The sequence below is a fragment of the Mustela lutreola genome, chromosome 13, assembly GCF_030435805.1.
Source record: "Mustela lutreola isolate mMusLut2 chromosome 13, mMusLut2.pri, whole genome shotgun sequence".
Taxonomy (NCBI): domain Eukaryota; kingdom Metazoa; phylum Chordata; class Mammalia; order Carnivora; family Mustelidae; genus Mustela; species Mustela lutreola.
The window spans coordinates 84,339,898-84,411,986 of NC_081302.1; the positions used below are offsets into that span (position 1 = coordinate 84,339,898).

Below are 72,089 nucleotides of genomic sequence, written 5' to 3' on the forward strand. Positions count from 1 at the left end.
TTCAGTAGCTAAATGGATAAATCATGGTACCTCTAGGCAAAGGAATAACATTCAGTGCTAAAAAGAAGTGACTATCAAGCCATAGAAAGACATGGAAACTTCAGTGCACAGTGTGAAGTGAAAGCAGCTCATCCGAAAGCACTATAGGTTGTATGATTCAACTTACAACATTCTGGAAAAAGTAAAATATGGAGACAATAAAGACATCAGTGATTGCCAGGGGTTTGAGGGGAGGAGGGACAAATTAGCAAAGCACAGATGGATTAAGGGGCAGTGAAAATGCTCTGTGTGGTAACATAATGATAAATACATGCCATTATACATTTGTCCAAACCCATTAAATGTACAACAAGAATGAACTGTAATGTAATATTTGGACTTTGATTATGAAGTGTAATGTATGGACTTTGATTATGAAGTTTCATCAGTTGTAACAAATGTACAACTCTTATGAGAGATGTTTATAATGGGAAAGGCTACGCATGTATGCAGACAAGAAGTACATGGGAAATCTCTGAAACTTCCCCTCAGTTTCATTATAAACCTAAAATTGCTCTTAAAAAGGCTTAATTTTTTAAAGAGAATATAGTTAAAAATAATGAATATAGCATGTCAAATTTCTTTTTCAGTGATCTTGTTGCTAACGTACATTTTCTTTATGGGTATTCATTTTCTGTCATAAAATAAAGAGTAATAAATATAACTTTTTAAAATTAGGTGTCTACTTATGTATCATCTATTTATAGACTCTATTCTATTCTATTCTATTGCTCTATTTATCTTTTTGCCAATTCCAGTCCTAACTACTGTAGCTTTATGAGTCTTGAATTCAAATAGTGTCAGTCCTCCAACTTTGTTCCTTTTCAGAGTTGTTTTGCCTATTCCAGATCCTCTGCATTTTCAAACAAATTTTAGATTCAATTTGTTTATTTCTAAAAAAAAATTTTTTTAATTAAAAAAAAAGCCTGCGGTATTTTGATTGGGATTGCCTTACATCAAGATATCAATATGCAAAAAATTTACATCTTAACAACTCATAAATATGGTATATCTTTCCATTTATCTAGACCTTCTTTCATTTATCTCAATCCTGTTTTATAATTTTCAGTGAATTGATCTTAACTATCTTTTGTCATATTTGCCCCTAAATGTTTTTATCCTGTTAAATGTTATTTTATTTCAATATCTGATTATCCATTAAGAATTTATAGAAATATAATTGATTTTTTGTATATTGATTCTGCATTCTACACCCTGGTTAAATTAATTTTTTTAAGTCTAATAGCTTTTCTGTGGATGTCATCAAAATTTCTACATAGATAGGGGCGCCTGGGTGGCTCAGTGGGTTGGGGCCTCTGCCTTTGGCTTGGGTTGTGGTCCCGGAGTCATGGGGTCGAGCAATGCATAGGGCTCTCTGCTCAGAGGGGAGCCTGCTTCTCCCCGCCCCATCTGCCTCTCTGCCTGCTTGTGATCTCTGCCTGTCAAATAAATAAGTAAAATCTTTAAAAAAATATATTCTACATAGATAATCATGTCATACTGAAAAAAGGTAGTTTTTCTTCTTACTTTCCAATCTGGATAACTTGTATTTCTTTTTCTTACCTTATGACTCTGGCTAGGATCTCTAACACAGTGTTGGATAGAAGTGGTTAGACTGGACATCCTTGTCTTCTTCCTGAACTTTGAAGTAAAGCAGTCAATCTTTCATAAGTATGACGTTTATGTAGTTTCCTTGTATACCTTTTATCAAATTGAGGAAGTTTATTTCTATTCCTAATTTGCTGAGGATTTTATCAGGAATGATTTTATTTTTGCCAAATGCTTTCTCTGGTGTTTATTAAGATGATGATTTGTCTTTTTTAGCTTGGTGATAAGATGAATTACACTGATTTTTAATTGGTAAATCAACTGTATATTCTTGGGATAAGTTCCACTTGGACATGATTTATGACCCATTTTCTATATTGTTGAATTCAGTTTGCTAAAATTATGTTTAGAATATGTATGTCTATGTTCATAAGGGATGTTTTCTGTCATTTTCTCCTCTTGTCATGACTTTTCTGGATTAATAATAAAGCAAATTTTAAAATAACTGCTTTACTTCAATTTTCTGAGCTTACCTTAAAATTGTATTTCTTTTTCCTTAAGTCTTTGGTAGAATTTACCAGTGATGCCTCTGAGCCCAGAGTTTTATTTGTGGGAAGGTTTTTAACTACTAACATAAATTTAATTATTAATTAAATAATGAATATTAATATATTGTTATAGTTCTATTTAATATTGACTTATTGTATTAATATTAAATTTTAAATATTATATTAAATATTAATATAAGTAGGGTTACTTATGTTATCCACTGCTTCTTGAGTCAGCTTTGTTATTTGGTAGTTTACATTTTCCAAGGAATTTGTCCATTAAATCTAAATTGTTTAATTTATTCAACATCAAACATCAGCATCAATTATTTCTAATATTCCCTTATCTTACTTTAACATCTGTAGAATCTGTAGCAATGTCACCTCTTCCTTTCAATATCTATAAATTTGTGTTTTCTCCCCCACCACCACCATCAATTTGGCTACAGGCATATTGATTTTATTAATCTTGTGAAAAAAACAGCTTCAGATTTTATTGATTTTTTTCCTATTGTTTTTTATATTTTCTATTTCATCAGTTTCTGTTCCAATCTTCATCTTTCCTTTCCTCTACATACTTTAGGCTTATTTCCTCTTATTGTTCTAGTTTCTTAAGGATGGAAGTTGAGATCATTGATTTGAGAACTTTCTTCTTTTCTAATCCTAGGAAGTTAATGCTATGAATTTCCCCCTAAGTATTAATTTAGCAGTATTCCTCTCTTTTTGATATGTTGTATTTTAATTTGTATTCATTTCAAGCCACTTTACAGTTTCACTTCTAATTTCTTCTTCAAAACAGGGTTATTAGGGTGAGTGGGTGGCTTAGTCAGTTAAGAGTCTGCCTTCATGAAGCTCAGGTTATGATCCCAGGGTCCTGGGATTGAGCCCCATGTCAGTCTCCCTGCTAAGCAAGCCTGCTTCTCCCTCTCCCTCTGCCTGCTGCTCCCCCTGCTGTGCTCACTCTCTCTCTCTCTTTCTTTGTCAAATAAATAAAATCTAGAACAAACAAACAAAATAGGGTTATTTAGTAGCATGTGATTTAGTTTTCAATAGTTGGGGATCATCCAGAGATTTTTCAACTAGTTGAAATCTATTGTGATTAGAGAACATACTTTGTATAACTTAAATTAATTGAGATTAGGGGGACCTGGGTGGCTCAATCGTAAGTGTCTGCCTTTGGCTCAGGTGATGATCCCAGCATTCTGGGTTCGAGACCTGGAATGGGCTCCCTGCTCAGTGGGAAGCCTGCTTCTCCCTCTCCCACTCCCCCTGCTTGTGTTCCCTCTCTCTGTGTGTCTCTCCCTGTCAAATAAATAAATAAAATCTTTTTTAAAATTTATTGGAATTACTTTTATGGCTCAAATTATTTTCATAAATACTCATTGTACACTTCAAAAGACTATATACTCTGCTTTGGTGGTCGGGGGAATGTTCTATAAATGTCAATTAGGTCAAACTGATTGATAGTTTTGCTTAAATATTCTGTATCCTTAATGATTTTCTGTCTACTTGTTCTATCAATTATTTAAGAAAGTTATGGAAATCTCAAATTACGATTGTGAATTTGGCTATTTCTCCTTGCAGTTCTGTCGCATTTCATTTCGTGTATGTTGAGGTCTTGTTAGGTACACAAAAATTTTGGATTTTTACGTTCCCTTAATGAAGAGACTAGTTTATCTTCACAAGATGAACTTCTTTATCCTTGTTATCATTGCTGTGAAATCAGGCTTGTTTGACATTAAGATACCTTCTCCTGCTTTCTTCTGCAGCATGGTATATTTTTCCATCTTTTACTTCTTATTTTTCCATCTTCTTACTTTTAATCCATCTGTGTCTTTAAAGTTTGTTTCTTATAGGTAGTATACAGCTGAATTTTGCTTTTTTAAAATCTAGTCTATCTCTAGAGATGTTTACACCATTCATGTTTAATGTGATTATTAGTATGGATGGGTTCAAACCCATCACTTATTATAACTCTTTTTTATTATTTTAGTGATTAATTTAAACTTTTATACCATGTATCTTTAACTTATTGTGGTATTATACCACTTCATGGATATATAATATAAGAACCTTACAATAATATATTTCAATTTATCTCCTTCCACGTTTATGTCATGCATCTCACTTTTACATATATGTTAAACCCTATAGTACATCATTATTATTTTTGTTTAAGCTGCCAATTATCTTTTAAAGAGATTTAAATATGAAAACTCTCACATATTTGCCCATGTAGTTATTTCTGGTGTTTTTCATGCCATGGTATAGACCTATATTTTCCTGTGATATCTTCTTTCTTCTGCCTGAAGGATTTTAAGATTTTAGAATTTTTAACATTAACAAGCCATATTAACAATTTAGTATTTCTTATAGTATGGATCAGCAGATGATAAATTCTTTCAGCTTTTGCATCAGGAAAAATCTTAACTTCACCTTTGTTTTTTGAAATACATTGTTGTTGGGTATATAATTGTTGTTCAATAGATTTGTTCTTTCAGTACTTTAAAGATGTTACTCCACTGTGTTACTGCTTACATTTTCTCTGAAAAGAAATCTGTGATCCTTAACTTTGTTCCTCTGTATGTAATATGATTTTTTTTAAATTGGTTGCCTTTAAGATTTTTCTCTTGCCACTAGTTGTTTGCAATTTGGTTATGATGTGCCTTGGTGCAGTGTTTTCATTTTTGTTTTCACGTCTATTTTGCTTTAGGTTCGTAAAACATCTTAGATCTTTGTGCTTGTAGTTTTTATCACACTTAGAAACTTTCTGGCCATAATATATTCAGGTATATTTTTGTCTTCTCCGCCCTTTCTTTTGAGGACTCCAATTATATGTATATTAAGCTTCTTTAAGTTATCCCACAGCTCACTGATGCTCTATTCAATATTTTTTAATTCCCTTCTCCATCCTCCTTTTAGGTAGTTTCTATTGCTCTAATTTTGAGTACACACATCTTTTATTTTGCAATGTCTAGCCTGTTATTAATCCCATTTGATGTATTTTTCATATCACATATTGACATTTTTATCTCTAGAAGTCACGTTTTAATCCTGTGTTGCACCAACCCTGTCCCAAAATTCTTTTAAAATATGGAATATAGTTATAATAGCTATTTCAATTTATTTTTCTTTTATTCTAAATAATTTGTTAGTTCTATATCAAGTTGAATTAAATGGGTTTGTTTTGTTTTGTTTTGTTTTGTTTTTTTCCTTTTCATTATGGGTTGTATTTTCCTGTTAGTTTGGATGTCTGGTAATTTTTTTTTTTTTCTTTTATGTATTTATTCTTTTTTTTTTTTTTTTTTATAAACATATATTTTTATCCCCAGGGGTACAGGTCTGTGAATCACCAGGTTTACACACTTCATAGCACTCACCAAATCACATACCCTCCCCAATGTCCATAATCCCACCCCCTTCTCCCAAACCCCCTCCCCCCGGCAACCCTCAGTTTGTTTTGTGAGATTAAGAGTCACTTATGGTTTGTCTCCCTCCCAATCCCATCTTGTTTCATTTATTCTTCTTCTACCCACTTAAGCCTCCATGTTGCATCACCACTTCCTCATATCAGGGAGATCATATGATAGTTGTCTTTCTCTGCTTGACTTATTTCGCTAAGCATGATACGCTCTAGTTCCATCCATGTTGTTGCAAATGGCAAGATTTCATTTCTTTTGATGGCTGCATAGTATTCCATTGTGTATATATACCACATCTTCTTGATCCATTCATCTGTTGATGGACATCTAGGTTCTTTCCATAGTTTGGCTATTGTGGACATTGCTGCTATAAACATTCGGGTGCATGTGTCCCTTTGGATCACTACATTTGTATCTTTAGGGTAAATACCCAATAGTGCAATTGCTGGGTCATAGGGCAGTTCTATTTTCAACATTTTGAGGAACCTCCATGCTGTTTTCCAGAGTGGCTGCACCAGCTTGCATTCCCACCAACAGTGTAGGAGGGTTCCCCTTTCTCTGCATCCTCGCCAGCATCTGTCATTTCCTGACTTGTTGATTTTAGCCATTCTGACTGGTGTGAGGTGATATCTCATTGTGGTTTTGATTTGTATTTCCCTGATGCCGAGTGATATGGAGCACTTTTTCATGTGTCTGTTCGCCATCTGGATGTCTTCTTTGCAGAAATGTCTGTTCATGTCTTCTGCCCATTTCTTGATTGGATTATTTGTTCTTTGGGTGTTGAGTTTGCTAAGTTCTTTATAGATTCTGGACACTAGTCCTTTATCTGATATGTCGTTTGCAAATATCTTCTCCCATTCTGTCAGTTGTCTTTTGATTTTATTAACTGTTTCCTTTGCTGTGCAAAAGCTTTTGATCTTGATGAAATCCCAGTAGTTCATTTTTTCCCTTGCTTCCCTTGCCTTTTGCGTTGTTCCTAGGAAGATGTTGCTGCGGCAGAGGTCGAAGAGGTTGCTGCCCGTGTTCTCCTCAAGGATTTTGATGGATTCCTTTCGTACATTGAGATCCTTCATCCATTTTGAGTCTATTTTTGTGTGTGGTGTAAGGAAATGGTCCAATTTCATTTTTCTGCATGTGGCTGTCCAATTTTCCCAGCACCATTTATTGAAAAGGATGTCTGGTAATTTTAATTGGATGACAAACACTGTCTACTTTATCTTGCTGGGTGCCAGATACTTTTAAGTCCATAAATTTTACTGAGCCTTCTTCTGGGATAAAGTTGGCTTAAAATAGTTTGATCCTTCTTGGTCTTTATGTATGTTAAGTGTGGGGTCCCTGGGTGCTTTTGGCTCAGGTCTTGATGTCCAGGTCCTGGGATCCAGCCTTGCATTAGGCTTCCCACTCCCTCCCTTCTGCTCCTCCCCCTGCTCATGCTCTCTCTGTCTTTCTCTCTCTCCCTCTCTCTCCCGAATAAAAGGAATCTTTTTTAAAATTACATTAAGTGAAAATAAATAAAATACTTCAGGTGGGACTGCAACAGTATTTAGTCTGCAGCTTATTATTCTTCACAACTGAGGCAAGACCCTTCAGTGAACACTACACAGTGCTCTATGAATCTTGAGGTTTTCTAGTTATGGCTGGTAGGAAGAGTCACTATTCTTTGTAAGCTCCAAATATTCTTACCTGTCATCCTTGAGGGTGGTCCTTTCTCAATCCTCAGGTTATTTCCCTATACTCATGTACTGATCAGTGTACAGCCCTTTCTAGAAGGCAGTAACTAATCAAATGTATTTATAAATTGGTCATACATTTGTCACATGCTCCTTAATATAGTTCCTTGAGTGTGCTCAGAACCATTGGGTGTGGTTCCCAAATAAGATAGCCTCATGACAAGCCATCACATGTTTCTGAGATAAAAACAGTCACACAAGAATTTTGGAAACTTAACTGCTGTTCTAAACTAAAAATATAGAATAATCATTATAAAACATGCCAACAAGGTATGCTAAATGACATCATATTAACTTTATGCTTGTTTTATTTTTCAGAGACATTTTTTAATTCAAAGTCAAACCAAGAAGGAATTCCTTTGGGGACAATTTTAAACACCCAGTTGAATGAAAACCAAAAGAAGATCTCCAAATGGCTTAAGTCCATTATTTAAAGTACCTGCTTTAAAGAGATGGTATTCTGCTTCAAACCACATCCTAGTCCTCTTCTCCAAGAAGAAGCGGTATTTTATATAAGAAGAAAAACTTATGACAATTAGTTTAACACAATTTTACAAGGGGTAGGCATAAGCCAAGTGAGTCGACAAATAATCATATTGTATATGAAAAGAAATTTTAACAAGCCTGTTTTTATTTTCATAATCCCTAGAATATAGTATATATCAATAATTGCTTGCTGCATAAATTAATGAGTTTCAATGAAAAGTTCCCTTCCTTCAAATTTTGGTCAGGCTCTAAATCATCCATTGGGTATTATATACACATATTGAAAAATCATGGGTTTATCTAAGAATAAAACTCAATCATTGAATAATTTTTAAGTTTATTAAAAATAAAAGCACCAAAGATGGTATGACACAAAAAATAAATAAATAGAACAAATAAAAAGAAGCACCATGACTTAAATAAATAAAATAAATAAGAGACAATAAAAAATAAATAAAAGACATAAATAAAAGAGACATGACTACAAAAAATAACTTTTAGTTATTCAAATCACAGTAATGTTTTCATTATTTCCATTTTATTTTTAGTTTTCTTACAATCTGAGCTTCTCCTACTTCAAAAAAAAAAAAATATATATATATATATATGACCCAAGTATCTATACTAACCAGCTAATTAGGACGTAGCACAACTACTCTGAGATTCAGTTCAGCCATTTCAAGGTACTGATGTGTTTGAGAACACATTTAGGACCACATGGAACACAGAATAGGACCATGGCTCAGGGATATGAGCTAGATGTGACTAAACTATATTTTCAGGCAGGTTCATTCCCTTCCTTCCACAGGAAGCCTTGTTAAAATAATGCAACGCTCCCACATGATATCGATATATTTTTTAAAATGAGCATTTTGCATCTGGAACCAAATGAAAGCTCTGAGATGAGCATAGTAGAATTCAGCCTTCTTGCTTAAAAATATTCCAGGAGGAAGAAACAGGAACCATGTATACAGGCACATTCGAGTCACCACAAAATTTAAAGTTGCTTCTCTGAAGCAGATCATCAAAACAAATAGCCTGATTTCTAAGTTTTCACCCATTTACCCAAGAGTCATTTATAACTTGAATCTATCTTACTTCAGCTATCAGGTGAATGGCAGCATCATGGAAAAGCCCTGCTCTTAGATCTTACCCAACACGGATAGTTATGATGTTATCTCCTGATGGTGGAATTTCTCTCCTTGCCAATAATGGCCTGCTTTGGGGACTCCTCTAATTCAATTAGTCCTCATTTGCTAAGCCAAATTCGGGATCACAAACCTCTCCTGGGAAAATTCCAAAGACCATCCATCACATTCCGTCAGTTCTACTTATTCCGTACCATGTACCTAAACAAGTGTGGGATAGGGAGAAGGAGAGCCAAGAGCGTGGGCAGTCACGCTATAACAGAAAAGGAAATCGAAGCAAGCAACATGGAAATGAGAAGCCAATTAACTACAGATTTGTAATTCTGATAAATACAAACAATGAAAGATGTATAATTTTGGGGCGCCTGGGTGACTCAGTGGGTTAAAGCCTCTGCCTTCGGCTCAGGTCATGATCCCAGGGTCCTGGGATCGAGCCCCGCATCGGGCTCTCTGCTCCGCGGGGAGCCTGCTTCTCCCTCTCTCTCTGCCTGCCTCTCTGCCTACTTGTGACCTCTGTCAAATAAATAAATAAAATCTTTAAAAAAGAAAGATGTATAATTTCATCTCTCTGCTATTAAAGCTATGGTTATATGACCACTTATGTATCACTGAGGTGAATTCTATGGGAAATAAAGTATTTTCCAAAGCTCTATAAAGTTCTTTTAGTGTCACTGAGTTCTGGTACCCTTAAAAGGCCTCACAAAACTGGGTGCCTGGGAGGCTCAGTTAAAGAGGCTCAGTTAAAGCCTTTGCCTTCAGCTCAGGTCATGATCTCAGGGTCCTGAGATTGAGTCCCACATCAAGCTCTCTGCTCAGTGGGGAGCCTGCTTCTCCCTCTCCCTCTCCCACTCTCCCTGCTTGTGTTCCATCACTCACTGTTTCTCTCTGTCAATTAAATAAATAAAATCTTAAAAAAAAAAAAAAGACCTCACAAGTCTACAACTGATAAACTGGAATTCTATTGCCTGTTCCTTTGGATTTTCCTAAAGAAGGAAAAAATAAAACAGTGTTCTGGTTTTGACTTTTCTTTCAAATGAAATCCATTTACTGTCAAGAAGGAGCTCATCTCCTGAGAGAATCTGTATCATCAAATCTGAGAATTCTCTTAAAATGCTTAAAACAATAGGATTTGAATGGGATTGCCTCTGAGTTTTAATATATTAGTGTCAACTGACATAGCTGAAGAAAATGAAGTTCATGGAAAATTGGCAGTGTTGTCCTAATTACTTTATAATGTGGACATTCCAGTCCTACAGTATCTTAAACAAGTACTATATGTTTGTATAATCATTGACATAGAATCTAGCCTGGTATTTAGGATCAGAATGTCTGTTTTTTCCCCTATCATATCCTCAACACTGTTCCATATTATACAGCAGTTGTTCAATACATATTTATTGAAAGAATGAAGTGCATATTTTAAAAATTATGTTATAGGAACACCGGGGTGGCGCAGTCAGTTAAGCGGTGGACTCTTAGTTTTGGCTCAGGTCCTGATATCAGGGTCCAGAATCAAGTCCTGGGTGCGGCCCCACACTCAGCGGGGAGTCTACTTGAGAGTCTCTCTCTCTCTTTCCCTCAGCCCCTCCCCACCCTGTTCTCTCTCTCTCTCAAATAAATTTTTTTTTCAAAAAATTATGTTATACGGTACCTCTTTTATTATCCTATATATCCTATATACTATTCTACATATCCTATTAGCCTATATTTTCATTGCTATTATGCTATGGATTTTGCCTGAGATGTAAGGCAAATGTGAGGAGGAAAACCGAAGTGAGTAATATTAACAAAAACGAAGAGCCACCTTCCTCTGGACAGAAACCGACAGTAACCACCAAAAGAGCATTCAGAGCATGGCCTCAGAAAGTACCGGGCCGCAGAGCTGATCCAATCAAAAACTGATTCTGGTCATCTCCATGAACCAATGCCCCTTCACAAGGGGTTGGAGACCCTCCAAGACCAATCAGACAATCAGCCAGCACTTTTTAATATCCTCAAGCTGAGTAAGTCACAGGTATCCAGGAGACACCAGTAAAAGATGCAATGAGTCCAAATTCTCCAAGGACAAAGCACTTTTTTGACCCAATTAGAATGCCAGCGACTGGGGCACCTGGGTGGCTCAGTGGGTTAAGCCGCTGCCTTCGGCTCAGGGTCATGATCTCAGGGTGCTGGAATCGAGTCCCGCATCAGGCTCTCTGCTCCGCAGGGAGCCTGCTTCCTCCTCTCTCTCTGCCTGCCTCTCTGCCTACTTGTGATCTCTGTCTGTCAAATAAATAAATAAAATCTTTAAAAAATAATAAAAAAATAAAATAAAATAAAATAAAATAATGCCAGCGACTACAACTGTCTTCTCTGCACCTCTTATCATCTCTCGCATTTCTCCTTAGACATCACCAGCCGTAAGTCTGTACTGAGCACATTATGCCCCCACAGCCCCTGGTATCTTCCTTACCACGTCTTCATCCAATATACCAGGAGGCATTTGTTGAAATTCTGTGGGTGCCATCAGGAATTGGGTCTATTTATTGCTGATGCCAGCTCCAGACAATAAAACGAAGGAAGGGGATGGGGAGGCAAGGAAGAAAAAGAGAAATAGAGAGGGAGGGAAAAAGACTGTGGTCAACCATAAAGGGATGTGTAGAGTATGGCTTCCTTCTGAGAGAAGAGTTATAATTCTAATATTGGCACAGACTAGGTAAAGCCCTCTTTTCATTAGTCAGAAACAAAAATTTCACAAAGCTGTCATTTACCCTGTCCATATGCATACACTAGAAGCCAGAGGCCACAGGCAGGTGGAGCTTACAGAATGTTTTGCAACAGCCCACAAAATGGTTAGGAAAAAGCCTGCATGGATGTTTTTAAAAATAAGTGTCTCCAAGCTGGCCCATGAACACGGTGGACAATGCTTGTCCTTCCCCTGCAGGAGGAGGGCAGGACCAAGTGTTCAGCTTTGAAGGTCCTCATTACGCTTTTTAACTCTTTAGTTCCCAGTACCAGGTATTCCTGGCTAAGTCCACTAATAACAATGAGAATCATAACCAAGAATGCGTATCTTCAGAAGGCACAGGAAAAAAAAAAAAAAAAAGAGCTGGTTCCAAGTGCAGTTTGCCAAGGGTTATTGAGATATTTGGTATGCCTACAACTTTTTTCAACTAAAATTAAGTTTTTAAAATGGTTTCCAAGATGTCAGATGGAATGTAATTGGTGGGTAATAACAATTCAAAGAATCTTCTTTGACCATTAACCAAAATAACAGAGACCTCACTCTGGTGTTTCATTTGCCTCCCTGGTAGCCGTCACAATAATCATCCAACCTTAGAGCCCAGTGTCTCTCAGCCTGATGACTAAGTCAAGAAGCAAGAGGGTGCATACACATGAAGAATACTCATTTTCACTTTCCTTCCAATGAAAATGAAACAAGAGGTTATTTCTTATTTCTGCATGTGTCTGTCTGGTGAAGAAAATGTTACATCAAAAAAATTCTGGTAGATGATGGATGTTAACTAAAGTTATTGTGGTGATGTAAGTAAAATCCTTACTCAGTACACCTTAAACTTAAACAACGGATGCATATCCATTTTATCTTACTAAAACTTGGGATCCAGTTCCCTACAGACCTAAGAGAAAGCAGTCACCAAAGCACACCGTAGGTGCTATTTATTGTCATAATCCCTCCCCATTCCACTTTTACCAATAAAATATCAATTTTAAAATGTGAAACGTCTATGGAGGAACCCCCAGAGCATTATGTTACATATACAGCACACGTATACATGCGCACACCTGAGGGGGCCAGGTGGTCACACATCTTTGGAATCCATCTGGCCTATTTCCCCACCCCTGCGACTTCATTGCTCTTTCGTGCAAGTGACCACAGACAGTAGATCTAAATTCAGCACATGTGAAGGTCAAATGATGCAGCAAACAGAATTTGACCTCAAAAAATATGCCTTTGTCCTTTCACCCATCCCCAAAAATGTGTGCATATGCTGAGTTTTGCTTGCTGCGAGTTCATAAATCTTTATCCCAGATTACTCGTTTCTTCATCTAATGCTTACAGAAAAGAAAAGACATCTGGATATGTTTGTTCATCCCTCTCCAGCCCCCACACCCCCCCATCCCCTCAACACACACGCAACAGCTGTAAGAGCAAGGAGAGCATGTTTTTAAAATTCCATTGGTTCATGTAGGCACATAATGTGAAGCAGCTCCAAAATGGACATCAAGTAAAAAATACCAGTTTTCAAAAGTCTGTAATTATGTATTTACACAAATTACATAATCCTGTATGTATTTACATACAATTACAGATTATCAAGTAAATAACACAATGTTGTAGTGTTAATGAGATGAAATAGAAGGAAAACACCATAAACTAAAGCCATTCATTTATCTACAACACAGGACCTGGCAGGACAGGTTCCCCAACACTGACCTAGTATGTCCTTCACACTGCCTGGGGACATTCACATGACAGATGGGAGGGTGGTTCAGTCCATGCCCGCTAAGTCTCTGACCAAGGTGCAAGTGCTGGCACCAATAAGATAGTGGTTTGGCTATCTGAGCATCTGTTTGTGAAAACTGGAACCACCCATTCCACAGTGGCTCGGAGCTGCCATCCAATGGGCTTTGGGTCTCTGACGACAAGAACTGGATGCAAACCCACCCGCTCTAATGCCCAACAGGACAATCCCCAGCCAAAACCCTGAGCCAACTACTCTCCCAGAACACTTATTTACATAAATTGCATAAGTCAATATTTATTTATTTACAAACCATTACAGTTTATTGTATCCATTGCCAAAAGCATATAACATTTTGTTTTTCTTTAAAAAAAAAAAAAAAAAGAAAAAAGAAAAGAAAAAGAAAAGGGTACCCAAACAAAATAAGTCCAAAAGTAGACATTAAAGTAGCATTTTCTAGGAATGCATGGAGATTTTAATCTTTTTCGCAAACCAGTTGCTTTCCTCTAGGCCGATTATCTAGCATCTCATGCTACTTTAAGATTACTTTTGGCTACCTCCTAAAACCAATTTCTTCAGTGCTAAGTATTGTACCTATGACATCCTAGAAACTTGCTTCTTCCCTGTGGTCAGATGTTTAATGTTTTCAGCCAAAAATAGCAAATGCTTTTTGGAAAAACGAAAGCCTGATTATGTGCACATTTCAGCAGCAGCAAAGGGTTAAGTAATAAATAAAAAATACTACATCTTGGAATTAAATGTAATTTCTGTTTTGAAAGAGAAAAAAACAAGAAAATAAATGAAGAGGACATTCTGAGTTTATCATAAATCAACTATTTTACATTGCTTCTGTCCCCTCCCCCCAAATATTTCTTAATTCCAAACGTTAGACTTAGTTTTTCCTTAATGCACATCAGCAAGAGGGCTTTGCTACATATTGGAACTCTGGCTATAGAAGGGCCACATGTGCTCATGGCAATAAGTCATGCACTTCTACTTCAAAACAGCTTTAACTCAACAGTGACATATTTTTATTTTTCATAAAGAATGTGCATCAGAGCAAAACAAAGTTGGAATATTAAATTTTAAAATTAGTTACATAAATCCTAACACATTTTTTAACTGTCACTTTCAATTTCCCAACATAACTGGCTAGAAAGTGTTATATGTGGTATGAGAATTTGTTATAAATTCCTTTTTCTTAAATATTGCTTTAAGAATTTGGCTCTTTTCTCCTTAGTATATAGTAAGAAATAGTCTTCCTTGCCCAAGGGCAAGTTCCAAAATTATTGCTACTAAAGAAATATGTATTCTTATGCTTTTCAGCATAAAATGTTATAAAAGCCTTGTAAAAGATATTCTATATAGTAACCTCCCCTCTAAAAAAATTGAGCGCTGTGAGGACCATTTTTAAAAACAAAACACAGTCAACAGGTATAATATTTTCCCCCCTCATTGTCATTACTGATGAAGATATATTAGTCTCGTTTTGCAAGTTTTACGTGAAGGGTGCTATTTATTCCCATGTATTATGATGGTTCACACCAAAAGCAATTTTCTATAAAAGATGTTACTATGACCCCTATGATGCTTGTATAATGTCATATTTGATAGCCAAGTGTACAAATAAAAAGTCTCCAAGAATGATCCTGTTTAACCTATTGTCCCTTAAAAAAAAAAAAAAAAAATTTTAAATCTGTGCTACAGAAGCTCTTTTTTTTTTCCCCCTTTTTGAGGATTCTAAATCAGTATAATGTTTGATGTTAGTCCTGTTGTCCTGGAGGCCAACTAAAATAAAAGCATAGTTAATTGTTCAGCTTTGGTATATTCTGCAATAGGTTTAAACACGTAGGATATATGCCAACCCTTGTATTTTCCAACCATGAAGTTACAATGATGGAATAAGTCACTTATGAGAGAGGAAATATTACAGACACAGAATAAAAGTTTGAGACCCAGTTTTTCTTTAATCCTCTGGGATAAGCTATGAAACAAGCAGTCTGAAGAGTGAATACTCAGTGTCATGAATGATGTGCATAAGTTTACAATAATACGGGCACAAAAGAGATTGTCGCCTTTAGTACATTAGGGTCATTAGAATTTCTCATATCCATGCACCGTTATATTTACTTGCATGAATTTACCACAGGTTCGTAGCGGACTTTGCCATTTAATGCTTACAGAGCCTAAAGCTTCCAAAATGCCTATCTGGCCTGTACATATTTCATTAAAAATAAACTCTATATAATAAATAAATATATAAAATAAATAAAATGTTGCCTTTGGAATTTCTATAAATAAATTTAACTTTTTTTTTTCTTTTTTTTTTCCTTTTTTTTTTTTTAAATTTTTTTTTTTTTAAACTAAGAGGTCTTTGCTTTAAATTCACCGGGATGCCACCCGTGAGCATGAACTGAAAAAGTCCTTTAAGTAAGACTGCACCCTCCATGCCTTTGAAAATGCAGCGTACCCTTGCGCAGGCCACCAGCCAAAATCCTGATGAGTCGAAGTATGGCAGCTGTGCTGATACAAGATGAAGTACAACTGATCAAAAATGTAAAAGCGCGTCTAAATCCCAGCATGCATCAGGCCGCGGTCCTCTCTGCTTCTGCTTCTCTCTTCCAACTCCCCTGCTACTCATCCACGCACACACTCACACCCCCGCTCAGTCTCCCTCTCGTCCTCTCACAATAAATCAAGCAAGTGGGCAGCGGCGGTCCTCCAGGAGGACAAGCCTGTTTCAGTGCAGAACAAAATCAGCATGTTCCCATCCAAGCCTCCATCGTACATTATGCATGCGGCAAAGTTTGGCAACAGTGGAGCTGGTGTGATGACACAGCTAATCAATTAAGAACCCACCGCGTGAAACCTTTATAGTGGTTACTTTTTTAAGGGCTCAAGTGAAGAAATTGTCTTTGTCAACTTTGGCTTAGAATATCCTTATATAGTTCAGGTACTTTGTCGGGGTCCACTGGTCTAGGTAAAAAATGTGTGAATTTCTGGTGCCGTTTAGTCCTCGTTCCTTCTCTTGGGGTCCCGTCTTTATTCAATGCAACATAGTATCGCCTTCCAGTGTCCACGTGTTTATATAGATTCGAAGAGTACGTGTTATACCAGTTTTCTTCAAACTGTTCTCTGAATACACACTCTTGGGTTAGTTTTTCCTGTTAAAACAGACAAACAAAAAGGTAAGTATTTTGACAAAATACCTGCTTTCTGTATTTAAAGCAATATTTAATCATGACATAATATAACTCTGGTAAGAAAACACTGATTTTAACCCATTTTAACCATTGTGGTGTATTTGCAAAAGTGCTGGACTGTATAAACTTAACTACATGCTAATTGCTTTTCATGCTGACTGAAGTGCAAAAGATTCCATTTTCTAGTTAGAGTTTTTTTTTCATATGCCCATTATTTGGACGAGCCAAACAAAGGATGACCAATGCTATGAGTTGTTCTCATTTTTACAGCAGCAATTAGGATGTCGAGCATCCTGCGAGGGAGAGTCTTAGCCGAAGCCAAAAGTTCAGATAACTGCCTCATCTTTAGTATATGCTTTATAAAGTACTTGCAGTGTAGACCAACATGCTCAACAGTAGCACTGAGGTTGGATATCTTCTGCCCTCTGAAGCAGGAGAGTTCACTTACCACTCCATAAGAGTGCTTTTCAAACTTCAGGGTTAAGGAAGAAATCACCTGGGATGCTTCTTTAAAATGCAAATTTTCAATCTCCAACCCTTTAAAATTCTGATCCAGAAAGTCTGGAAATATGCATTTTTAACAGGCCCTTGGGGGAATTCTGATGCAGTTAATCCACGGTCCACATTTCAAGATAGAATGCTTTCTATGTGACTGAGTCTTCCTGAATACAAAGAAGTAAAAACAATTGTTGTTGCCCTCCTACTTCCTTTAATTTAGACAGAAAGAGCCCCCCAACTTAAAAAGCCACAATCTCAGGCACACAGCTACCAACAGAAAAGCTGTACTTATTCCTACATTCAAAGTTAGAAGGTTCCACATTTTTGCAAATGTATTACACCTCTCCCTCCACCTGAGCTTTATAAAACTCTAGGTCCCATTTAACCCCACGACCCAGGGCTCCTGCAGTCATGTGTCTCATGGGCAGTAGTCGTGACCAGAATCAACAGACACCTTACATCCCAAAACCAAGAGCACACCCAAGTCACAAATGCTATCCTCTGAAGGAGAAACAAGGCAACGGAATTGAATGGCCTCTGCTCTTTTTACCACTGGACCGCAACTTTTCAAATCAATACCTTCCTTGATGGTACTTTTAAAAAATGAACATATAATGACCTTTAAAAATATTCCCCTTGCTCTTGCCCCTCTGGCACCTTACATAAATAAGAAAACAAACCAGAAAACAACACATGTCCATGCACAGACTTAAAACAGCAGAACAGATAAGGGCATTTGACGTTTTTCCCTTTCTGACATTCAGACCCAGAAGACAGCAAACTAGACATCACCAAAATACAGATGTCCTTTTCCACCGCACACACCTGAGACACAGTTTAGTACACTGAGTTCATAGAGGGCAGCTGGGGAGAATCCATCACGTCCTCGCAATGGAGTAAATCAGGAGAGCAAAGGGAGGGAGGGAGAATTTGACAAAATCAACAGTCTAATGTGAGGCCGGCTCCCCTACTTCTTTCATGAACTAAAGGCTTAACACCCACTCCAAAGCACACAGTGCTCGCCGGCACCTCCTCTTCCAAGCCCCGAAAGGGTTTGTGACACAAAATTACCTCACTAGACAAGTTTTTCTTAAATCAAACAGGGCAAAGCCAAAAGGAAAAACAACGCGTCTGTCAAGGACAGAAACGATGGGGCAATTTTGGAATGCCGATGTTGGGTTTGTAGGGACAAAATGAATTGTGGGGAGTGAGAAGTCATGCGGAGCTCCCCCCTCAGCTGGATTACCCATTGGGGTGCCAGGAGAAGCTCCACCCTCAGAAGGAGGGGGTGAGCAGTGGCCAGACAGCCCCTCACCTCACTCCACATGGAAACCTAAAGGCTCGTTCTTCTGAGAAAACACAACCTCTACCCTCCCCTGCGCTGGAGGACGAGGCTGCATGTGATTTCTCTTTCATCTCCATTAAGACTGACGAAATAAAAATAGTGTGTTAAAGACATTACCAGCTATTTTAGTCGTTACTTCCATCTGTGTAATAAATATTCTCCTCACAGACAAGATTATTCCTGGCTAAAAATGTCTGGTTTGGTTTTGCTGTGATTAAGTAAATTTTCCAAACAAATTATGTTTTTGTTTTTGTTTTTTTTTTTACCTAATAAAATGGACCAGCATACGGAACTGCATGCTGAACATTTAGTTCCTCAAAAAACATGAAAAACTAACTCAATTGAAGCTTTCTTTTTCTCAGCAGGAAATCATATTACCTGACAGACATTTCATTTAAAAAATAGAACACTTCTGTCTCCTTTTGGAACCATGAGTTACGTACTAGTCCTGTTTGCTTTATAGAACTATCATAACTATAGTAAAATGGACTTTGTTGGATTAGAAACACAGACATGTCACCTCAGCAGAAGATAGGTAGTTTGCACACAAGTGAAGAGCCCAGCTGTGGCGTCGAAGGCCCACGCAGATTCCAGCTTCGCCCTTCACTAGCTGTGGGACATTTACGACTACGTACTTAACTTGTACAAGCCTCAGTAACTTCAACTTTAAAGCAGGTTAGTATCTTGAGAGAGGGCTATTACAAATATGCAGTCAATGAACATGCTTGGCACAGATGAAGCCCTCCATAAACAAGCAGTGAGACATTATGTTGGTTGTTGATATTGTGTTAACATCATAACCTCTCACAACAGGGAGGAACTTTGGAAAAGAGCTAATACAACTTCTCCTGTTAAATACATGGGACAGCAGGACCCAGATGTGAAATGTCTTGCCCCTGGTCTGTACCAAAGGATCTCTTTATTATGGGAATAAAGCCACTTGAGCAAGAAGTTTCTAGGAGCCCTACTGGAGGCCCTTCATTCTGGAGACCAGTTCCTTCTGGGATTTTTTGCTTTTCTCTAAGCACTGTGATTCCTCCAGACTGGCTCCTGGTGCTATTTCCAAAGGGCCAGGCACAACAGAGGGCAGAGCAAGGGAAAGACTAGGGCTCGCAGACTACGCTAGTGAATTACATGAAGTAATTGTTACTCTAAGACTCATATATGCTTCCTTACTTCTTTGCCTTAACAAAAGGTAATTTTTAGAAAACAATATTCGCTTTGCAGGCTGACTAGGTAGAAATTATAAACAAAATTCTACAGTGGTAGGGACAGCACAATCTAGCAAGGGAACACATTTGGTTTCAGAATTTATGAAAAGATTCTTGGGGCGCCTGGGTGGCTCAGTGGGTTAAGCCACTGCCTTCGGCTCAGGTCATGATCTCAGGGTCCTGGGATCGAGCCCCGCATCGGGCTCTCTACTCAGCAGGGAGCCTGCTTCCTCCTCTCTCTCTGTCTGCCTCTCTGCCTGCTTGTGATCTCTCTGTCAAATAAATAAAAAATCTTTAAAAAAAAAAAAAAAAAAGATTCTCATTGTATATGTTCTGAGAGGTTGTTTTTTTTTAACTTATTTTAAAAAAAAAACTTTTTTTTTTAAAAAGATATAAGTGAAGAAACTGAACTAGCCTTCTCACTGCTCAGAAAACACTGCTCTATTTCCCCTAGCAGGCTCTTACAGCATTTTTTTACATACACATAATAGAACTTTCTAGGCAACCCAGAAAAATGAAGTGAATTATTCCATTTAAAACAGTATTATCTATAGCCAGCACTTTTTGTGATGGTTAAGAGTTCAATTGCCTCCTACACAGAAGGGTTGTCTGACTTCAGTTAACAAGTTAAATGAGATTGTGCAGACATTACATTGAAAAAGCGCTGGTACATTTCAGCTCCTGTAATTATAACACAATTAGTATAATGTCACTCAGATAAACTGACGTACCTCAAAAATTAAAATGACCATTAAGAATTAAAGAGCCTGTTCCTTTTTTATGCCATGTATATGCTTTTAAAAAATTTCTTCCTCTTATTGGGGATTACATTCATGTGTGACTTCTGGTTTTGGACAGACAGATAAAATAGCAAGATTTACAGAATTGCTCTCTTTATGATTGCACTTTAGAACTCAGTGACAAAATACTTAGTCGAGGTGACTATACTTTATATTTGTACCTTGCAGTGATTTTTCTAAATTAAAAATAAGCAAACGAGTGCAAGTTGGGACAGCAAAAACATATTAGCCTGTATTCTTCTATATATGCAGAGGAGGAAAAAAAACTTCTGCCTTCCAATCAACTCTACACTTTAGAATTATAGAACTCAGATGTTTTAAAACTCACCACATGTTTCCAATGCAGACAGTTTATAGAGTATTCCACTATAAAGTGATCAATTCTTGTTTTATTGTATTTCCATGTTTTAATTTTTTTTTAGATTATTTAACTATAGCTGTTTATGGCATACCTATCTTTGAACTGTTGGATTATATCACTAGGCTTGGGTGGAGAATGTGGATTTAATTCAAAAGTCTACTAAAGTCCATGCTTTGGAACAAAATCTGGTGAATGTTAGCAACTATGGAAACCTCTTTTCATTTTATATCATCAAATTCTAAGCAGTGGGAAAAACTGAAATTAAAACTTCAAAACTTTTATGAATCCTATTAAAACCAAAGAATGAGATAATAATGTGAAAATTACAGCACACTCTTGAGAATGCTTAGGAATGTTATAAGACATAAACTCATATAGATACCACTTTAAAATATAAGACAATTGGAAAATATGTAATCCACATAGTCCTTATTATGCCCAATTCATATCTATACCCACTTAAAAACTGAAATCATAATTTTTCAAAATGTAAGGCTCAACAGTTCTCATGGAAAACATATAGGCTTATGTCATGCTATCATTTTAAAACATGATTTCCATATTTATATGCATATAAAAATATATTTATGTTTACATATTTATAAACCTATTTATAAATATATATGGTGTAGCTTTAACCACTACCCAAAATGGTTGCATTTATTCAACTCAATGGGTCACTTAAACTAGTTGCGCAAACTAGCCCAACCCATAAATTTGAGGTCAGCAACTCTACAGAAACCAACGTGATAGTAGAGTTTCCAAACATTCTGTAAGTTAATGATTTGATGTAATCCCTCGTTCTCATATCTCCCATTTATTACAGTCATGGTATTTAAACCTCCCTCAACCACAATTACTCGTACAGATGTACTCTTCCTCATTAATAATCTAGCAGTAAAGACTTAATGGGAGTTGTTGCAAGGATCGGGGTGATTAAATATAATGACTAAAGGACCATTAATAAGAAGCCAGTTCTTTTAACTCTTCTCTCCTGGGAGAGGTCCCCAAATAGACAGAAAGCAACAAACACAGAGGAGAATAGGCAAGAGGGCACTATTTCTTATTTTATTAGACTCCAGTTCAGAGCCAACCCCCTTGTGCCCTTGACATGGCTCACCGTAAGCCCCCTCTTTCAAAACCTCTTTCAAATTCCCACTATTCCAGATGGGCCTGCTTTCATATCTATGACTCTGGAATTGTGGGAACAATTGAATCCGTTGTGTCTGGCCAATGTAAACAAAATGAAGCAAGGAGGCAGGCAATTTTTCTTTCGGTCTCATCAAAATGTAGAGAATATTAAAAATTCTGACATTTCTCTCCACTCCTTCCCTCACCAAACACTAAACAAAACAAACACAAATGACCTTCTCTCCAGAAGCAGCTTACTTGGGCAGTTGGGGGTTCAAAGGTTGGGGCCCATCTGAATACAGGGGCACATGAACACTTTCTATGCTGTGCGTTCCCTATCCTGTGGTACCAGCAAAGCTGCCGAGGGCAGAACCTGCCACAGACAGGCTAGTCAATTCAGGTGCCTTCCTTAGAATCTGCCTTTAGACATGGATATTTGTTTAGCAAATCATATTAGCTCATCAATTTGTAATTCATTTCCAGAGATGTAGTCCCACAGGGGAAAGAAAACCATGCTCCAGGTGCACGAGGATTCAAATTCGAGAAGTCCAGTATTCACTTTAAGAAACATCATTGCTTGTGTCCCTATGTGGACAATTAGATGTGGCACATTTAATGCTTCCACTGAGACCCTGACAGGAAAAATTCATGAAACTTCTTTTAGGATCTCAGAATACCATTGTAAAAAGAAATCACATGTAACATTTCTTACCCTACAGGATGATCTGGTAAGAGTAGCAGGCCATTCAGTGACCACTTAAAAAATACATCAAAGACCTGCAAACGCTGAAGAAAACTCCCGTGCATAGCTCCTAGCGCTCTTAGCTCCAGAGGGAAGAGCCCAGAGCAGAGGGAAGGCCCTGGAAGAATCTGACGGACACACAATAGCAGAAACCCCTAAAGCTGAACAGCTGGGCAGAGAAATTAAGGAAATAAGGGATCCAAAAAGACAAAGGCAATTGAATCCAACTACTTTGTTTCCAAGATAACCATCAGAGAGACCTTAGGGAGTGGAAAAAGAAAAATGCGCCAGAGGTTTTCTAAGATAGACAAAATGGGTTAAATTAAGAACTTGGTTTGTAGAAATAAAATTAAATCAAAAAATGAGCCAATACAATGACAGTAGAAGCCCAAAGATTATTTTTGAAGAACTAAAAGATTTGTAGAATTTCCTTATGTAAAGGAATGCCCAATTTCCACAAACACAGACACACACTCTGGGAATGGGGCGGGAGGTGGGGGTTGATTAATAATCCTGGGCCTCAATTTCCTTTCTGTAAAATGAGGGAACTGGACTAAGACATTTCTAAGGTCTCTTTGGGTCTAAGATTCTAGTGATTCAGTGCTGGAACCTCAAAATGGGAAAAGCAGAGCTATCCACAAGAACTCTGGAAGGACATATTGAACAGGAAATGGAAAAAGAAACTGTTGTGGAGGAAAATAGGGAAAGAAACTAAATAAAGTGTGCTGCACCAGTTGCCCACTGCAGAGAGGGTGGGGACAGCTGATCAGAAATGCAGACTGAATTAATGCTTCCAGAAGCAGCCAAGGGAATGAGATTGCTATTTCAAGGAATAAATGAGGACAAGGAAGAAGACATCCCTTTGGCACGAGGGGCCCTTCTCTCTTCTCCCTGGGAGACCATTAGAATGATCCTGTCTGGAAGGGGTCTTGCCTACTTTGTCCTTACACTTTGGAGCTTGCCACTATCCTCTTTGCCATGTTGGCCACCAGAAACATGGCTCATTTAATGAATGCTTGCCTGACCCACAAACCCTACATCATAAGTTCTCCCCTGGAGAATTTACTTGGGAGGAAAAACCAAGTCTTGCAAGAAAACAAACTCAAACCCAATGGGAAAGCTGACATGTGCATAGGGTAGACAAAATGCAACCTCAAAGATAAATAATACCGAACTCTTGAACTTCTCAACACCCTCCTCCAGCCAATGCTGGGGGGGCCCTACTGCCCCATCCCCACCCAATACCCACAGAGAAACCCTACGTAAAATAAAATCATAAGGGAGATAAAGCGTGCCTCTGGCATCGCCCTTACTTCTTGGGTCCCCAGCTCCTAGCTCCAACCATACTCATGCCAGCCCAGATTTCTCTAGAATTAAACTTTTCTTCCCACCCCTGACTTTGTGACATATAAATGGCCCTGCTCTCTTAAAAAGTACCCAGTGTTGCTGTGTTTCCCTCTTTGCGACACAAAGGTGACTGTGTCTCTCTCAGGGCCCTTCTCTCTGCTAGAGTGGGACAACCAACTTCCAACAGTAATCAGGGCTAATACCATCAACTAGAATTCCGTTGCTCCAAAACAAAATTCATATGCTGACATAGATCCTTTTTTAAAACTGTGCTTTAATCCTGAAAAAACAGTTCCAGTGGTAGACATTTCAGGTGCCGTGATAGCGTGGTGAATCCACTAATATGTGAACATAGGGAAAAAAAAAAAGAAGAAGAATTACAATAATACAAAAGTGAATGAAATCCCAAAGAAAGAAACTTCTTTAACTATATGGATAAAGTAACAGTGAGCTACATATAAAAATAAAGTATCTAAAATTAATCTTGATTAATCTTGATTAATCAATTAATCTTGATAAGCAAGGCTTTATGGTTAACACTTCAACAAATGATTCCAGGGATGCAGGAATGAAGCAGATTTATATCTATTTTCAAAGACTTCGTCATACATCTTCGTTCCAGAATTCAAACTTGCGAGAAACACGTTTTCTGTGCATCTCACATCCAGTCAGGAGTCTGAGAGGCTGCACAGGGGCAGCGTTCCTCACACTCATCCATAAGGAATGCTAAGGGGACAAGCTTGTGCTAACGAGCCACTGCGAGCCAAGCAGTGCGCTGGCTGTTTTATGGGCTTCGGCTCGCACAGCAATGCTGTGATGTGGCTGTCATTAGTCCTGTTCCACAATTACAGCTCAGCAAGTCTGAGTAGCCTGCCCAAGGTCGCACAGCCAGTGAGCCACAGAGCTGGGATGCAAATGATCCTTGGGTTTCCACTACTCTGTGCTTTGCCTCCAGCTTCAAACCTTTCCAAGTGCAAGTATAGGCTTCAATATTTCACCAAAACACTGCAAACTGAAAATCAACTTAAAAGATCATGAAAAAGAATACAGGCCACATTGACACAGCCAAGAGAAAAGCTATATCGAACACAGCAGTTCGTGTGAGGAAAGGATGGAGGGATGAAACCTAGGGCCAAGTGTGGACAGAATTACGTCGAGAACATACAGTGCCACATGGCAGCTAAACGGGTAAAAATCATTCAATGCAAAGCAATCACATCATGCACCCCAGGGAAAGGGATGCCTTTGGTATGACCTTGGCAAGTCTGTTCTTGGAATACTGCATTGAGCTTTGAGAGCTTCATTACAAGGGAAAAAGCAAATGATGGAGATTTCCATGAATTCCAGTACACACCAAAAAAGGAGTAAGAAAAGTGGGGATCAACTCATGTCAGGATTTTAAGCATTTATGAAGAGGACAAAGACAGCTCTGTATATGTCTCTCCCACTGAATGCCATAACCTTTTAATCCTGAGGGGGAGGCCTCGGCAGCGGGGGTGTCAGGAAAGCAGACATTTTTCTCGGCCACCTGTTTGGATGCTGCGGAGGTGTACGGGTCAACAGACTGAGAAATGATGTCTCTGCATAAGTACACGTCAGTCCCCAGCCGGGGGGGGGGGGGGGGGGCGGCAAGAGGGAGGAGGTGGCCGGGCCACCACTGTAGCTGCCTTTAGGGTAGCGGCTCCTCCTTGCCTCCAGGGGGGCCAGCTTTCTTTGTGGGGCTCAAGGGCACCTCCCATGCCATGGCTGAAGACAGTGACCGGAAAAGACCTTCCAATGTCAGCAGTGAAGCCTCTGGCAGCAGGTGGGAGAAACAGAAGCAGAGACAGGACCAACCACGGCAGGAGGACCAGAATTAAAGATAACAAATCAGGATATATCCAGCAGCCACCATGTTTCTGAGCCCAGGTGCAAAGCTGCCTTCACGCAAGCCTTCCTCTCAAGACACCTGCCTATTTTTCTCCATCTCCTCTGTGAAAAATCCTGGAGTTCTCTCCTGCCCTGGAATTAAGCTCTCTCCTCTAACTTCTCGGAACCCTTTTTGTACATAATTCTATCATACTAAATTATAATTCTTGGTTTGTATATTTGCCACCCCCAACAAAATTGCAAGTTCTTGGACCAGTTCTAAGCTGGGAAGAGGAGGCGTCATCTGCACTTGTATGTAGAGTTGATCTCATTATTTGCAAGAGTTCTGTTCTCTAAAGTCACCATGAACACTGAAGTCGAGAATATGGATGCACTGCTCATAAGAGAAACACCGGGTCAGGTTCCACGCAAGTCAGTCATAACACTTTCATCAAGCTGGTTTTTTGTGGGTTTCGATTTAAGTTAATGTTGTAGATTCATTAACAGTGAACTCACAGCCAACAGCACTGTAGCTCACGCTCACACAAGACTCTCTCACTAATCTAGTGTGCTCCATAAGACACATCGCAGCCATCTTGCATTTGGAAACACCAGATAGCACTCCAGCGCTATGCCTCGGGGGGAATTTGAAACAGTAAAACCACCAAAAAAAAGCACAAAAAGGGAAAACGTGGCACTAAATAGATCCCCCAAAGGACATTTGTTTATAGTGTGAGCTGAAGAAAGAGAGCAGAGAGCCTCACCTGGCAAGACCTCTGCTGGAAACGTGCCGATCAGGCCATTCCCTTCTGCTTTCCCTTGAATGTCTGTAGATGACCATGCAAGTGCCACTATTAATGACTTAGAGTCACAAGCAGATTTGTAAGGACACGAATTTGCAAATATACAATCTGCAAATAATGAGGAGCAAGTGAATTTCCAGGACCAGCATGTATTAGCAGTGGGTGGTGCCAGTGATGTTTGTTGGCTCCACAAAAGCCAGCACGGAAGACTAAGGGAGTAAGTGAGGGTGTGAGTGAGTGAGTGAGGGTATGTGTGAGTAAATGGAAGAGTGAGTCAGTGGCGAACAAGTGAGGGTATGAACGACTGAGGGTGTGAGTATGTGAGTATGTAAATGAGGATGTGAGCAAGTATGTGAGTGAGGGTATATGTAAGGTTTGAGTGAAGGAAGGTGTCAACAAGTGAGTGTGTGAACAAGTGAGCCTGAGTGAGGATATGTGTGAGTGTGTGAGTGAAGGTGTAAGCCAGTGAAGATGTGGCAGAGTGAGGGTGTCAGTGAGTGTGTCAGTAAGTGTGTAGGCAAGTCAGTAAGGATGTGAGTGAGCACAGGTGTGAGCAAGTGAGTGGAGATGTGAGTGAGTATGTGAGCAAGGGTGTAAGCGAGTGAAGATTTGAGCAAAGGAAGTTGCGAGCAAGTGAGTGTGTGAACAAGTGAGTCTGAGTGAGGGTGTGTGTGTGTGTGATTGAAGATGTGAGATAGTGAAGGTGTGGCAGAGTGAAAGTGTGAGTGAGTGTGTAAGTGACTGTATAGGCAAGTGGGTGAGGATGAGTGAGTACAGGTGTGAGCAAGTGACTGAGTATGTGAGCAAGTGAGGATGTAAGCAAGTAAAGTGAGTGTGTGAGTGAAGGCATGGGCCAGCGAAGGCATGAGCCAGAGAAGGTGTGAGGGAGTGAGTCTATAAGTGAGGATATGAGTGAGTGTGTGAGTGAGGGTGCAAGCAAGTGAGTGGGAGCATGAGTGAAGATGTGAGCAAACTGAGCGAGTGTGTGAATGAGTGAAGGCATGAGCTGGTAAAGGTGTGAGGGTCTGAGTGTGTAAGTGAGTGAGGATGTGAGTGAGTGAAGGTGTGAGGGTATGAGCAAGTGAGGGTGTGATTATGTGTCTGAGTGAGTGAGCAAATGTGGGAGTGAACATATGAATGAGTGAGACTGACCCAATTCTGATCAGCCTATCTGGCATCACTAATTCAAGGAATCAGAGGAGACTGATACACTTAAAAGAGAAGCAGGAGGCTCTACGATTCAGAACCTGTCTGTGCAACAGGCTCCAGTGAGGAGGAGCTCAGGTTCTGTGTGACCAACAATCCATTCTGACGCGAGAGGCGATGCTAGAGAGGCGAGATGGAGGAGGCGGGGAGGGAAAGTAGCAGCTAAGGGAGGCATGGAAGAAGCAGGGGGTGCCTGGAGGCGGTCAGCTCGTGCCTGTGTCCCCAGTGTTTATTTTCTCTTGGTGGTCCTCATGCCGCCCAGTTTACAAATTAAACATGTAACATTTCATGTGTGCAGGGAGGCTCAGGACAAAAAAAACCATTAGTCAGGATTGCCAGTCAACTACTTAAGTGAGATATCCATTGCACAGATATGCTGTTCTTTTCAAATGTATATATGAACTGCTCTGTAACAAATGTGTTTTTCAATGTTAATGAATTCATCTATGTTTTGTCATAATGTATTTTTTTTTTTCAATCAAAAGACACAAGCATAGGGGCCCCTGGGTGGCTCAGTTGGTTAAGCCCTCTGACTCCTGATTTCAGCTCAGGTCTTGATCTCAGCATTATGAGATCAAGCCCCACCTAGGGCTCCATGCTCAGTAAGGAGTCTGCTTGAGATTATCTCTCTCTCTCTCCCTCTCTTTCTGCCACTATCACCCACCACCTCATGTGGCCCCCACTCTCTAATAAATAAATTTATTTTAAAAAAATTGGTTGGGGGGTATTCCTGGGTGGCTCCTTTGGCTAAGTGTCTGCCTTCAGCTCAGGGTTCTGGTATCAAGTCCCGCAACTGGCTCTTTGCTCAGTGGAGAGCCTGGTTCTCCATCTCTCTCTGCTGCTCCCCCTGCTTCTTCTCTCTCATACTTTGACAAATAAATAAATAAAATCTTTAAAAAAAAAAAAAAGGCACAAGCACAATTACCATCCTGTGTGACTCCCTAACACTTTCTATCAAAAAGGGAAACTTACACACAAAATGATCAGGAACCATTCTAGTCTACCCTCTAATCTTCAGAAATTAGGTGCTTAGGAGCCAGGATCCTCAGGAAAAGAAGGAAGGAAGGAAGGAAGGAAGGAAGGAAGGAAGGAAGGAAGGAAGGAAGGAAGGAAAGAAGAGGGAGAGAGAGGAAAGAGGGAGAGAGAGAAAGAAAGATGGAGAGAGAAAGAAACAGGTGATCTGGGATCCTACTGACAATATATTCATACTTTCAACATGTAGTAAGTGCCAACTGCATGCACAGCACTGTTTTAAGTACTGACAGTTCCATAGGAAACAAAGGTAACCAAATCCCTGTCTCCTCAGAGGTACGCTTTAGGAAATGGAATTCCAGCAAGGACACAGAAGAACCAGAGCCAGTGGAGGCTCAGCCCCAAGAAACAGTCACACTCTGAAGCTTTCTTCGCCAGAGTCCTCCAGCAGACCCTGAGACAGCAGTGTAGAGCAGGGAATAAGAGTAAAACCAAGATCAGGAAGACAGAAGGGATCTTATGTGAAGTCCACACTTGTCATGAGGAAGATTCTACTCTGAGACTCCCGAGCCTGAACAAAGACCATGACTGAGCATGCTGCCTGGTACCCAGAACCTCCTCCTCCAGATGAAAGGAGAGCCATCTCCTGAGCTATTAATGATTAAAGCCAAATCCTTTCCAAGGCCTTTAAAGTCTCCAGACCTGTGTTCTGTGACTTTGATCATTACTGAGGTGGGATGTCTTAAACATGTCTCAATAAATCAGTAAAGCTAATCCACAAAACAACTAAAATTAAACTTATACTTACCTAAAATTAAATAAACAAATATACATATTTGTTAAAAGATGATTTTTCCATAAACTTATGGCCATTGGTACAGATGCTAAGGAAACAAGACAACCACAAAATAAAAACCAGGCTATTAGAAAGCGGGGGGAAAGTTCCAAAAATCTTATCTGTAAAGGAAATACTAAATCCTTCTCTGACACATGGTTAATTCTGGTAAAATTACTTTATATTCACAAAAATGGATGGCAACTCTTATGCATATACATCAGACAAAGTTTATTCATTCACCTATGCTCAAATCACAAATTCAACTACATTCAAATCACACTAGGTGACCTTGAAAATGCCACTAAGCCACTAAACCATCACTCTCCCATCTCTAAAACAAGGACAGTATATGAACTAAATCAAATAAGATAGAAGACGTTCCTCTGAGGTGCTGCCCTCTTTTTCACTGAAGAATTATTACTTGATCCTTTGAAAATTGGCAATGTACATATGCAGTAGAAGACGATGCTCTATTTCCCAAAACATCTGTTTAAAACCACCTATTTCCACAACATGCTGCTATCAAGTGGATTACTAAACAAACGTCCCTTTTTATTTCCTTTATATGAATTACATGCTTTGGAGACTATCTACAGGACATGCCTAAACATCTACCACCAAAGTAATCTGAAACTGACAAACCCCAGTGACAAATTGCTAAGTCTAGCGGTGTCTTGCCATGTGGTACAAGTATTCCATTCCACAAACACACTAGTTTATCGTGCTTGCTCAAAAGCTCTCACAAGTGCCAATGCAGAATGCCCAATGGAGACAAGAAGGCCTCCACTCCCCTGCCAGCCTCAAGCTGTCTCTCCAGCATACCACTGAGCCTCCTTGCGGGACTTCACACCTACTGGGATGGGATATTTTCAAAACTGGCATCCGCAGACCCTAGAAGACATAGGGCTTTAATATGGAGAACTGCAAGTTTTCTATATAAATGTTTTCACTTGGTCATTCCACCTCCTTAGAAAGTAAAGGGACTGTTTTAAGGCTGTTCTGGACACTCCAGATGACCACCTGTAACCAGACACTGGTGCCCAAGAATGCAACTGTACTAAGTAGTACTGTCCTGTGCTACTTTCACCATCAGGGTTAATAGGAAAAGAAAAAGACATACCTAGCCCATCATCTAGTCTCCCAAGAATTAGAATAGGAAGGCTGGGCTGGGTGTTGGGGGTGGGGGTAGGGGGATAACTATCCTCCCGAGGTGCTCCAAGGAATAGGTGGGCTCTGCTCAAAAAAGCTTCAGGGCCACACTGACAGTGAAGCAGTGTCTTAGCCTCAGACGGATAACATCTTCTGTCATACTAAATCAATTGCGCCAATCTGGATTCTATTGGTCTTAGAGTTTAGTGCAAATTTGAACAGTAATATGTTTTGAATTGGAGTTGCTAAAGAAGTATAAGAAGTTCGTGTCAGTTCCTATTCAAATGACATAGTCACAATCATTTAAATCAGTATGAGTTTCTAAGGATCTGAGATCCTTTATTGTTTCTCTTAAAGAGACTGATACATTGCTTTACTCTGTGACAGGTATCTCCCCATCTCTACCCCACACCATGGAGACACCTTGCAAGGGAAATTCTTTGACTCGCATACCTCTAACCCAGTAGAGACAACCGCTGAGACCACTGTATTTTTTTTTTAAAGTTGATGTGCATAGGTAACACGGTCAAAAATCCATCACACCTTGTTATTACATGGATTCATATAAACCAGGGCCCAGTTGTGCCTCTGGAAACATAATAACCAAATCTACTAGGAAACACATGTTTTATAAGCATCTCCACCAGAATGATGGTCAGGTTCCAAAGCACTAGTCTGAGGGCTGCGAGAACCAGGCATGAGTCACACTCTGCCATCTACAAAGCCTGGGTCTTTAAATAAGGAAGAAGAGGACACTGTAAAACCACAGTAGGCAACCACATCCTAGGTAGTGCTATCAACACACAGTGCCCAGATACAGCAAGGCTCTGCATCCAAGCGGGTCGTGACAGGCCGGAGAGCTGGCTCAGCAAACACTGACCATATGCCAACTGCACAGAACATGTACTGCTGGGCCTTTAAAAAACAGAAAGATTATAAAGACAGAGAATCTGATGCCTAGAAATTTAATCTAGTGGAAAAGACCAACGGGAATTAAAATTCTAAACAGAAAAAAAGTAACTGCTATAAAAGGGATACAAACCTGAAATCTGCATGTCATTTTTTTGTATCACTTTTATAGATTCTATGCTCTGCTTTCCTGTATCATTATGATTTTAATGATTGTGCTACCTTCTTTTAATGAAAAGGTAAAATAGCTTTCACTAAATGGCAAGCTTCTTGAAGGAGATTAATTGTTTTCATGGCACTCTTTTTTAAAGAGATATTTATTATAGTTAATTACTCTTGATTCTTTAATGTATCTTGATACCAGGAGCACCTGGGTGGCTCAGTTGGTTAAGTGTCTGCCTTCAGCTCAGGTCAAGATCCCAGGGTCCTGGGGTTGAGTCCCGCATCATGCTCCCTGCTCAGTGGGGAGCCTGCTTCTCCATCTGCCTGCTGCTCCCCCTGCTTGCATGCTCTCTCTCTCTGACAAATAAATAAAATCTTTTTTAAAAAAATAAACACAATATCTTGGTAACATTCAGATAAGTTAGATGAAGAAGCTAAAAGTAACTATCCAAGCCTTACTTCCAATCTCCTTGATAAGAACAAAAGTGACAAAGGTATACTAATACTCTAATATTCTGGCCAAGTATGTGTGTGTGTGTGCGTGCAGTCTAATACCCTCTCTATGACTCAGGCAGGATACTCTACTCTTTACATTTGAAAGCTCATGAGCCTGAACTTGTCTGCCCTACCTTTTCTGAGACTCCTATTCATCCCTCAAGATCCAGCTTAAATATTACCACCCAATTTCCTCGAGCAGTTATTTAAACACAGTTTTGGACCCCAAGATATTTGTGTGCTTCTGTAGTGTTGTACACTTCACATTGCACTGAATTATTTATAAAAATATTTCTCCTACCAAATTTTGAGATCTTTGTTGCACTGTTAAGCACTCAGCACAGCGCTAGGTACATAGTGGGTATAAATGTTTGTGAATGAATGAGCAAATGAAGGAATTGATGCATGGTACATAGTGGGTATAAATGTTTGTGAATGAATGAGCAAATGAAGGAATTGATGCATGGGTAAATTAACACATTAGTGTGAGAACTAAACCCCACCCAGAGCCAGAATTTTTCAGGTTGTCCTTCAACCGTATCATGATACGCGTTAGCAATAATGTTTTTCCTATTGCCGCATTCTAACAAGGTACCAGAATTCCATGCATTTTTCTGAAGAAATATGACCCCATTCACCTCTGGCCTTTTAGATACATTCCTAACATAAACTTGTAAACAAAAAATTATGTACATGAAAAGAGAAAATTTATCCCAGAATACATTTTAAATTAATATTTGCTCTATTTTGCTTTACCTTTTGAGGGGAAATCTGCTATTTCCCCAGATCTCCTATTTACCTTCTTTCATAATAAGATAAGTTTTTCTCAAGGTTTCCCCAACATTTAGAAACTTCTCCACTTTAGTTTACTGAGCTTTACGCAACTTCATAGATAAAAATTCTTTAAGCTACAATTTTTAGTGTACAGTTGACCCTTGAACAGCGCAGGGGTTAGGGGCACTGACCCCTTGCACACTCAAAAATCTGTATAGAACTTTTGACTGCCCCCAAACTGAGCTATTAATAGCCTACTGTTACCAAGGAACTTTCCCAACAACATAAATGATTAACACATATTTTGTATGCTATATGGGTTACATACTATAGTCTTAACAATAAAGCTAGCTAGAGAAAAAACAATGTTAAGAAAATCACAAGGTAGAGAAAATACACTTACAATACTGTACTGTATTTATTGGGGAAAAAAAAAAAAAAAAAACCCTGCCTGGAAGTGGGCCCACACAATTCAAATACATGTTGTTCGAGGGTCAACTGTAATTAATAACAGAATCATCGCCTGTTTCTTTTCTTTCCTCCTCCCAGTCTCATCACATTGAAAATATAATGTTTGGGTCACTCCTCATGTCCACTGCCACACCAAATACGATAACCACAAACCAGATGGAAAATGTGATTTTTAGCCATAAGAGAGCACAGATCTCACCTTCATTCCCCTTTCCTGCCTTAGGTACATGCAAAAGGAAAACCATCTGGCTGCCCAGAAAGCTTTCTTCCCAGCTCTGTACGCAAGAATCAAACAGATCTTCCTCCGTAAACATTTTGTGTACATAGAGAATATCATGCATGAGGCAGAGAAGACTCAGGAGGAAAGCCTAAAAAATCCAAAGCATGAATTCCTGAGATCCAGAGTAGGAAAAGACACTCCAGACCTTGAAGTCAAGCTACTCATCTCAAAGATGAGGAGAATCAGGGCCCAGCACCTCACTAGTGGCAGAGACAGAGCAAGAGCTCAAGTCTCCTGACCTGTAGTCATGCATTTGCCCCTACACTATCTCTTTCCAGCCCCAGACCCAGCCCTAGCCCCCTTGGGTGGGACACACCATGAATGGCATAATCACAGTCCAACTCAACATGGGAATGGAAGAGGCAGATTCTCCCTTCCAGCGGAGTTCTCAGTACCCCTGAAGACACAAGCTGACCCAGTGAGGTCCACATCCATGTGTTTCATGAAGCATCAGAAAAAGTCACAATGCTTAGCTCATTTTAATCCAACAAGTGTTTATTGAGCACCTACCACGTGCAGAAGCAGGCAAAGTGGCTGGTGAAAAGTACTGAATGCTAAGTTAAGTACTCAGGCATTTGCCCTCAGAGGCGAGCACTTGAAGGGATCTGCACTGAGAAGTGACACTCATATGTGAGTTTGGAAAGGTAATTCTCCCGTGAGTGTGGAGAATGGACAGGAGAAGGGAGAAGCTGGACACAGAGAAGCCATATGCAGAGATAACTCTTCCACAAAGGAAATCACAATTTGCAAAAGCCCTCTTTCCTCCGAGCAGTTTCCAAGCCTGAATATACTCTTTACATGAGAAACTGTGCATTTCTCAAGCACAGGAAGAAATGGAGGACTTTTCTTAGACTCGTCTCTTTGCCTAGCTAGGGTTCCATGATCAGGTCATCAGCGAGCCATGTGGGTTTGCGGCCATGTAGCAGTGGAGGAGGGACACGTCCTTCCAGCCACATACTTTGTGTGTGCTCAAAAAGCTCTACATGAGGCAGTTGGGATTCCCAGAAAACATGCCAAGATGTTCTCCCAACTCTTTGCCACGTGGCCATCACTTCAGGCAGTACCCTCACTGATATTCATTGGATCTACAATTCAGGTTACCTTCTAGAGCCTGCACTCTATTCTCAGCCTATGCTGCAGACGTGGGCACACAAAGGCAGGAGGGCAGCCAGAGGAGAGAAGAGATGAGCAAGAAGCCATGGGAAGAGTCCAGACAGGGAGATGAGGCTCGGCTAGACAACAAACAGAGATGCCACTGTGTTCCACTGCTCTCCTTGTCAACCAATAAACTGCGGGAGGCTGTCATGTTGGCGATTTCATCTGAAAGACTGGTCCTCTCTCTCTGGGGGGAGGGTACTCTGCAGGGACATACAAGGTGGCCCATGGGGTGGGGAATAAAAATGGCCTCTGTGTTTGCTCGTTTGTCACCTTTTAAAATGTTTACCTTAATATGAGTTTTATAAAGTAAAATAATTTCTATGAACTATATTTTATATGTAGAATCTTTAAGTAATTTAATATAAAGTGTTGCGATTCATACTCAAAAAAAATTGTTTTGGTGGTGGCATGTGATCAAAAAAGTCTGGAGACCATGATGAGAAAATTGTTTTGGTGGTGGCATGTGATCAAAAGAGTCTGGAGACCATGATGAGAAACCATGGAACTTTCCACCCACTAAAGGTTGGATTGTACCCTACAAACAAGAAGCAGTTTATCAAGTTCAACTGTGACCAACTTAATTTAATCCATAAATTAAATCTCCATATACCTAAAACTGAAAAAAATTGAGAGGGTGACAAAAGGAGAACATCATTTAATGTTTTAAAAGTGTGAAAGCCAGGGCACCTAGGGGGCTCAGTGAGTTAAGCATCTGACTCATGATTTCAGCTCAGGTCATAATCTCAGGATCGTGAGGTTGGGCTCCGTGCTAGGTGTAGAGCCTGCTTAAGATCTCTCCCTCTACCTCTACCTCTTCCTCCTCCCTCTTTAATAATAATAATAATAATAATAATATAGCTTCTATCTTTGCACTTAAAAGTGCTAGCAAAGATAATTTAGGCAGTAAATAACTTTTATAAACCACAAACTGTGTTTAAAATGCTAAACCAAATCTTACCCTTGAAAACATATTTTAAAATAATCTATTATCTCAATGAAGGACTTTTTCTAAAAAGACTAACAAATCAACCAATCTAGATTCAAATTTTACCAAGGCAGAAAAACCATTCTCACACCATTAAAAATGGTGTGTTTTATATTCAAATTACATAGGCCATTTTTTGTCATCTGGAGTGTTTGAGTAAAAATTTTATACTGTTCCAACTCTTGCATGTGTGTGTGTGTGTACACACATATATATATTTACTAACATGTGGATAGCAAAGGAGTAGATCTAGAAAATGTTTCTCCTAACTATATATGGAAATGCCCTTTATTTCTGTCTCCAAGTCTGGGTTTTCTTTTAATTTTCAATTTTTTATAGATTCTATCAAAGTTCTCCTATGTAGAGAGAACATGGATTAAATTCTCATTTGGCTACCAATTATTAGCAAGGAAAAACTAAAGTTTGATTTCACTACGAGTCTTTTGTTGAAAACTCAAGTTAGTCTATAGTAACTAATAATCTATGATTCACAGGCATACATTTAGCAAAAATGTATCAAGTTCCTACTGTCGAACATGCACTGTGTTTTAGAAACTCAGCACAAGTAGAGATAACAAAGATGTAAAGTCAGTTCCCTTCTCTCAAAGCAAAAAAAGGAACTCTGTCTCATTCACTGCTGTCCCTGAGCACATGGAAAAGCACCTGGCACCTGGTAGGCTATAATAAACACTTCTTCACTGCCTCCTTCAAGTTGCTTACAACCCAATAGAGATGGGAAGTGAGACACGCAAAAGAAAAAGAGAGAAAGAAAGACACAATACTTGCAAATAATTATAATATTTTTATATTCTTATTCACATACAAGAATATCTGACAATAATTTCCATCTCCCTCTTCTCTCTACATAATGAAAGTCTTATGTAGCTCAGAGAAAGGGTTTATACTCACTGCACGGTGGTCTATTTCTAGTTTTAATTACACTGCTTTACAAAGCTTAGAAGATAATTTCAATTCATTTCAAAAATAACTTCCATTCAATACAAGAAGATGGAATTTTTCACACTTGTGAGTTTTTTATTTACTTGATAATGAAAATTGCTTGGCACATAAATAAAGCATTTTCTCAGAAACTCTGATCTAGTGAAGATCCAGGGCTGATATCTATAAATAAAAACAAAATGGTTTTTCTCAAAAAGCAAAAACTTACACTCTCTCCAAACAGACTCAGTTTCATTTCTAGATATTTATAATCTAGAGAAAATGCAGTTCAAATCAAATGTGAGGCTAAAGATTGGCAAAGACTCTCCCGGTACTTACTGATCCATATAGCTCCCCCTTCTCATTCATCCCGAGGTAGAGTCCACTGTCCACGCCTCGAATGCTGACCAGGCCCACTGCTATACTGATAAATTCCAGAATGCCTGTGAGACAAATGGCAGAGGGCAAAAGACAGGTCAGAGCGCAGAGCAATTCCTTAATCTCAGCATCCCTAGGACTTTTTGAGAGGACACTGAGCCCAGTTCCCAACTTGGATAATCTCACACTCATTAAAGAAGTGTCTCCTCTTAAAACTACTTCCTAAAAGAACTGATTTTGCAGCTAAACTCTATAATAATGATACAAAAGTATTTACCAACACAACATATAACAAAACATTTTAAAAATGAAAAAGCTAGGATTTACAGATACCCTAAGAAGCAATATGACAGATAAACCAAAATGCATTTCTAATTAACCTAATAAGAGTACAACTTAAGAAAAAAAACAAGTATTTGTGTATGGGCATATATTGGAAAATATTCTAATGAGAGAATGGTCTTCTGTCCCTTAAAACAAGATTGCCAGGTGTTAACCAAAGACCTGATTGGTTTATATGGAAAAATAAACCAAGATAAAGTTATCATATAACTTTATTAAGCTCCATCTGGAAAATGAAAATAGCCTACACACATCCCAAATATTTCTGCTTGAACAAAGTATTGATTTTTGCTGTACTTATCTAAGCCTCAAAGAGCTCGTTAAGCAATTAAGATAACATAATATTTGGGGGGGGGGGGAATATTGATACCAAAAGTGCTCTTGATTTAAAATAGGCATGGAAGACTATATCTTAAAATCAAACTAACGCAATGATCTTCTTTTTCCCCCTCTTCTTTCCCCTTGCTTACCCCACTAAGAATAATAGCACCTAAGCTGGGTATAAATCCAGAATTTTATGGCCATATAACAGCAGTTTAAATTTCCCTAACCATAGTGTCATTTTAAGATGATTACCCCACTGTATATTTGGGACGATGCTAGCATTACTTGTGCTTAGCCATTTGCTCAAGTTTGTTGTAAAGTGCTACACTTTATGTAGACCTTGAGTTAACATGTACCAAATACTAACTTCTTGTTTTAAAAATACTTTCAAATATTGAAAAATGCACTTATATTTAAGAGTTTAGAAAGAAAAAGAAACTAAGGATAACAGTATGCTATAGGCAGTCTCATGTGACTAATAAAAAAGCACTTACACGGATTTTTAAACAATTAATTTTGCAACTTTCACAAAATACTCTGTGGCAATCGAAAGAAGACATGCACTACATAAATCTGATGAAGCAAAGGGTTTCAAGGTGACGTAAAAAAAGAAGAGAGATTTCTTGTAAAGGGATATTCTTAATTCTTTGGTAAGCACAAAATGTAACAAATATCTTGTGTTTACATATTATAGAATATCACATATATTCACATGTGAAACTATTTTCATAAAATGGGAAATAGCGCATGGAAAAAAAATACAGAGAAATTACAAACTGCATTTTGGATCTGATAATCTGTGACTCTGTATTGGAAGATGCATCTAAAAGCAGCTAGTTTGGGGCACCTGGGGTCTCAGTTGGTTCAGCATCTGCCTTTGGCTTGGGTCATGATCCCAGGGTCCTGGGATCCAGCCCCAGGTTAGGCTCCCAGCTCAGTGGGGAGTCTGCTTCTCCCTCTCCCTCTGCCCCTCTCTTCTGTTCATGCTCTCTTGTACATGCACACCCTCCCTCTCTAACTAAATAAATAAAATCTTTTTAAAAAGTAAAAATTAAAAAAATAAAAATAAAAGCAGCTAGTTTATTACTAGCCTTCCCTACCTCACAAAGCAAATGGGAAGATAGATAAGAAGATATCTCAATAAGATTCATTTCACATGAGATGCCCTCCCTTACTGGTGCAATTATTTCATTTCACTGTACTATTTCCAATTCTTATGATTAAAAAATAACTTACATTGTGGCATTTTATTACCATTAGGAGCCATATGCATATGAACCTCTTCTTAGCTACCTGTGGTGTGTTTACACCACAATATAGGTCATAGTGATCCTGAAATCAGTGTAAGGAATTCATCAATGTCCAATTTTCCTTCTAAAATGAATGACAGGACATATTTTGCCCCTACTGAGGTCTGACCATTTTAATATCCCATATCAAGGGGGAAGAGTTTAATCACAGAACTAAAAGACACTTGCATCTCTGGACGGTCTTTGATGACCTCTTGGTTTTTCCCTAACCAGAAGGCAGCTTGAAGAACTAATCATGAATATTCATCATCATCGCCCATCAGGCCCCAAAACAACAGGGACCTGTGATCCTACAAAACCATCTGACTAGCTTGTCTTCAGAACAGCAAGAAGACTATCAATAAACCACAACAATGACAATCCTAATAGCTTGAACTCTTGAGCATAGTCTGTGCCAAACGAGAGGCCTTCTTTCACTCAATCCTCAGAACAACTCTGAGCATTACAATACGTCCATCTCCAGCTCACAAATGGGGACATTGAGGTTTTAAAATGTTAAACAACTTGCCCCCAAGCAATGAGACACCAAAGCCTGGATCCTTACTGATTATGTACTTTTATCATGTTTTTACCTTTTTTCACTGTGTCTGTAATTTCTGTACCATGTTTATATGTTCATTCCTTTACTAGTGACTAGATGTTACCCAGATCAGACTCACAGACCCAGTGAGCAGGACTAGAGATAGCAGAGAAAATGAAGAGCAGGTACATTCCTGGGACTGTGCTCTCTCATCATACCGAGTTTGGGAAGGTGGGCATCTGTTATGTATGTGGACTATTTACACAATTAGTTTATGTGCACAGAGTTAACACCTAAGTATTGAAATTATTATTATATATTTCAGAAATGAAAGTATTAAATACCTGTCTTGTTTCTTTTTCTGGCAACAACAAGATAGCTGTTAATTCATATGCACTGACTTATTTGAACAACAAACTATTATTGAGTGACCATTATAAGCCAAGAAACCTGCCATTTGTTAAATATACAAAGATGAATAAGGTATAGCTAAAGCCCTATATCCTCAAAGCACTTACCATCTAGTGGAAGGAAAGACAAATAGATAAATAAAACAATGTAATAAAGGCAGTGAGAGGAGATGCTTAGGGTACAGTCACATAAGCTTAGAAAGAGGAGTCAGAGGGGGCCTCCTGAAAGTGAAACAAGTTTCTGAGGGGCTCTCCCTATGAAAAGGAACTACCTATGTTGTGACCCCAGGTGGAAAAGATTTCATCATCTCACACCACCATCCATATCTCTGTAGCTCCTTGGAAAACAGAGACCTCAAAAGAACAGCCCAGCCTTTCTGAGGTCACCTCAATGATCCAAGGGCAAGCAGAACACTTGAATGTGTGAGTCACAGCATTCCCCCACACACAGTGAGAATACCAATGTTGTAAGGTCAGAAAGACCTGGAAAGCCTGGCAACAAGATCCCCAACGCCCATGTTGGAATCCTTAACATTCCTGGTACCATCTTGCCCACAAGAAACTCCATAACTTCCACCAAGTCAACCAACCTCTCTCTGGGCCTGAGCCAAGCAAGTGCTTCGAACCATACTCACTTGAGTACAGCCCACTCCCCAGGTTATCTGTTTGCGTGAATGTGCAGTACAGATGCCTGGTGGAGCCATAGCAACCCAGGAGGAGGCATCTGTGTCGAAACATTTCAATGTTTAATGAGCAACAGGAGAGGAAGGCTAAGAAGGGAAGAGCAAGGAAAAGAAGAAAGAAGACTGGAAGAGAGGAGAGAGAGAATGGTGGAATTGTGCCTAATGTTAAAACTGTGACCCTCACATGCGTGCCATAGTGGGCTGTCTCTCCTCTCCAGCAGACACAACCAAGTGTTCAAAAGGGCCATAGTCATGCGTAGTGACGAAGTGACAGAGGAAGCACAGGGTCAGTGGCTAGTGGCATTTGCCTCTTCTCTTTCATAGCAACCAACAGTTCCTTTGAGGATGTGTTCACTGGGCTTGAGGGGGTCTGATGGGGTCTGAGGTCATCTCTGGTCCACAAGTGGCCAGGACAGTTCCTGGGACCCCTTTAGGAAAATGACCACACCAGACTTTATCCTTGCTCCGGACTTGCTAGGTATTAGTGATCAGCCCAGAGCTCTGTTCAAATGGACCATTAACCCAAAGCTGGCCAGCTCCCAAGAGCCCCTCTGTACCGAGCCTCACCTCCAAGTGAGCCTCCATAATAAGGCCAGCCATGGCAAATGGAAGGACAGGCAGAAGCTGCTCCGCTCTGGCCCATGCTAAACAACCCTCTAGCCTAAAAGCCCCCAACACTTAACAGAGCTGCATTCTTTAGAGGACAAGAATGTATGCAAGCTGTGGAGAGAGGCATGACATGAAGCTTTCCAAAATAGATTAACCCCCCCCCCCTACAGAGCTCCCCGCTCACCCAGAGAATCCCACACCAGCGCTGCCAAATCAATCATCTCAAAGCTAGAGACAGAGTAGGTCTGAGTTTGTGGCAACTTGAGCAGATCTCAGAGTTTCCTTAGGAGATGACTGACTAAAGGGGAGTTTACAACTCCAATTTTTCAAGAATCTGAACCCATCCAGAAAATAACACCTTACATAGGAAGTCTTTCCCTTAGTGAGATATTGAAGAGGAAGCCCTAGGTCATACTTATCTAGGGTCCTGAAGAGTCTGGCCTTTCAGAGCTGCCACCACTCCAGGCCAAAAGGCATAGCAACAGAGAAGCAAGCCATCTTTCCACAAAGTCAAGTGGTCAGTCCACTCAGGTTTCCTTGTGCCAAGTAAAATAGCGGATCAGGACTAATGCTCACTTTTTTATTATTCTGCATTACCATTTCCTCGATTGATTTTCTGCTCACTTGTTTCTAACAAGTTTCTCTTTAAAGAGAAAAAAATTATATATATTTATAAATTATATATATATATGAAATGAAACCTCTCACTCCCCCAGACTATTACCCAGAAATACAATTCCTTGTTCCTTTTCTCCATGCTCAACCTTAACGCCACACCACCACCCCCAAAGGAAAAAACAAAGGGCTCTCTCAAGGTCCCACCTAAGTTGTCACTGCCGCAGCTCCTGCTGGGACAACAGTAATATTTCCCCCGCCCCCATGTCCTCTGCACTGCCGCTGCTGTGTCACCGCCAAGCTTGCCAGCAGCTGCAGTCACCTGCGGCTGCATGGGGGTGGCAAAAATCATTTTCCAGCACGTTTCCTTCTGCCGGGTCACTGCACGTAGAAATGCACCTTCTATTTTAATCAAGGTGTATACCTACCCCCATTCCCTACCTACAGCTACTCTTTTCTAAAGAATCTTAAGAGAAAAAGGTGAAACAAAGTCCCCTGAAGGGAGCCGGGATGAAGAGAGGGAGGCTGCAGATAAGGGAGGGAGGAGGGCAGAAGGAGAGGCTGCAGGGAGCTAGCTGGAGCGCCAGGTGTGGCGAGCTGCCGCAGCCCCTCGGCCCCTACCCGGAGCCCGCTGGCTCCCCGGCCCTCCCCTCGCACTCCCCGCCGGGTCCTAGCGCCGACGAGTCCAGCCCTCCTTCCGGGCGGGGCTGAGAAAGCAGGGGTAGGAGGCTCCCAGCACTCGCACCTCGCTGCAGAGGTTGCTAATATTGGGACCTGCCGCAGCGGTAGCAGCGGGAGACCGCGGCACTGCTGTCACCCCGGGGGCCGCTTCTCTCTGCAACCGGATGAAAGACTTAAATAACCCTCCTGCCTCACCCTCCTTCCCCACCCCCACTGCGCACAGCCACCCACTCAGCTCCATCCGAACGAGGGTGAGTGGCACAGCGGAGCGCCAGGCGCGCCCTTCCCCCCGCAGCCAGCTCCCGGCGGACCCCCAAGCTCGCCTGTTCGTTGACCTTCCCCCCCAACCCGGGCCAGGGCTCTCCTCCCCTCCCATCCTCAATGCCCCTACCAACCCAGCCAACAGCGCCTAGAGAGTCTAAGGAGTAGACATGTCACTTCCTTGGCGACACCTTTCTCCAATCTCCAGGATTGGGGGTGGGGTAGGGGGTGACGACGTCTAGTTTTTGTTTTATGATCCCTATTCAGCTGCTGACCAGCAGTCCATGTTCGTTGACCCCAGAACTCGCCTCTTGGGTTCTCTCCACCCTCGTGGTTCCCATAATACCACCCTTGAATCCTCACTCTCCCCTGTGGCACTTACTGGATTTCTAATGACTGCATTCAGCAAACATCTTACCCTAAAGGTGACTGCATTAAAAAAAAAAAAAAAAAAAAAAAAAAAAAAGCCCGTGGGGGGCGGGGGACGTGTAGGAACCCCAACTGGAACATCCCCATAATCTCTCCACGCCGGGGCCCAGTCGGGCTGCGCCGAGGTTCAGAGGCGCTCTCTCCAAGGCAGGGCTCGACTAAATGCACACAATGAAGCTGCCCCGGCCTTGCAGCGGTTTACCCCGCTACGCTCCCTCCTCCACACCCCCTGGTCCAGAGGCCAGGGCCCAAGCTCGGCCGCTGAAACGCAGGCCCACGGGCCGCGAGCTCTTCTCCCCGAACGCCGTTAACAATAGCTCACCGCCCCCTCCGCCCGCCTCCGCGGCCCTTTGTCCCCCCCCTCCTTCCCCTGTGGCTCCGGCCTTGTCGGCGGGGGCCCCCGACCCACCTCCCGGGCACAGCGGAGCCATCGACTCTCCGAGACCTGGCTGCGTGCTTCAGAAGAGGGAGATGGGTCCGAGATAGCATTGGGGAGGTCAGGGGTACGACCTCCAGCCTGTCCTCCGTCCCCGCCACCAACTCTCCCGCCGCTGAGCGCGCCTCCGGCGGTTCCCACACCACAAACAACCGCGCTGCCCGGGGCGGCGGCTGTCAGTCCCGCCGGACCCACGCTCACACACAAAGAGGAAGCGAAGGGACTAAACTTGGGCAAAAAAAAAAAAAAAATCTCATTCCCTAAACATGGCCAGAAGTATGTCAGCCCCAGCCCGTCGCCCCCGGACACAAGGAGTCCCTGCAGCACCGAAGGACGCACTCCAGCCGGTTAGAAAGGGAGACGGAAACGGAGCGTGTTTAGGACCGCGCGGAGCTGGCCCGGCGGCCGCCCAGTGCGTCGGGGGGCCCGGGCTGCCGACTCCGCACCTGCCGGCTGGGAGCGCGGGAGGATTGGGGCTCCCGCCGCCAGGCGCACCTAGGCCGCCAGCCCACGCCACTAGCCATCCACGCCTGAGCGGTGCAGACGTCCAGCGGATGCCCGCTGCGGCCGGGAGACACTCGGCTGTCCCACCCACGGCCGCCCACTGCCTGTTGTTCGGTACTGAACGTTAGGCACTGTAGCAGCCCTTAAAGCGGCCAGATAGAACAGCACTTCTAGTAAAGTTTAGTCTTCGCTTTGCAACAACCAGAGCTGAGTTTATTTCGGGGAGGTGGGAGGTGCCGTTATATTTCAACTCAATAATTGCAAAGCAAATTAACAGCTTTGCCTTTTACTGTTTTTTTCTTTTTCTTTTCTTTTTTTTTTTTTTTTTTTTTTTTTTTTTAAGCAGAGGAGACTGCCAGAAATTTACACTAGTAGGTTCAGCCTGGGGCTTGGGCTCTTGGTAAGCAAAGGAAGAAAACCCTGGGCCTCGTGTATCTGGGACCATCCCCAATCCAGGCCTGAATCTTCCTCACCTTCTGGCATCATATACAGCCCCACGAGCCTAAACAGATAGTTTAGGCTGTGTTCAACATCTGGCATTAAAGCATGAGGAAGAAAAATCACCACAGGACTTTGTTTTTTACGACCTACTTTAAGTGTTGTCAGGTGGGTTCACTGAGAAGTTAACTCCTTCCAACAGTCTGGCTGACCAACTGGCGCTTTCCTTTTGGTAAGTAAGGAAAACCCCCGAAAGTCCCTCAATCGGTATTGTGCTCGCTGACACTGTGCTGCTGGGCTCAGGATGGCCCCCGCAGGCACGTGTGTGCAGGCACTAAAGTGAGCAGAGTCACCAGCACTCGGGTCTGCAGCCCTCAATGCTGAGTCACAAGTACCCTCCTTGGGAAATGAAATCCTCGGGATGCCCTTTAAAATTAGCTCACAGCTTTTGCACGCGCGCGCACACTCACACCACAGAGCCACCCAGGAAACCCACACAGGGCTGCACAATATAGAAATATGGAGCATCGGTAATAACTTGATAGCTGCAAGGACAAACGCCCCTGGTGAGCGTTCTGCCCTTTCCTAAGTCATTTTCCCCTAGCGCCTCTGTCTCTGCCGCTCTAGAAGTCTAAAATACTACTTTAGCCTTCCCAACAGAACAATCAGTCAGCCACCTTCGCCTACGGGGTTTTCAGACCCTCGCGGTGGGAATTAACAATACGCTTAATTTACAATTCAGGCTGTATACTTATTAGAAGAAAAAGAGAAGGAGCAAAAACTTCATTTGGGCGCAGGATGATAACCACTGCCTTCAACAAAATGCATTTTCAAGTTCTCAGTAGTTAATGATTAAAGCTTTAAACTAGTGGAATCAGTCCATTCAAAAGAAACTTCCTAAACCCGATCTTCCCGAGTATCTGATGCAAAAGAACTAGAGACTTTTGTTATATTTATAAATCATGCCCTCTTTTCAAAAAAGTCGCGGGGGGGCGGGGGGGCTTCAATGTAGACTTGCATCAGTGCCAGGGGCAGATCTGCAATTACCGAGGCTTTTTCTTTTTTCTTTCTTTTTTTTTTTATCTTTTTTCTTTCCTTTTTTTCTTTTTTCCTTTCTTTCTTTTTTTCTTTTCTTTTCTTCTTTTTTTCTTTCCTTTCCTTTTCTTTTTTTTTTTTTAAGCTGGCAAGACAGAGACAGAGGGACAGGTTCCCTTCCCGCATCCCCCGCCCGGCCACCACCTTCTTGGTAGTTATAACCCGAACATGTCATCGCAAGGACACTAAAGGGTTAATGGTATACCTACCAAATCGGCTGTGGTCTTTCCTGGTTCCCTGGATAGTACCATTGGGGAAGATTTCTAAGTGAAATCCAGTCCTGCAGTATAGCTGCCTCCGCCTGAGAATCCCCTTTAAATGATCCAAGTCCGTGACTGCAGGTCCCCTGGGAAGCCCCCCTGCTTCGGACTGACCCAGGTGGTCACTTAACAAAACCGGACTGTCCACCGGCAACACCGGCACATTCCCAAACGGTACCGCGTCCTGCACACCGAAATAGTTCCCAACTTCACCTAAGGGAGCCATCAGAGGACTCGGCTTTTGGAGCACAGGAATAAACAATAATGACGGTATCAACCCAGAAGATATTAGGCGAGGTATATCCAACTCCCCTCCCTTACTGCAGTTGCAGAGAGAGAAAAAAAAAAAGGGTTCTTTTCTTCAATCCATTAAATGCATAAATAAAAGTAATCTGCTGTTTCACTGGCACAGGTTCAAGGTCAAACCACTGATAGTCTAAGAAACCACCACTTTATACTCACACACTGACATATTGATAAACATATCTATGTATCTCTATAGATAGATCCCCAGCTCTTAGCAGGCAGGAAGGTCTTCATCCCATCCGACCGTAATAAGGAAAAAAAATCCGTAGTTTCTCCATTTGGTTTGAGATCAGAATGACCATAGCAACTTAAATGCCTAGGCGTTATTATAGGGATTTTTAAGATGCACGGGCTACGTCAGAATTTACGGATACCGACTCCAGGAAGGCATGCGCTGTTTTTACTCTAACCGACTCTGCAGACATCAGCACGAATCCTTCAAGGGGAAAAAAAAAAAAAAAAAAAATCTCACGTTGGCGGCGGCGACAAAATCTCCCCTTCTGGTCCCCCCTCCAAAAATAATAATTATTTTTAAAAAAACAAAAAGAAGAAAAAACTTTAGGCGTCCAAAGCTAGTATCCAGAATTCTCCAGAGGCTCGGCAGATGTCCATTGGCTTAGAACGAGTGGCGAGCGGCGAGCGAGGAGAGCCAGGACCGGGAGCTCGCGTGCCGCCCTGGCTGCCGCGAACAGGTGTTGCCGCGCCGGCTCGCGGAGCGTTGTAGCCGGGCGGAGCGCTCCTCCTGCGCAGCCCCCGCCGGCGCGCAGAGTGGCGCAGGCAGCGGCATTGGGTTGGGTTTAAGGTAGCGCCGCGGCCTCCCGGGCTCCCCGCGGTCCTAGCGCCCGCCCACACCAACCGCGCCGCTCTGCCGCAGGCCCGGCGCAGCGTGCCAGAGCACGAGACTTCTGGGGGACAGCCGCGATACACTTGCTTTACAAAGAAAGATGCATGGAGATAGGCAGGAGGCAGAAGCCCTGAGTGTCCCGCGGAACTGAATCTGGTAACCTAAAATCTTGCTCGATACATTGATGGAGGTTCAGACTACAATTGGGAAACTAGTTTTCACAAGGACTCTAATTTGAAGTGCATTATAAAATAAAACTTAGTTGAAAGAGTTGGAGGGAAGTGGGCTTGATTCAGTGAGCTTGAATGGATATGGCAGTTTCTCTTTCATTCTTCTGCCAGACACACACAGAAGCGCAAACTCTACTGCAGGTAAGCCGGATGGATGTGAACCAGCGTGTGTGCGTGTGTGTCGTGTGTGTGTGTGTGTGTGTGTGTGTATCTGCATCTCTCTCTCTCTCTTTCTCTGCATCTCTCTCTCTCTCTCACACACACACACACACACACACACACACACACACACACACTCACCCGCGCACGCACGCACGCAAACCCAGAGGCAGATGTGGCCACCGTTTTGTTCCGGGCTTCCTGATGGCATCCGTTGGGGCTATGCTTAGGTCCAGCCCCGCCGCCTGGGTCCCGGCCGCCGCGGTCCATCGGCAGGGGGGGCGCCAGAGAACCGCCACCGTCCCCGAGTTCGACTAGCGCGCGCATCTTTGGAGAGTCGGGGTGGAGAAGAGTGCGCCAGTGGGCTCTCTTTCCCCCAACCACGCTAATTAGGGAGAGCTGTGCCACTCCTCGCTGTTTCAGCCTGTTTCGCTGTTGGGAAAGCGAAAGAGGAGTTCCAGTGTCTCCCCCACCATGGTCTGAAGCCCGCGGCAGAGCGGGAGAGTGGGCGCGGGGCGGGGGGGCGGGGGCGTCCTGGGGCCCGCAGCCACTCCTTCCTGCTCTGCCTCGCGGGGCCGCAAGTGGAAGCCTGCGCTCCAAAGACCAGGCTCGGCTTTCTCCTCGCGGCCGGCTGCCTTCGCGCCCAGCCACAGGCCGGGACAAAGAAATCCGTCACCCCGGGCCTCCAGGCGCCCCACCGGGCCAGGCCGGCGCGAGAGCCGGGAGGCTGTGCGCTCTGTGTCCGGGACAGCCCGCAGGCGCTAGGATCCCCTGAGCGGCACCCTCATCGCCCCGGGTCCCCAACACCCAGGCGCTCACACATTAGCCCCGCAGCCCGCCCGCGGGCCCCTCTCTTCCTGGCTCCTCTTTGTTCACATTGTCTTAGAAATAGCCCGACTCTCGGGTCAAAATGGTGAAAGTTGCCGAGACTTGAGCACATCTCCAGACTGCAGGACATGGCGAGTGGGAAGCAAAGTGGAAGCAGAGACAGGACCCTTGTGGTGGGAAAGGGAACCAGCCTTTTGGGGGAGTGGGAGAGGGAGAGCCCCAGTAGTCAGCTAAAGGATGGAGGTGTAGAACAGGGGTTGGCCCCACAAGGGACGATAGGGTTTCGCCCGAAGACGAAAGGGAGTCATGAATTTGCAGATATCTCGGGCGCAGGACATGCCAGCGACCTGGAGCGACGACCTTCCCCTGCCCCCGGGGCGGAAGGCGTGCTTGGACCCCAGCAAAGAGGAAGGAGAGGGGCGAGGTGGTCCTCCCTTCTTGCCATTCCCACACCCCTTTGCCGCAGTCCCAGGTCATTGGGTGTCCGCGGGCTGACTCCGTGCGTCGTGCTTACGTGTTTATGAAGCACCAGAGCCCTACCCTGTGGTATTTACAGCAGTCACATCGACGGTGGGCTTTAACGTTAACTGCTGAGTGGCAGATACAAGAAGCCCGGGAGGAAGTGTCACTTCTCATAAACCACCCGAGTAGCTGGCATTAATCACGGAGGCAGCCAGTAGCGCTGGGTTAAGCATGAGTGTCCCTGGACCACTCGGTACAGAGTGCCGGGTGGATTACTTTTTTATAAAACCTGATAACGAGAAACAGGCGGACCGGGAGGGATGGAGAGAGGGAGACGCTAGATAAGGGAAGACACGAGCAGCACGTGGACATTTCCACTGAAGACAGGACCGGGACAATTTCCACCAGCTGTCTCCAACCACATTCTTTCGGTCTGAATTTAGATTGTGAGCCAATGAGCAAAGACCATTTCCGCTTCCGAATCCCGCAGCCTCGTGACTGTCACTTTAAAAAGGATGCAGCAGTGGGAGAGCGGGTTAAGTAGCTGATACCGCACTTTCCCAGTTAGAAGCAGCCTGCCTACTCAAGCATCTCTTTTTTACTGCAGTGAATTTAATCCACATTTCATCCGCATCCCTAACTACCTGCAGGAAGCTTTTGCTGCTTCCTTGCCCCCTGAACTTGCCCCGCAGGTTTCTCCCTTCTTTTGTATGGTCCTGTTTTCCTATTGCAGAAATGCAAACAATGTCCCTCCTTTCATTGATCACATCCCGTTTTCTCCAGAACTCTCTCCACTGGCTCTGTCTGGCTGATTTCCTCAAGATTCCCTTCCAGATCTGCCATGATCGTGAGCTCCTATGTCCACGCCTGTATGTATGTTTTACAAATCTTCTCCAATTAATACATAGATGTTAAGCTCCAGGAGGAATGAGGCCTTGCTCTCTAGACACGTGGTGTAATTGGCTTAATAGCACCTGCCTTGGAAGATTATTGTTAGGAATAAAAGGAAAAATGCACATAAAACAGGCAGCACACAATAGCCACTTTAGACATAGTAGCTATTATTACTCTGATCCTACCATAGTTCCCCCTAGAATTCTGCCCATGAGATATTCAGCAAACACTGATACTCATTTCAATCCCGATGCTCCCTCAGTCTCTCTCCTTAAAATATTTTAATCCCTCTGGTTTTCTCCTCTTCCAATTTGTCATCTGTCTTTTCTGCTGATAATTTAGTGCTTAGACCCAAATAGGCATCATTACGAGATGAATGAAGAGAGAGATGAAAAGGAATGAGATCTAGAATAGGGGTCAGCACATCCAGAACCAGCTTCTCCAACCCTCCCATCACCACAGTCTGCTCCCTGTGATTACCGATACCCCTTCACGGGCCCCGGGTGAGTGGCTGTAAATATGGGTTCATGATACATGTATGTAAAAATGGCCGGTAAGCTATGAAGTACCTACAAATTTAAGGTGACCACTGGACAAAAGTGCTCTGTCCACTTCTACTGCTTTGTTCATTAATATGTGTCTCCTCCTTTGATTACTTTGGACCCCCCAAATGCACATCACCGAGGAATACTTTCACTCCTTTCCTACAACTATAAAGGTCTAACTGGGCCTCCACCCTTCTATCTCCATTTCCCTCATTCTCCTCACCCCACTCTACAGCCCTTTGGTTTGGGAACTGTGGTGAGTGTGGAGTGAAGAGGAGTGTTTGGGAAGGTTGGAGTCGGTTCCTAGTCTGATCCCATGCACTACATCTAAGCTTCAATGCTTAAGAATTCTGGTAAGAGGACAGAACTATTGTAGTCAATATTTATTGACTCCTTTGCTATGTTCCAGACAATCTACTAAGTGCTTTTGTGCCTTATCTTTTTAATTTTCAAAACTGCCTTATGAAATTGGTACTATTATTATCCCATTTTACACATGAGAAAACTGACTTATAAAGATTAAATAAGGGGCACCTGGGTGGCTCAGTTGAAGTGTCCAACTCTTAATTTCAGCTCCTGTCATGATCTCAGGGTCATGAGACTAAAGCCCGAGTCCGGTTCCATGCTGAGAGTGGAGGCTGCTTGAAATTCTCTCTTTCCCTCTCCCTCTGTCCTTTCTCACCACACTCACACTTTACTCACTCTCTCTTTCTTCCTCCCTCTCTAAAAAAGCATATATATATATATATATATTAAATAGCATGCTTTTGGCTACAGTGTCAATAAATGATGGAATCAGGTTCACATACTTCAGACCCCCATTATGCACACTGCCTTCTATTATAAAAGACATATACTTTTAAATTTTTATAAATGGCATGTTTCCATAAAAGAAACATATAGAAATAAATAGCTTATATACATATATGAACAACCTGGTAAAAGACATAATGAAAGACTAAAGACCTTAGTTACAATAGGGGTGAGGGAAAGAAAAATAAATTCCTAGGAATATAATTAACAAAAATGTGCAAGATCTAGATGAAGAAATACATTTAAAGTTCTTTAGGGACACAAAAGTAGACTTGAACAAACAAAGGCATACAGTGCTCTTAGATTTTTTTTAAAAACCTCAATTTCCTAAATATGTAATCATTCCTAAATTAATCTGAATACTTAACCCTGATGCTAAAGTTAATATAAAAAAACTAAAGCTAAGTTGACAGATAAGTGTTTGAAATTGACAAGAAAAATTGGAAAGTAACTAGCCACATAATATTTTTAAATATTTTTAAGCTATAATACTCAAAGAAGTGTTTTCATGTGTATTATTCAAATTAGCATATGAATAAGGAGATAAAGCAATAACAAGACCAGAAATCACAGAAAGAGACCTAAATTCGTAGTATAATTTAATACATGATAAGCAATCATGGGCGGGAGGGGCAGGGGCAGGGAGTGAACTACTAAGTGAATGGTTTTGCAACAACTGAATAGACAACTGGGAAAAAATTAAGTGGTATCTATTCCTCATACTTTACATGAGGATAAAACCTAAATGGATCAAATATTTCAATATTTTTAAAAAATAACAAGTACTAAAAGAAACAAGGAAGAATTCCTTTATAATCTCAGTTGTGAAGTTCTTACTAATTGTATCACAGAACCCAAATGCCTAAAAGAGAATAATGACAAATTCTACCACATACTAAACAAAACACTTGTTTAACTGCATGGAGGGAAAACACAAATTCAGAAGATAAATGACAAAAGGGAAAAAGTGTGCATCTCGTATCAAGATAAATAACTCATTTCCATAATATATAAAGAGCTCATATAAATCAATAAGAAAAATATGACTTCTGTTTTCCAGTGACATGTAAAAACTTGGAAGTCACTCCACACAACAAGAAGAAAGTTAGACAAACTAAGGCTAACAACTATTCTTAGATCCCTCAAAGAATTCAGGTCACAGGACAAGCTGCTGCTGTGAAAACTGAAGAGATAGATAGAGATAGAGAATCACCCCTTACTGGAGCAGAAGCCCACATCTGGAACCAGTATCAGTAGGAACACTAAACTATAGTTCATGAATTTAATTCCTAGGGACTCAGTTTGGACAAGCATGAGAGTTAAAAATTCAGAAAAGGCCTAGTGTTAGAAGGGCCCCTATGCTTTCCTGAATTGTACTTCCAGGAGTTCTACTACATTCTCACAGATCTGAAAAAAATTCCTTCCTGCTTCTTTCAGGGGAAGGGAAAAAATAGCCATTTTAAAATATGTCTGGAGTTCTCTGTTCTCCTTACCAAAACCTGTTCTCAAAGGAAGATATTTTGCCAGCACCTAACCAAACTTGATGAAGGGAAATATCCACCTCCAACCCCCTCCAGACTTCACTGTGGGGAAAAGTAAATACCCAGCTGGGGCTTTCTAAAAGACTGAGACCTAGTCATTGGAGTATAGAACACTTCCTCCACCCCTACATCTTACCAGGACATCCAAAGGGCTCCTGTATAATAAGAGGGATTAGAGCTAAAAGAACTGCAAGACTCAGACCCTATTTTAGAAATCTCTAGGGAAACCCAAAGACAACAGGAAACAAAAACAGGGACACCAAAAGAAATTTTAGCCCCTGACCCAGAGCTACTGCAAACAATAACAACAGCCTAACTCCACACCAGATAAATATAAAATCTCCTCTAAAGGCTTGTCTACCTAAGTAAATTTTACTGGGTACACCAGTACTTACCAGAACTGTGAGAAAATTACAAAAGAAGTAGTATACACATTATGGGAATAAGAGAAGGAGAAGAAAAGAGAGAAAAAAAAAAAAAAAACAGAAGAAATACTTGATAACATTGAAGAATTTTCCAAAATTAATGACAGACTCTAAGCCACAGATCTGGGAAGGTCAGAGAATACCCAGTAGGATAAATACAAAAAAAATCTAAAGTGAATCTCATATTCAATACATATTCCATGTCTGCAAGACAAAGAGAAAATCTTGAAAAAGGCTACAGAGGGGGAGGAAATCTTTCCTGTAGAGGAACAAGGGTAAGAACTACATTGGACTTCTCTTCAGAAACCATGCAAGCAAGAAGAAAGTGGAATAACATATTTAAAGTGCTGGAGGAAAAAAACAAAAATACTAACAAAGAATAAAATAGTTTACAGAAAATACGAATGGTTTTTAAATAATAAATGTGCTCAACTCCATTTGTAATTAAAAAAATGCAAAAAAAAAACTGCAGATATACCATTTTCTACCTATGAATTTGACAAATTTTAAAAAATAATATAAAACACTGTTAGAGTTTGGAGAATTCAGATGCTCTCATACATTACTGTGGAGATGAAACTGACACAGCCTTTAAGAAGGGCACTTTTGGTAATACCTACTTATAAATCACAAATACACAGATCCTTTGATTCAGCCATTTCCCTTCTGGAAATTATTCTTCACTATCTATGTACCCATGTTCAAAATCATGTGTGCAGAAATTCCTTACTGTAGCACTCTTTGTAGAACCAAAAGAGTAGAAACAGCCCATGTATCCATCAAGAACGACTGGCTACATAAATTTTTTTCCCTCATGTTTTTTTTATTTTTATTTATCTTTATTTTATTAACATATAATGAATTATTTGTTTCAAGGGTACAGGTCTGTGACTTATCAGTTTTACACAATTCACAGCTCTCACTATAGCACGTACCTTCTCCCATGTCCATTACACAGCACCCCAATCCTCCCACCATCCTCCATTCTAGCAACCCTCATGGTTTTTGTGAATTTTGTGAATTATTTTGTGAATTTGAATGAATTCACAAAATAGAATCTTAAGCAGCTTGGTAAAGGAGAAAAAGTTAGGAAGCTGTTTGTATACTCCTAAGGACTAATCTTAAAGAATATTGTTAAGCAGAAAAAATACAATCCAGAACAGTTTATATGTTATGGCATCACTCATGTCCTCAAGGGAAAACTTTCGTACTTATAAATGTAAGTAATATCTCTGGAAATACATCAAGAAACAAGGACAGTAGCTTTGAATGTCTTCAAGGAAAGGAATTGTATAGTTAGAGGACAATGAATAGGAGGGAGTATTTTCACTATACACGCTTTCTTACCATTTCGAACCACATGAATATAGTGTTTATTTACAAAAACATAAGCACAGTTTAACTTTTTAAAGGCATTGCCTCTTCTTCTTTGTAAGGAATGGACGTGCAGTGCCTAATGCAAAGCTCTTGAAGGGAACTGCAGAAAATGTGATCAGGAACCACTTTCCTCCACACAATCCAGGTGCATGAATTAACACATCTCTGAAAATGTAATCGAATCAAATCCTTTCCTTCTCTTTCAGCATACTTCTTGTGTTTCCTTAGCAGTGTTCAGCATTTTTCCTGTTCCTTTTACCTTTCTGCCTCTCCATATTTCTCCAGCTTAAAACATGGCTGGTAAAGTCCTGGGACTTTCTTCACTTATAATTGTCCTAATGTTGGATCACATTGCTGATTCAAAAATGCACTACCTTCCATTCCACGTTCATTCTCAGAGCCAGTGAAGCAGCCCAAGTTTCTAATATGACCTCTTCCCTCCTTGTTTGCCTCTCCAGTCCTGTTTCTTTCCACTTTCCTTTTTGTCACTCCAGTATAACCCATTTTAACTTTTTTTCTCTTCCATTTCCCTACTTTTAGAATATAGATGGGGTATAAATAACATAAATAACAAATCCGGTAATATTTATCACTCAGTACATGCAAAGAACTTCATATATACTATTCCATTTGAACCGATTACACTACAGATTGATATTATTACCTCTACTTGTTCAGGTTAAGAAAACTAAGGCTTAGCGGGCTTAAGACACTTGACCAGAGTCACACAGCAAGGGAGCAATGAATGGAGCAGGATTCTAACGCAGACCTTCCAACACAAAAGCTTGGGTTCTCTCCTCCTACTTCTTCCCAGTTTAAGCTTAATTTGCTATCAGACTCCCACTGAGTTATCTGTCTATATTCTCTTCTCCATTTTTTTCTAAATCTGCCTTTATTATCATTAACAAATTTAATTTAAATTTAATAGAACATCTATCTGCTTCATTTCTTATAGTTCAATGTTTTTCAGTGATTCAATGGATATTACCAAGTTACTATTTTTAAATAAGTACCTAAAAACATAGACATGGGAAGAATAGGAAAAAACATAAAAGCATAAATTATAATAAGAAGAATAAAATAATACCAGAGGTGTGACTTACATTTTTAGAAGCCACATTTCAAATGTGCTGAAGAATGAATGAAGAGTAGGCATCTGATTCCTATTATCTATCAGCCAACATAAACTTCCTACTTTTTTTTTAATTTTTTATTTTTTATAAACATATATATTTATTCCCAGGGGTACAGATCTGTGAATCGCCAGGTTTACACACTTCACAGCAAAACTTCCTACTTTTATTAAAGAATTGCCTTTCCAATTCGATCAGAATCTCTTTATGATGGGACAAAACATTTAGAAAATGTTTATTTTTGTACAGCCTATATTCATTTATATCCATGCATGTCTAGATATTGTTGATTATATGCCAGATATTGCATATAGGAAAGTGGAGGGTCCTGCTGATACTATTTTCCACTGGAGAGTGCTTTTTCTTCTTAGATATGAGTGCTTGATCACATGAATCCAATGAGGAATTGAACTGGGTTGGGGCTGGATTGCAGTTTTAGGAAGATTCTATAGTCCTTTGGTTCACCCTGCTCCTTGAGCATAGCCCTCCCCTGCTTCTGATGGAGAGCCTGGTGGGTGTCAGTTTCCTCAGCTCTGGACGATTTCAGACATTTTCAAACCAGTTCTTCAGGTTCATTACCCCGCTACCCCACAAAGTGTCAAAGTCTGGCAAAAGTCTTTTTTTTTTCTTTTTTTTTTTTTTTTTTTTGGCTCTTTTCAGTTTATTGCATGAAGGAGTTACACTAGTCCAAGTTAAAAGCAGACCCCAAATGGTTACATTATACAAGCTGTGAGGTTTTTAAACTTGTGACAAGGGACAGAAGGGAAATTCTACTCATTGCAAGGAAATCCTCACTTAAGCTTCAGTGAGCCAAAAGCACTTAAAACCCATGAACCTTCAGCTGGTCGTCCTTAGCCAGTCCAATCTCCACCAGGAACTGGCATATGTTCTTGCGCTGGTCACCCTGTAGCTGAATTACTTCTCCATATTCTGGATGCTCAATTACAATACCATTGCAGGCAAATTTCTTCTTAAACGCCTTCACTAGTTTCTTTTTATCGTAATCATCAGCGATCCCTTGGACAGTAGTAAGGGTCTTCCTGCCATTTCTCTGTTGAATTCTTATATGGATATAATCCTCAGGTCTGGCAAAAGTCTTAAGGCCAAGAGGAAACAGCCATGTGCAGGCCCTATTCTCCAAAGATTTCTTGTTTTTTTAAGAACATAAGCTCATGGGAGGCTTCATTTGCCCTTTAGAAACTGTCAGCCCCATTCCCCAGCATCCTATGAATCCCAAGAACTCAGCAAATATTTTGTGGTGAAAACCAGCTCTGTGTGTGAAACCCCCCAAGTTTCTAATTTGTCACAGTAGGCACCGTGTTGTTTAGAGTTTTGCTGGTCTCTCTTCCCTTCACAAGGACCATCTACCTGAGCCACATCTGATCCTCAGCCTGTGCCCAAAATCAACAAAGGCCACTAGGGCCACCTGTTCAGCTCACCTGGGAACACTCCTCTCCTCTCTGTAATTTTAGTTCATCCAGTACTCATTTCTTTCATGACTCTCTGGTGCTTACAAAATCTCATTTTTGTAATTTCTTCTGTTCTTCCTAGTGCCTCAACTAACTATATTCTATCCAAAAGTAGAAGGTTCACATTTTATTCTTGAAGATGAGCAGGTGTTTATTGTAAGGATTCTACTTAATATGTCATGGTGTTTGGTAGGTTAGGTAGGTTAGGGTCTTATGCACCCACTACCTCAATTGGTTCAAGACTCTTACCAAGTCTGTGGCCTAGGTAAACTAAGCTACCTGCCTTGGCAGGAAATCTCTGAAGCCATACCACATGGGCACAACCATCCAAGGGAAAAGGGATCTTCTCAGTTCTTCTGAGACCTAGTTTATCTATTGTCTTTCCAAATTAAGGATATAAAAATAAATGGGAGATTTTGACCAGGCAAAAAAGCTTAGTCTTCAACAACTGACTCATCTTCATTAGTCTTCATTTATAAGAATGCTTGAATGCAGACAGATTCAGGGCAAATGTTCATAAATGCGGGTTTATAGCATTTATGAAACAATCACTTCAGACATCATTGTCCACTTGGTTACTTATTGGAGAAAATACAAAATAAAAAATAACATTCCAAAATCCTCTAATGATATATATAGCAGTAAAACTGTACCCTATATGAACCTCCTGGCACATAAATTTCATGAATTATGCTGGTATGTAAACTTACCTCTAGATAACCATGCTTGCTTCTCAATATTGTAGAGCTGGGAGGATATGTTTATCCTTAGTATCTCTCTAGATAGGTTTACCAAGCTGACCTTTCAAAGAAATGGAATGTGCAACGTCTTTAAGTACCTTCTAGATAGCTTTTGCAATTCAACACAGTCCCTTTCACTGTAGCAGAGTAGTTGCTGCTCAGCTGAGCTGGTGTTTGGCATTATGGCCAGCAAATACTTAACTGGTATTGTCTGAAGAAAGTCTCTACAGTCAGAAATTCTCCCCCAGCAATACTGCAATTTTTTTAGAAATCAGAGTGGGGAGGAGAGCAAGTCTTATTCATAAATTGGCCAGACCCGAAAGATACACTGTTAATATCAACTTGTGTATTTTATGCAAGAATAAATAACATGGGTTCAAAGAAAAGTAAAAAATGTAACCACACTCATCATACAACATCACTATAGACAGTGCTGGGGAGGCATTCTTATTTGCAATACACAGGAGCTACTTGAGGGCAAAGGAAGTGAAGCCATGTTTTCATGTCTATAATTTGATCATGTGCACTTAATTTTAATTGGTCAGCCATATTTGTGATTGATCACTTTAATGTGACATTATTGACTTCAGTGTGTTGAACACATGATAAAACAACAAAAGTTTCTTAGTATTTCTAACTATACCCGATATGGGAAGAATATTGTATTCTGAGTTACTCCTTCACATGAAAAGGAGATTCAGGTGACAGGGCTCACTCTTAATCTTTGAACATTTCTTTAATCATAGCTGAATTTTACTTATTTTTATTTATTTATTCATTTTACTTCACATCCTTCCAATTGAGTTGAATGACGATGCAGCACTTTTCTCTGTCAATCTTCAGCATGTATCTGATTGTGTGGATTTCGAATGGGGTGGTTACCAGTAACTAACCCAAAGCCTAAAACTATGGTTTTCCGTAGTTAACTTTTCCTCGGTAAAACTTATTGGAACATGAACTAAATTTGAAAATGTAAATTGAAGTAAAACATGAATAGTCATGCCCTTAAAAGAAAAAAAAGACATGCTTCATTTTCTCAATTTTTAGAAAAACAGCGACACTATATGATACAAGATCGAACCAGATATTGAGTCTTCGCACATATACTTTCCCACAGAACAAGGTGAAAGGGGTGCTCTCCCATCCATATTTCCCTTTCTCCAAATAGAGAAGATGGTGTGAAATAAGCAGACAAGACAGCATGGCAAACTTTAATGTAGAGTGTATTTTTAGGAAGCTCTGCCACCTGGCAGACAAGCTCTTAATTAAGCGACTCCTAGAACAGTTTCCGCATCTGTACAATGGGGAAGCTAATACTTGCCGTATGCTTGTTTGGAGGGTATACAGCTGACGTAAAATGCCGCACAGCTAAAAGGGGCTTACTGAAGGTACATCTTATTAATGAGTGTAAATCAATTTTGCTTGAATGGTAAAGCTATTTTCAACAGAAAACTAGATAAATAAAGGGGAAAATGTGATTTATGAAGATTAAATAATAACAAAGGAGAAAATGGGAAATTTTAAATACAGCATGATTGCCTCGATCAAAAATGACATTTGCTCAGGGTGGAGGTTCAGTAGGAAAACCTCAAGGAAATGTACCAAAATACTAACACTAGTTATGTTATGATCATGAACTAAGGCATTTTGCCCTCTATTTTCCAGATTTTCAATGGTGTGCTTAGTGTTGCTTATATAATGAAAATACTTTTCTTTCTGAATTTTGAAAGGAAAATGATGCCTTTTTCCATAGAAATCACCGACTTCCTAGCAGACGTTTAAAAATATTGTTTTAGATACTCCAGAACTGTTTGCTGTAATTGCTAATAACACGCTTCATTCAATTCATCATTTATTGAGAGCCATGTTCCAGACTCCAGAAGGAAACATAATAAATGAGATAGGGGCCTGTCCTCATTCTGTCCCTTGATGATAACAATGCTGGTAGTTCTGTTGTAAACCAGCTTAAGCATTAAGGCTTGAGGCAAAACAGAGAAGGGGAGAGTGGGAGAGGGAGGGGAGGGAGAGATTTATTGCAAAGAATTGTGAGGGCTGGCCAGGCAAATTCAAAATCTTTGGGGCAGGCCTGCAAGCCAGAAACTCTGGGACAGAACCTGAAGCTGCTAGGGCAAGCAAGAAATGTTTTTTTACCTCAAGAAAACTTCAGTTAAGCTCCGAAGTTCTTTCAACTGATTGGACCAGGCCCACCCATATTATCCAGGGTAATCTCCTTTACTTAAAGTCAGCTGACTGTACATGGCACCCACATGTATGAAATACCTCAGAGTGACCTCTGGATGAGTGGTTAAATAACAGGGGACTCAGCCTTGCCAAGTGGACACATCAAACTGACCTTCATAGTCACCCAACATTTCTCCTAGTTTCTCCTACTTCCTAATTTAGTTAAAGCCACTAGTTTCTCAGCTCATTTCAGACCTCACCAAAAACAGAACTCTCAGGGATTAATGCCCTTGCTACACCCCTGTTGTCCCTCCAAGACCAGCTTAACACAATGCTTGCTGGATCGGGAACTTGATTATTTCACTGAACTATCACTAAATCAAACACAAAATGGTCAGGTTTAAAAGCTCTCTCACTAGAGAATGCCTTAACAAATTATGACAGTATTCTTATTCCGGGTAGGCTGTTGCTTTAAATTTGGTAAAAACCAAGGCAAAGAGGCATTATAAAAGTCAGCAAAAGGTTCAATCCACTCCCTATTAACCAGAGTGTCAAATGTGAAGAGGCAAAAGGTAGAGAATAGGAGAAACAGTTATGATCTCACACTGTAGGCTCCAAAGGTGTTTTGACTGTTGTTCTTTATTAAACTTTATTTTTATTAGACAATCTCTTATTTAAATTTATTTTAGGCTGTGGTCCCTTACTTATTTATGCAACTAGCCTTACTCAGGTCATATGTATCTATACTCTTGGTCCTCAACTGGAGTGACTTTGAGGCAATGTCCAGACACATTTTAGGTTGCTACAGTTGAGGGTACACAGTAGAGGCCAAGGTGCTGCTGAACATTTTACGATATACAAGAGAGGACTCCACAACAAAGAATTATCCAACCTAAAATGTCAGTAGGGCCAAGGTTGAGAAACCCTGGTTTAGACCATACTAGAATGAGTTCTGCCACAAATTCCGATTAAGTTCCTCAAAGACAAGATCTATGGAGAAAATAAGCTTGTTAAATCTTCTTAACCTTCAGTTTTCAGACTTCATTGAAATTGTTCTTTAAAATTATGTTAGAGTTTTCAGTGATTTGGGAAGGTAAAAGGAAAATATGTCCATTTTTTTTAAAAGATTTTATTTATTTATTTGACAGACAGAGATCACAAGTAGGCAGAGAAGCAGGCAGAGAGAGAAAGGAGGAAGCAGGATCCCTGCCGAGCAGAGAGCCCAACGCGGGGCTCGATCCCAGAACTCTGGGATCATGACCCGAGCCGAAGGCAGAGGCTTTAACCCACTGAGCCACCCAGGCGCCCCTGTTCATTTTTTAAATGGCTGAAAATACTAATGTTCTGCATCAGTGAAAGCTATTCATTGTAATTAGACTATTAAATTGTTCAGGGCACCTTACTGGCTCAGTCAATGGAGCATGTGACTCTTGATTCGAGCCCCACGTTGGATGTAGAGATTACTTAAAAATAAAAATATCTAAACTATTAAAACTTTAAATATAATAGCACATATGACATGTCAACCACACTGCTGAAACATAACTCATGAGACATCATTTACATTATTAAGTTTTTAAATAACATATCTCAAGTGATTTATTCAATTTTCATTTATTCTTTCATTGAAATTATATTGAACATTATTTGCTCTTTGCAAAATCGATTTCCTCTTAAAAGAAAAATAAGAGGAGGTTTTTTAAATCGTAACTCTAGCACCCTCATGCCCAATGAATGTGCAACACAAGTAGCCCAACATTTATTTTTCTGCTAAGAATCCAATGTATTTGTCACTGGAAAAACAAAAGGTTGAAAATACACTGAAATCATGTATTTTCATCATCCATTGTATTAGGCTTCTCCAGAGAAACAGTCAATATGATATATACATGTGTGTAAATATGCATATATACATATTTATTACAGATAAATTTATTAGACTTTATATATAAAAATTATATGTGTATAAAGATTATTATATAGGGAGAAGAAGAGATTTATTATAAGGAACTGGTTTATGTGATTACAGAGGCTAGTAACTCTGAGATCTACAGAGCTGATGTCCCAGTTCAAGTCTGAAGGCTGGAAGTTGCCAAGTGGAAGAGTCAATGTCTAGTTCAAAGACCATCGGGCAGAAAGATTGTTTCTCACTCAGAGAAAAGGGTCAGCCTTTTGTTCTATGCAGGCCATAAACTGAGTGGGTGAGGCCCACCCCCAAATAAATGGAGGGCAGTCTTCAATTCAATCTGCTGATATAAATGTTAACCACATCTAAAAATACCCTCACAGAAACCTGAATAATGTTTCACCAAATATCTAGCGCCTAAACTGACACATAAAATTAATCATCACACCCACTCAGAAAGAAAAAGACATATGTAAAAGGAAAAATAGGAAATGACTTGCAATAGCCAAAATATCTCCATACACACTGGAATATTACTCTGCCATAAAAAAAGGATGAGATCTTGCTATTTGCAACAATATGGATGGAACTAGAAGTTATTATGCCAAGTGAAATAAGTCAGAAAAAGACAAATCCTGTATGATTTCACTCATGTATGGAATCAAAAAAAAACAAAACAAGTGAATAAATAAAAAGCAGAATCAGACCTATAAATACAGAGAACAAACTGATGGTGGGCAGATGGAAGAGAGTAGAGGGATGGGCAAAGTGTGTGAATGGGGAATGGGAGATACAGGCTTCCAGTTACGGAATGAATAAGTCACTAGAATTAAAGGTAGAGCATAGCAATATAGTCAATGATATTGTAATAGAGTTGTATGGTGACACATGGGAGCTCTACTTGTGGGCATAGCATAAGGATTAAGCTGCTGAATCACTGTTGTACGCCTAAAACTAACATAACACTGTGTGTCAACTATACTCAAAAATTTTTTAAATTGGAAATAACTTAATGTTCAATAGTACTGAATCAGTTAAATAGATGAATTCAGTCCCACAATAAAACCATTATTTTTCTAGTGTGGTAGAAAACTGTTTTGAGTCATGGAAAAGTTTCTTGAATACAATTGACCAGGCTCAGGCATTATAAACATGAATTCTTACAATGCCTTGAGAATACAACTCATCCAGCTCTAAAAATGTAAACCTATTTAATACACTCATGTACTCACTTATAAGAGCCATTAAATGGAATCATATAACAAAAGAAACTTTGCGGTAACCTCCAAGTACCCCCAATAGTGATAAAGAAAACAAGATGGTGATTTAGATTTTTCTTAAATTATGGACAGAGCCTTGATTTTGAACACTTTAAAATAATAAGCATTTAAATATCAGTTATAGGATTTGATGTTGACCACACAAACAAATGGGAAAAGTACAAACCTGTGTTGGCAAGGTAATGTGTCACTATTCCTATTTTTTTTTTTCATGTCAAGATTACATTGGACAGGTTGCTTTTTATGCTACAGAGAATGGTTACGATCAAAAGACACCACAGGAGTGGGTCTCAGTCCTGGCTCTGCTTCAGTATTATGTGTGAAGTGACATAGAAATACAGTTGCTTGGGACCCATCTCGGACTTGCTGTTAGGATTTCCTTCCTCTTCTGGTGAGAATGCTAATCTAGAGTTTTACTTAAACTTTTGACTTACGATATGTAGACATGCCCAGAGCAAAAAACAGAAAGGAGTAGTAGACATGCGAATTATTATTTTTCCTTAAAACCCACAATTTGAGAAACAATATTTTCATTCCTACTCTCCCACCTCTAAAATAAAGTTTTGTATCAGAGAAAGTCTTACTATAGTCATTTCTGAAGTTAATCACACACACAAAAAGTAAAAATATGGAGGATTGAATTTAACGTAATAAGTATCTAGGGCCAGCTTTTCTGAATTCAGTTATAAATTTATGAGACATATATCTGTTAAAAATACTTAAACATCTGAATGCCACCCCATTAGAGTTTACTGCTCTGATATTAATGACAAAAATATTCCTCTTGTACCATTTGATGTCTGTAAACTGCAAGGAAGTCTAGAGAAACACTGGCTTTTATTTTCAAGTTGTGACTTTTCATTATGAATCTGTTGTTTTTGAACTGAAAAGTGAGAACAGTAACTTTACAAACTCTGCCAAAACCATTATTAGAAGAACGCCTATAAAAAATATTATGATCCTTACATAAATAGTGCCACATAGACACAAACTCTGAAGCTATAGTATTATTGTAGCATAGCAACATAATCAACATAATCAGAAATTTTCTCTTTCATTGTGCAGAACAAGTTACTGAGATGCATTACCTCAGGAGAGTCAATAAACTGATTTTTCTTAAACATAACTGAATAATTTGTCAAAGGACCCTCCTTCCCATAGGAAGAAGCTTCCTATCACTGGCTGCCAAATGCATATGCTGCTACTGAAGCGAGTCTATGCACCAGGGGTTCCAGAACTTTTCCTGGAAATCCCTGGGGATCCTTAACTACTGCACATCCCTGTGATCAACCCATAGAAATTCCAATTCAGTATGTCTGGGATGGTACCAAAGCATTCACATTTTTAATGCATACCCCGAGTGAGTTTGGGTGGTGACCAGGGAACCTGCGCTTGGAGGAACTCTGTAATACTGAGTAGACTTTGGCTTATTTTGAAACACCCCACTTTGATTTTTGCTAATGATCCTCATTCCCTTATCTAACTTTATTCAGAGGTTCTCCAGCTCAACTGGAGCACTGGAACCTGCTGAGAGTCAGGTCCTTGTCGGGGGTGGGTGGAGGTGGTGGTGTGTGGTTTGGTCAACCTGGGTACATTTTTGTAAAGCTCCCAGGTGATGGTCCAGTTGAGGCTACGGTCGCTGATCTTCAAACCGACTGGCCCACCCATCCAATCTCATCACCATGTTATGAGCACCTGAAGGAACTGCCTGTTCCAGACCCCATGACCAGAACCCCAAATCCAGACGATAACTAGGTCATGGCAATTAAACATCCATGCCAAGTAGAAAGAAGTCCTAAACCAAAACCTACCCATCCTGGACACAATCCTAGAGAGGGCCTTTGGGGACACTGCCCGTTACTTAAAGAAATGCAAGCTCAACCAAATGATAGGGTTTTCAGTCATGAAAAATAAGATTCTCTTACAAGAATGGTCTCTCTCCCTCATGAGAATTTTTCTGCTTTCTCTAGCCAAGACTAAATCAATAAATACATGGTAAGTTAATAAATAACAAATATTTAATATAGCCTTATTTATGTATTTATTTGAGGCTACTAAAAACAATTCTCATGAAGGAGAACTGTGCGTGTGTGTGTGTGTGTGTGTGTGTATACACATATATATATAAAAACACATATATAATATATATATAACCCATATATATAATATATTTATATGTTATTATAAATTATATCATATTATTATATATTATGTTATAAGTAATATAAATATTACTTATATGCATAAGTAATATAAGCTTACTATAAAACATCCAGACAGCTCATGATGTAAAATTTCAAAATCTCTCCCATTCTCTCACAGACACTCACTAGTACTTCATGTGTATCCTTCCAGACCTTTTTCTAAGTACCTACATAGGTATAGAGGTGCTTCTTTAAATGGGAACAAATTACACATATTCACATGCATCTTGTTTTTCAAAAACCAGTACTCTACCATTGATAGCCTCCTCAGTCAGAACATGCAGACTTACCTCATTCCTTTTTAAAAGCCATTTCACTTTCCATAGCATCAATACACCATAATTCAACGATTTTCTCCTGTCAATGGGTATTTCACTTGTGAACAGCTTCTCACCCACAATGCCACAGTGAACATCCTTTAAACTAGACCCAGTTCATCCTGAAGCCCATGCTCCTCCTTGCCCAAATGCAGGAGTGGTGTTCAAGATGCTAAGCACTTTGCCCTAGTGTTGGGCAACAAGACCTACACAAAGCTCTTCTTTAACTTAGTTCTTGGTATTCCAGTCTCCCTGATGAGGCTTTCCTTACCTGTTTATAATATTCAATTCTAGCCAGTAAACATTCACTGAGCCCCTACTAAGTGCACAGCCCTGTGCTAGATGTTAGGAATTCAATGCCACACAACACATGGTCCCCGCCCTCAAGGATCTCACGATACGCTGTATCCGTGTCAATCTAGTAACAGCAACGAAAGGCAAAGGAAGAATGGAAGAGGGTATAATGATCGCATTGGCTCTGCTCTTACCTGCTCTAAACATTTACTAATTATGTCTCCTAGACAAATCTACCTGCTTGCTCTCCTAGTACCTCTCTGACATTCAAGAGATGAACGTACTCCAAGCACATCTCAAATAGTTCTCCTCTGGGAGATATGTTGACTATATATCTTAGGGGAAAAAAAACCCCACAATCCAAACAACAAAAAAAAACCTATAAATATGTATCTCACATACACGTATTGTGTGGGGGTGTAGTGTCTAGAAGTAGTGAACCAGCCTCCTCCATGGATGTTACCTCAGATGGAAGAAAAATGTTTGTTCTGTGTAAACCCACTCCTCCACCTACAAGTTAGACACAAAATACATTGGTTCTCTACACATATGGGTCTATGCATGGTGCATTAGTCTGTGTTTATCAGGTTTAGACAATGTATTGCTTATTCACTTTCCCTTTACTCCAGGCAATAAGTTTATAGCTATTTCAAATTTTAAATGTAGAATAGATAAAGCTTAAAGATAATACATGCCCACTTCTGAGAAGACCACACAAAATTTACCTCATTGTTTTTCCTTTCATTGTCACTGCACTCTGGTTCTCATTGCCATTCTTCCATATCTTCTACTAGCTTAGATTTCCTTCCTAGCAGTTGGCTTGGCTCCTTCTGTATCACCCTCCATGGAGATGGCCCCCATCCTCTCCAAGACACCAATTCTTCATATACTTGAATATCACTAAAAAGTCTAAATTCAAATGCATCTTCCCAAGCTGCCTAACATTTTGCTATGATTTTCCTCCCCTTCCAAACTTCTTTAGGTGTGGATTTTCTCTACACTTTTTATTCAGTAGCACATGAGCTCCAACATCACCCAGCTGTAAATCTGTGAAGTCGGGGCTCTTTGCCCCATTCAGCAATATATCCCAGTCCCAGGAAGAGGGGTTGTTCCAACTTAGGTGTTCAATAAAGATCTGCTGACTGACTGAATGAATGTCCCTGTCTCATCTTTCTGTGTTCAAGTCAGATAATATCTGATAAAAAGGAGACTACAGCATTAACTTTGCCTTCAACTGTATTTCATTTCTGGTTTCTAAAAAAGCAAGGTGATGGCTTTGTGCCAAGCCCCACCTTTGCCATTATTGGTAAGAAAGCATAGTACCTGTCATTATAGGATAATGAATGTTGAGACTTGGATCAGAAACCAAATTTTGAACAAAAATCTAATGCTCACATTTTTCTTTTCCTTTGTGAATGATTATCTTCTGCTCAACTTTTGCTACAGAGCACAGTGGTTTCTAGGAGGACATCTTTGGCTTGGAGGAAACCAGGGTAGACTGACTTTCAGAAAAAGTAAAAGTTCCTTCCTTCACTTTCCCTTTACTCCAGGCAGGTTTGCTGTTGTTCCCTAGATTATGCAGAAGGGAGGGGAAGCCCCAAAAGAGGAATCTGAACAGCTATGAAGGCTCCATTAGACCTTGGCAGAGGCCCAAAGAGACCACCAAGCTTGCTCATAAATGCACAGTGTCTAATAAAAATGTGATGATGATTATTATTATGCATTTATTGAACAGCAGAAATGCACTAAATTTTAAAAATGTATGCATTCTGTTATTCATATCTCCCAGATGGGTACAGCCAATGTATCATGAGTGGGAAACCATAACCTGCCTTGCAAACCAGAAATAGGTGCTTTGTGAACTTTGTGTCTGGCTGTTTGTTTTCCCCCGTGATTGGCCGGTTGTTTTCACGGCGCGATGGTTGCCGACCATCACCATTCCACTCACATCTGAGGTCTCTGTGGCCCAAGGACGGGGCCTAACTCCACCACCTCACGCTGATACCACTGCGTTATGGGCCAAGTTCCATTCTACAATGGAATGGGGGTATAGCTCAGTGGTAGAGCATTTGACTGCATTCTACAATGGAATGAATATGGGACAAACATGTTTACCAAGCCCACTGGATTTCTTTTTCCTGTTTCTCCAAAGAAAAACATCTGTTTGAGCCTTCGAAGTGAGCAATTTGCTTCTCAACCCAGAGATCATGCAAAAAAGTGACTTCCTACCTTACAACTACTTCTGATTCAGAAATCACTGTAGGAAATCACCGACATCTTGGGCAAACTCCCATTCTAGTTGGAAAATAAAAACAACAACAATTTCATTCCTGGAGTATTTTTCAGATGTTGGAAACAATCATGACTTTACAAGCACTTTATCAACTCTTAGGCAAGGGCACCTGAGCGGCTCAGTGGGTTAAGCCTCTGCCTTCCGCTCAGATCATGATCTCAGGGTCCTACGATCAAGCCCCACATGGGGAGCTCTCTGCTCAGTAGGGAGCCTGCTTTGCCCCCCGCTCCCCGCCCCACCTCTGCCTGCCTCCCTGCCTACTTGTGATCTCTGTCTGTCAAATAAATAAATAGAGTCTTTAAAAAATTAAAAAAAAAAAAAAACTCTTAGGCAAAGTGTCTTAAAAATACAGCCAATGTATCATGAATGGGAAACCATAACCTGCCTTGCAAACCAGAAATAGGTGCTTTGTGAACTTATTGCTTTCTCTAAATTCTGCAGCGAGAAGAGTAAAATCAGTCAATAAGAAACTTATTTTAAATTAGGTGAAGTCTGAGATTTTTCCTTGTGCTCCTCCACCAAAAAAAAGAAAAAACTACAAGTCACTGGAATGACTCAAGCCAAAGCAGAGAACGAATATTACAGGACTCAACTTGACCAGGCATTATGATGCCAGCACACCTAAGGCTAGTTGCTCAAAAGATTCCCTCCCTGTTTGCACCCGCAATTATTTTCATTCACAAATAATGTTAAGTCAGATTGGTCACTTGTGAGCTGAACTCAGCACTGTCTCCTCATTCTAACTGGATAAAGTATCATCTTCTAGTGAAATTACATTTTATGAGCAATTTTTGTGTCTGCTATGCTATGGTTGAAACAAACGCTTTAACCCTGAAAAGGACAGCAAGAACTCTTTTTAGAGCTTAATACACTTAGTGTTTTGTTACTTTCTCTCATCTCCACTTTTCTATGATCAACAGCTGTCATATGCGAACAAATCCCAGAAGGCTAAGACAAATTTGAAGCCTCTTGGGTTTTTCCCCAAACAAATTATCCAGATTTGAGTCAATTGGTGACACTTAAGAAAAAGTATCATGATGAAGAGGACCTAGCTTATCTTGAAATCTACCCAGTACACATACTACTGTCTTAAATTTTTTCCCTTATATAGTTTTTGTATTCAAAACCATTTGCAACTCATTCAGTACCTATGTCTTTCCACACAGGAGATGGTGTATATGTGTTTGTATTACACCAAATTTATGAATGTACAAATTCAGTAAGAATAAATGAATTCACATCATTTCAAGAAAAGTGGAGTGGTTCTCCTCAGCAAGAGACCTGTGATGCAGAGTCTGAGAGGCCCTCACGCTGAGGAGCCTGCACCAGAGGAGACCTCAAGGTGAGTGCCTCTTTACTCACTCTCTGAGTCCGGGTCCTTCTGGGGTCAAGTCAATGCTGCCATGACAGCACAAGGCTGGTCCTTCCAACAGATGAAGGAAAGCCAAGCCACGTCACCTTAAAACATGGTGGCTCTCACAGCCAGGCCTGGGAGCCCCAGGTCTGTCACCAGAAGTGTTAAAACCTGTGGCAGTAAACCCCTTGGGTCATTTTAAATGGCATTAACCAGCTCTCATTCACAGCTAGAGGTAATCCACTCGTATTCTTGGATTCTCATTGCGAGAACCCTCTTCTGCCTCTTGTCCCTCCATCTTCCCTCCAAGAGGTTACAGGTCAATCTGAAGGCCGAGGGGGGGGAGAGCCAATGCTCTGTCTTCTGACTGTGGCTATGTACTTGTTAAATAGAGTGCCTTAGGTGGAAGGCATGCTTCCTTTCTCACTCGCTATTGCACTTTCGGTTTTGCAGAGAGGAATAGGTTAGTGTCACATTATGTCTATTGTGGCTTTCTCAGGAGACACGAAAACCACTTCTAGCCAGCCACGCTGAAGTACTAGTCACTGAATGGACATTGTCACAGGCCTGTTGTTGCTCAATGAGATTAGTCTCCAACTGATGCACACGGGTCTTATTGAAAAGGCTATTCTGTAATTGTTGCCATTAGCGAGGCTACCATTAGGCAGTTGCCTAAAACTTCCTGGAGGGACTCGGTGGCGGCTCGGGCAGCCACGGTTCACTCATGTAGAACAGCGGGAGCCGCACTAATTTCCAGTCCCCCATCCATTAGGGAAGAGAAGCCGCTCATTAGAGGCCCTACCCTCTCAACTCCAATTACCCTGAGATAATGACAAAACATGGAGCACACTAGAAACTTTCAGAGCTTCCCAACCATCCCTCCCATTCATGCTCTCTGTTGATTACATCCACAGAAATCAACCCCAGACCCCAAATCTCCTCACAGGCAGTCATGTCCACATCATCAGCCTGTGTGAACGTTGGGTCACAGTAATTTAGAAGCTGAGAGCTTTTATCTATCCTTAAGATTTCTTGAGAAAACGCTGAACATAATAGAGTATAGAAAGGGACTCCCCAGCCCCACTCTGCCTCAGCTCTTCCTCATCTTACAAGGAAAGAAAATCTCAGAGCAACGCGAGCAAATTCATTAGTCCCAGAAGTTTTAACATCTCTTATCTTTGCAGAAAGCTGTGGGAACATGAAGCGCTAACCTGGACTTCCGTGCTCCCCAAGTCTTTTTCCTTTAGGCGTAAAAATGTGGGGACAGGCAAGCGAAGAGGGAGAGAGGAAATTACTTCTTCTCGGGAAAGCAGAAAATCGCGCAAATCTGCTTTTCAAAATGGCATTGTCCCCCACAGGCCAGTGTGTCAGACCCCTAGGCATAGCAGGACCCCTGGGCCACAGAAACTGCTCTTCACATACTATTGTCTTATGTCATCAAAACTTAACTTCTAGTTCCTCTGCTGACTTCATTATCTATCTGCAATTTCACAATAAAATCAAAGACCACAGATTTTTCTTTTCAGGTATCTCAGTCACCTTTTTTGGTCACTGAAAGGCGCTTGCCTATTTCCATCCATGGGTCCTCCTCTCCGCACCCCCACCCCGCAGCGCACCGCCCCACACCCACAGCCCCTCCCAGACTGCCAGCCCCTTTCTCATTCCCGCGTGCAATCTGCAAAAGTGTCATGTTACTCATGTCTGAACTTATTAATGGCAATGTCTCCATAGTGCTGTAACTGTCTGAATAGTAAGAAAATGTATCATTCAATTGTTTCACCATTTTTAAATGAATCAACCACTTGTTTTCTGTGTTATGTAAATATTCTTTCAAATATGCAGAAGCATATTTTGGAGACTAGTATTGTACTGACAGGTCTTGTTCATAGGCACTAATGAAGGAGATGTTTTTGCAGATAATCCAAATAGCATAGACCTCATACATTATACAGATATTGTTAGGAGATGCATAGCTCATGTTTTTCAGATGTCCTAATTTAACATCCCTAAGTTCCAGTGGAAAAAATTATAACCGTTTGGAATGTAATACAACTGTCAAAATGTACATGAAATCAGCTCAACAAACAGCAAAACATAAGTCACTGTTCTGTTTATTCGGTGCCAGTAGGAAAATACAAATTGTTGCATCCAGATAGAAAATAAAAACAAAGAATATAGGCGCCCTCTT

General features: G+C 40.6%; 1 protein-coding gene across 1 annotated transcript; it reads right to left on the reverse strand.

Annotated features, from left to right (window-relative positions):
- Positions 1-13,762: 13,762 nt before the first annotated feature.
- Positions 13,763-47,379, reverse strand: FGF9 (fibroblast growth factor 9). The gene is made up of 3 exons (XM_059144312.1): positions 46,256-47,379; positions 37,351-37,454; positions 13,763-16,548 (listed from the first exon to the last, which is right to left on the reverse strand). Exons 1-3 carry the CDS (start codon positions 46,530-46,532, stop codon positions 16,303-16,305), a joined length of 627 nt encoding a protein of 208 aa, XP_059000295.1. The 5' UTR covers positions 46,533-47,379; the 3' UTR covers positions 13,763-16,302.
- Positions 47,380-72,089: the final 24,710 nt, after the last annotated feature.

What these genes read in the sequence shown, in the direction of transcription:
- FGF9 (XM_059144312.1), bottom strand. Translation starts at nt 46,532, where the DNA reads ATGGCTCCCTTAGGTGAAGTTGGGAACTATTTCGGTGTGCAGGACGCG. An exon ending in GAAAGACCACAGCCGATTTG is followed by an intron (nt 37,455 to 46,255) that starts GTAGGTATACCA and finishes TTTGTCTCACAG; the next exon opens with GCATTCTGGAATTTATCAGT. An exon ending in AGGGGGAGCTATATGGATCA is followed by an intron (nt 16,549 to 37,350) that starts GTAAGTACCGGG and finishes CTGTTTTAACAG; the next exon opens with GAAAAACTAACCCAAGAGTG.